At 39.3% G+C, this 72,089-nt stretch overlaps 3 protein-coding genes and 1 long non-coding RNA gene across 11 annotated transcripts in view; 3 read left to right on the top strand and 1 right to left on the bottom strand.

The window, feature by feature from the left end:
- The window catches only part of FKBP7 (FKBP prolyl isomerase 7), a 12,378-nt gene extending 877 nt beyond the window's left edge, over positions 1-11,501 (top strand). Inside the window, exons 2-5 of one of the 3 annotated variants that reach the window (XM_040475522.1) lie at positions 599-1,141; positions 2,438-2,589; positions 7,358-7,491; positions 11,161-11,501. In XM_040475522.1, coding sequence (XP_040331456.1) covers positions 933-1,141; positions 2,438-2,589; positions 7,358-7,491; positions 11,161-11,322 — 657 coding nt within the window. In that variant the 5' untranslated portion in view covers positions 599-932 and the 3' untranslated portion in view covers positions 11,323-11,501. Of the gene's footprint in view, positions 1,142-2,437; positions 2,590-7,357; positions 7,492-11,160 lie in introns of all 3 variants that reach the window. The other 2 variants (XM_040475523.1, XM_040475521.1) reach the window with 2 other exon arrangements.
- Positions 11,502-13,687: 2,186 nt separating this feature from the next.
- Positions 13,688-21,195, bottom strand: PJVK (pejvakin). Its single transcript, XM_040475512.1, has 6 exons — positions 19,745-21,195; positions 18,696-18,891; positions 18,004-18,145; positions 16,225-16,342; positions 14,710-14,808; positions 13,688-14,495 (listed from the first exon to the last, which is right to left on the bottom strand). The coding sequence occupies exons 1-6, from the start codon at positions 19,953-19,955 to the stop codon at positions 14,203-14,205; spliced, it is 1,059 nt and encodes a 352-aa protein (XP_040331446.1). The 5' UTR covers positions 19,956-21,195; the 3' UTR covers positions 13,688-14,202.
- An 823-nt stretch (positions 21,196-22,018) lies between these two features.
- On the top strand, positions 22,019-45,528 carry PRKRA (protein activator of interferon induced protein kinase EIF2AK2). Of its 6 annotated transcripts, XM_040475513.1 has the most exons (8): positions 22,019-22,208; positions 22,760-22,929; positions 26,248-26,329; positions 28,679-28,757; positions 29,816-29,933; positions 31,434-31,528; positions 41,032-41,206; positions 44,803-45,528. In XM_040475513.1, exons 1-8 carry the CDS (start codon positions 22,144-22,146, stop codon positions 44,958-44,960), a joined length of 942 nt encoding a protein of 313 aa, XP_040331447.1. In that variant the 5' UTR covers positions 22,019-22,143; the 3' UTR covers positions 44,961-45,528. The 6 variants fall into 6 exon arrangements, with proteins under 6 accessions (XP_040331447.1, XP_040331450.1, XP_040331452.1 ...); XM_040475516.1 differs by lacking the exon at positions 22,760-22,929 and having other exon boundaries at positions 22,099-22,208; positions 26,248-26,378; XM_040475518.1 differs by lacking the exon at positions 22,760-22,929 and having other exon boundaries at positions 22,180-22,208.
- A 19,252-nt stretch (positions 45,529-64,780) lies between these two features.
- Positions 64,781-68,587, top strand: LOC121030272 (uncharacterized). The gene is made up of 2 exons (XR_005790150.1): positions 64,781-64,929; positions 68,387-68,587. It is a non-coding gene; the product is annotated as an uncharacterized LOC121030272 (long non-coding RNA).
- Positions 68,588-72,089: the final 3,502 nt, after the last annotated feature.

Raw genomic sequence — 72,089 nt, 5'->3', positions numbered from 1 at the left:
GCCGCGGCGATGAGGTAATAAAATTCAGTATTTCTGTATGTTTGAAAGTTTTCATCCTAAAATGTTTGGGGGTGGGATGAAGGGTGGTTTTGTGTCAGACTTGGTCAAATCCCTGCTGCGTATTAGGTTTTTTGGGGAAAAGCCGAATACTCAAATTACTTCATTTTCTCATCTGTGTACCGTGGATGGTAAGAAAAGGGTCACCATCAAGAGTTTTCCTCAACTCCCCCGAGCCCTCACATGAACGGCGGCCCCCGAGCGGTGGGGGAAAGAAGCGCCAACTAGCAGCCCCGCCCAAACCGCGGGAGTTGACTCCTGGGAAACTCATCTAAAGGAGCGAGGAGCAGCGGCACCTTTCTTGACTCGCGACCAGGTGGCGGTCAGATTGTATGAGGCTTAGCCTGGAACCTCTTAAGGCATGACTCCACCCCGAGAAGGTGCTTTCAAGGACACCGCAGAAGCAGACTGCCTCGCCAGATGCCCGCTGTTCCCTAGGGATCTGAGGAGAAACCTTTTACTCCCAAAAATGACATCCGTATTCTGTAGCTACAACATCCCACTCCTAGGCTGTTTATTTCTTTTGCCGGTTTCATTTTAGGAAATGCGAGCATTACTACAGAACTCTGAGGAAACCGGCTGTAAAATGTGCGTATTTAACGAGAAGCGGTGCAAGTGCTCAGTACTGCTTCAACGACTGATGACAGCCATCTAAAGCGCCGGGTACCAGAGGGACAGGACCTCGCCGGACGGAAGAAAATTCTGAGGCTAAGCGCGCAACCCGGGGGGGGCGGAGCCATCGGCCGCCCCGCCCCCGGCCCTTTGTGACGTAGAACAATGCCTGCCACGAGTCGGAACTGGGCTGCCTTTGCCTCTGGAAGCGAGTGACACGCGTGAAGGAACGCAGTTGTCATCTGGGGCCAATTTCAGGAATCATGCAGTTTTTATTCAGGTTAATCGTTTTCTTTTATGTATGGGGCATTTGGGGAGCTCAGGGACAAAAGGAAGAGGAGAGCACAGAGGAAGTGAAAATAGAAGTTGTGCATCGTCCAGAAAACTGTTCCAAGACAAGCAAGAAGGGAGACCTGCTAAATGCCCATTACGACGGCTACTTGGCTAAAGACGGTTCGAAATTCTACTGCAGGTAGGAAATGCTGTGAACTACTCCCGCATCCAGTTGATACATGAAAACTAGCCTCCCTCTCTACCAACCAGAAGCCTAAATGGTTGGTTGATTGGTTTGTTCTTGTAACAGTAAGGTTTGAGCCTTGTATTCCTGGGGCCGGGGGGGGGGGGGGGGGGGGGGGGGATTCCTACTGATATGCCTTAGTTCCCTATTGAACTATTACTTTTTAAATTGATGATGTTGGCCCAAGAGATTATCGGAAATACACTACCTCCAGACACCGACCCCCGCCCCCACCCCTGGGATCTGTAGAAGTCAGTTATGGAGCTGTCTGTAAGGATGTTCACTTTTTTTTTTTTTTCTCCGTATGTTGGAGTCTCCTTACAGAGTATTAGGTAGGGTAGTTTAAGTGATTTTAACTGGCCTTCAGAGGCACACACTTACAGGCTGAGGGCCACTTTGCAACTGTATTAAAAAACCACAACAATAACCTTCCCTGGTGTCTTCTGGGCCCTGTGTTCTCCCACCTCCTCCCTCATCTCACCACTGCCTACTCTGATTTAATTGATCATTTATTACTCAGAAGGAGAATGGCTTTTCTTCATCTGTGCTATTATCCTATGAAGATAGGGTTGGAGAAAGTTCTTAGTACTTAGAAGAAAATAGATTGGGGCGCCTGGGTGGCTCAATTGGTTAAGCATCCAACTTGGGCTCAGGTCATGATCTGGCGGTTCCTGAGTTCAAGCCCCGTGTCAGGCTCTGTGCTGATAGCTCAGAACCTGGAGCCTGCTTCAGATTCTGTGTCTCCGTCTCTCTGGCCTTCCTCTGCTCACACTCTGTATATCTCGCTCTCAAAAATAAAATAAATATTAGAAGAAAATAGATAAATTTAATAAGTAAAGATACAAATTTTAATTTTTGTTCAAATGACTTTTTGAGGCTAAACCTGTACCGTCATTTTTAGAACAAACATAGAAAGTTTAAATGAGTTATTTGGACAAGCCATGCAGCTAGTTAGTGGCCAGAGACCCATTAAAAAAGTAACTGTTGAATCATTTCTGCAAAGATGGCAATAAAAAAGATGAGATGGTTCCTAATGACTAGCTTTGGGCAAATCATACTTCTTTCTGGCTATTATGAAAGAAGTTTGAGCCAAACACTCCACCAGGGGGTTCAGAATGAGTGTTAATATGGGAAAAGAGTCAGAGAGGACTCCTATTTTAAATTATAACTAAATGTCCAGATGTATTTTAAAGTTTGATTTCACTGATCTTAGAATCAGTTTACCTAAGTGTTGTTTTTTTTTTACTATAGCCGCACACAAAATGAAGGCCACCCCAAATGGTTTGTTCTTGGTGTTGGGCAAGTCATAAAAGGCCTAGACATTGCGATGATGGATATGTGCCCTGGAGAGAAGCGAAAAGTGATTATACCCCCTTCATTTGCATATGGAAAGGAAGGTTATGGTAAAGTATTTTAATATTTATATCTTTAAGTTATATTTAAAAATAAATCATAGCTAAAAAATAAATAAATCATAGCTTTGGGTATATATATCCAAAAGAATTGAAAGCAAGGTCTAGAAGAGATATTTGTATACTCATGTTCATAGCAGCACCATTCACAATAGCCAAAAAGTGGAAATAACCCATATCCATTGACAGATGAATGGATAAACAACATATATACACATGCAGTGGAATATTATTCAGCCTTAAAAAGGTAGGAAATTCTGATACATGCTACAACATGGATGAACCTTGAGTACATTATACTAAGCCAATCACAAAAACAAATATTGTATGATTGCACTTATATGAGGTACATGGAATAGTCAAATTCAAAGAAGGAGCTGAGAAGAGGGTGGAATAGGGAGTTGTTGTTTAATAGATGTAAAGTTTCAGCTTTGCAAGATGAAATAGTTCTGGAGATTGGTTGCACAGCAATGTGAATGTATTTAACTGTACTGAACCTAAAATGGTGACAGTGGTAACTATTTGTTACATGTATATCCCACAATTAAAAACTTTTGAATCACTAAAACAAACAAATAAAACATCACAGAGGAAATATTTACAGAACTGTTGGGTCCAATAAACTTTAGCTATATCTAGTCCAGACCAGCTTGGTCCCCACTTTTTACATAGAATGAAAATAAGACATTGTTGGGAGACAGATCTCTGGCGAGTTCTTTCCCTCACATAATGGCAGTACTCATAATGATCCTGTATATTCTATAGGCTCTGCCTTTGTCATTTTTATGTATTTTAGTATATGTTATTTTATTATCACATAAATGTCTATAGTATATGCCTTTGGTAAGCAGTACCAAAGTCAAATTTATAAAACTCAGGAAACTGAAACATATGATTTTAGAGTAAAAGGACAGTACTAGAACATAGAAAAAAAGAACATCTGAATATAACAACTGTCAGTCACTGGTACCCAAATTCAGGTGAAGCCTTGAAATGTAGAAGAAATGAACTGCTTGCTTCAATATCTTATTTGAAATCTCACAATTAGACCTGAGAACCTGGGAAGAGCTGGTAAATGGGGAAAATGTTTGCAACTATTATGAAGACTCTTACTAACGAATAATAAAAATGACCTAGCCCTAGAAATGGATAGGTTCATAAACAAGCAGCCCGCTAACAAAAAAATACAAATAACCTGTAAATCTATGACAATACTTAGTTTCATTAATAATTAAAGGGAAATTAAAACAAAGTGATTCACCATTTTCACTCATCAGATTATCAAAGGCATAAAAGTTGGCACAGGTATGGAAACACCAGCAGTCTCATGCCTTATTGCTGGGAATATAAATCATGTGACCTTGCTAGCAATTTCTATCAAAATTTAAAAGCACATATCCTCTGACCCAATAGCTCCATTTATAGAAATGTACACAAAGGTATATATAAAAAACCATTCATACAGACTTTTATTCGGTAGCAAAAGACTGGAAACTACCTGAGTATCCATTAATAAGGAATTATTTTAGTTAAATTATGGCATATCTATACAATGGATTATGATGCAGCCAGTAAAAAGAATGCAGTAGAGCCATATGTATTAGTATGTTAAAAATAAAATGGGAGGGGCGCCTGGGTGGCGCAGTCGGTTAAGCGTCCGACTTCAGCCAGGTCACGATCTCGCGGTCCGTGAGTTCGAGCCCCGCGTCAGGCTCTGGGCTGATGGCTCAGAGCCTGGAGCCTGTTTCCGATTCTGTGTCTCCCTCTCTCTCTGCCCCTCCCCCGTTCATGCTCTGTCTCTCTCTGTCCCAAAAATAAATAAAAAACGTTGAAAAAAAAATTAAAAAAAAAAATAAAATGGGATAGAATGTATTCATGCAACAAGTATTTCTTGAGCATCAACTGCCAGGGCCAGTTCTAGGCACTGAGCATAAGGCAACATACATAGAAGAAACAATTTCCTATCCTCAAAGAGCTTACGTGTGAGGGGGGCGTTTTCACATATGCATCATGTATCTACACAGATTATATGTGGAAGGATACACAGTCATCTGACGACATTAAGGGTTCCTGAGAAGGAAGCCTGAGGGTCAAGGGTGACGAGATTTCTTCTTACCCTGTAGTATGTTGTACTATTTAAATCTTTTACCATGCATATGTATCAATTTTTCGAAAATTGAAAATCTTTTAAATTACTAAAATTAAAGGTGGAGCTAAATAAAGAGGGACGGTTTTTAAAAGGGGAAAATGGTCAGCTTGGCAGAGGCAGTTTTTACTTTGCATTCTCAGTTAGGTCCTTGCTCCCTGTTGCCGTGTAAAGACTAGGAAGACAGAATCATTCCTTCCTCAGGCTATTTAGAACACTTGCTAACCCCACCTACTTAAAATACTTAGTATATAATGAAAGTCATTAAAGATTAGTTTTCTACGATGAGATATTGTCATTACTCCCAAATATTTCATTGAAATGGCACAACCTCTTTGAGGCTGTTTGGTTACCTCATTAATAGTAGTAATTCCCTCACCTCTTTCCAGTAAGAGCAGGGGATCACTGCACCAAAGTGGACTAGAAAGAGGTTAGTGGTGCAAGGCCGACCCAGACTTAAAACTCCTAGAGACAGTTCCATGTAACTCCAACTTCATTTTCGATGCTTTTGGCCAATCATTTGGTCCCATCAAAATAGCTCCCATGGAACCATAATTTATATATCCTGTTTTTAGTCATAGAGGAATCTGGGAGAGGGAGAGAAAAAAAAAAATTGGAGATAAATTAAACTGAATGCAATACTTGTCCAAAATTATTGTCATAGGTCAAGGCCAATTCGAGGCAAAATGATATAGGCAGAGTATGCCTTTCAGACTCTTTAATCTCATTTTAACCACATCCCTCATCAATAGGTGCTCATCCATCCTATTGAGCCCCCTTACCCCTCAGCAAATGACCACTTAGGTTTCCTTTTCTGAAACTAATTTATGCTTAACTATGAATGACTACCCTGGCTGCCTAAGCTATGAATAAACCAGACCCCTGCTGTAGAGATACACAAGTTTAACTTTGAAGAAGTTAGTTCATATTTAATTTGAGGTTTCTCCAGTACACATAAAAATGATAAATCTCATTAGTAACACCACCAACACTCTTGTTTTACACATAAGGAAACTGAGGCCCAACAAAAGTATGTTCTTTGGAGCATACTTAACTGCTGGTTACCTGCTTGATATGTAGGATTAGAGTACTTAAAAGATGTAGTGAAGATGTAAGTAACTGCTTAACAAACAACTTCTTGATCAAATAAGCTTTTTAAAATAAGTTATTACTCATTTTTAAGTTACTTGCATAAGTTACTTATGTTACTAACACCAGCTATAACTTTATTTTAGGTAGTACTTGAAGAAGGCTTCCCTCTGCACGGTATCCTTGCTTCATGTCACAGAGCACCCTTGCATGTCTTGAAATGCATGTGACTTTTTAGTACTTTAATTAACAGTACATGTGGTATGTATAGATTCTTTACATTAACTCCTGTGTCTTTGATTTGCTTCTCTAAATACAAGTCATTCTATAGCAAACTTACCTTTTTCATTTTCTTTCTGCTCTAATTTCTTTGTAAGAGAAAACCTAAGTGGCAATATTTTCTGCTTTTACAGCAGAACTATTCAGAAACTTCATATGTACGTGCAATATTTTTTCTTAAGTTGAATTTGTGTTTGAGGTTATCTTTAATTATTATGATTAGTTATTTTCCTGTCATAAGGAGATTGTAACTGGACAGAATAGGAATGGATTTTGTAAAACTGATCATGGAATTAATCTGTAGCTCTTTTACTCTAATGTCAGGTATGTGATATATTACGTGGGACTTCATTAGTCACGTGATGATGCAGAGGTAGATTTTTCTGTCTTGGCTTTGAAGATGACTGATTCACTTCTTTCGGCTATAACTTTCAAGTTCTTTTCTCTTTGGGTTATATAAATACTTTAGCAAGAATTCTTCACTGTTTCATTAAAGAAATCACTATTTCCTTCAAAGAACAAATAGCCATTTTAAAAATAAACCAGAGGGATCATTCATTCAACAAATATTTGAGTGCCTATAATGGATGAGACCCTGGTAGACTCTGGAATATCTTGGTGACACAAGCTAACTGCTGCCTCTTAGCAAGTCATTTCAGTAGGTTATTTTTATGAAACAGTCATCTGAAATAGCTCATAGGTTGTTAAAATCATCTGTGATATCAGTTAATAGGTTAACTTTATTAAAGAGAACTACTTAACTTAATACTTAAAATTCTTTATTATGATTAGAAATTGTTTCATAAAATTGTTACTGGATTATTCTGTCATTGCACTTATGTTTTGATGTCTGTAAAGGAGTGGAAAGATAAGTCTATGGAAAAATGTTTTATTTATGCTTTCAAATAACTATACAATATCATTTTTTAAAAGATTACTGATTTACACTTTGAAATTTTTCTGCCCATTTATTTCTTCTCTGCACCAGCTCCCTCCTGTATAATGATGGGGTAAATTAACAAAAATTACACAATCTATATTTTAATTTAACCAGGAAATAAGGGCCCATGAGGTCCTTAGAACTGATTTGGTTTAAAAACATGGAAAATACCTCCTTAAAAGTAAGCCAAGTAGGTAGTTTTTATAAATATGAAATAATATAATCATGATGTTATAATGGCTACTTGTGAATAAATATGTGAACTTTATCTTCATCAGTTAAACTGTTAAAAATTATACCTTTAGCAGAAGGCAAGATTCCACCTGATGCAACATTGATTTTTGAGATTGAACTTTATGCTGTGACCAAAGGACCACGAAGCATTGAAACATTTAAACAGATAGACATGGACAATGATAGGCAACTCTCTAAAACTGAGGTAATTCAAACTAAGTTCCACGTGTACAGTCTCGTTTTTTCAATCACAATTTAAAGACATCCATGTTACAGCTGTCATTTTGTAGCTCTACCAAGCATGGGCTGATTACATTGCTTTTAATAGAGCTGATTACTAAGGGGCCACTGGGTTGCTCAGTTGGTTAAGCATCCAACTTTTGATTTCAGCTCAGGTCACGATCTCATAGTTCGTGGGTTTGAGCACCACATGGGGCTCCGTGCTGACAGAGAGGAGCCTACTTGGGATTCTCTCTCTCCCTTTCTCTCTGTCCCTCCCCTGCTCTCTCTCTCTCAAAATAAATAAACTTTGAAACAAAATAGAGCTGGTTACTAAAAACTCTAAGCTCCAAGAAGAAAATGTGCTTTTTGAGTATAAAACTTGTAACTGAGTCATCCTGTTCAGCTGCCTTTCTCCCTGCCAGAGGGTCATTAAAATACCAAGCTAATTTCTACAGGGCATCCCCAGTTTCTAGACTACAGGAACAAATCTCATTCAAGCACCACCATAGGAATTTGGAACAGGGCAAATAATTTCTACCTCACAGGATTGTGGGGATTACATGAAATTCTGAAAAGGGCTAGCAAGCATCATCTTTATGACAACTTATGAGGTAGACACCTGTCATTATCTCTATTTAGAGAAGGGGGAAATGATGTCGAGGAACTGGCTAAGGTCACACCACTGTAAGTGACTTCAGATTGCAGCTCAGCAGTCTGGCTCTACTTCTGTGCTCTTAACCATGGCCTAACCTGCCTCTTTCAGGGAATTTCCAGCACAGATGTTTCAGGGCTAGTGTTTGTACTCTTGAAGACTGGTGCCTTACCTAGTCTCACTGACTATACCCTTTTGCCTTAAATTGAGTAACCCAATTGTCTGCCCTCTTGTTTGAAAACAGTTTAACAGGCATGGCTCTACCACCTAAGTGATAAAAGCTACCTGAGTCATTGATTTCAGGAGACAAGTAAGCCCCCTTTCTCGGGTTTTTTTTTTTTTTTTTCCTCTCCATCCCTAGTCCTTCCCCCACCCTGATGCTACTTCCTCCTCCAGGGTATTAGCAAGGACCTTTTCCTAAAGGTCCTTTGCTGCTCACCAGTGGAAGAGGAATATGTGAATGTGAACATACCCCATTCCTGAAGAAGGAGGACAATTAGAGGGCTGGAAAATTCATCCCAGTATGTGCTTTGCGTTGACTCCGTATGACTTGTAGAGTGAACAGCAGCAGATGAATTCACATGGGACCCAAGAGCTCAGCCTATGCACACAGACCATTCATTATCAACTGCACCCAAAAAGGCATGTTCTGCGGTATGAACACTCCCTCAGGAGACCTTATGAGATCTTTAGTTTTTTCGGGAAAATAAAAGTAGAGAAAGTCCAAAAACAGTGACCTGCTTAGCTACCATCTGCCCAGATGTCTCTCAGGTATCGCCTGCATTATCACTAGATGGTCAGAGTGATTTTCACATGCTTGAATAACAATAGCTATCTTTTATTGACATCTATAAATATTACTCTAATCCTTACATCAATCCTACCATAAAGGTACTGTTTCCCTCCTTCTACAGATGACAGAATTGAGGTTCAAAGACGTTATCTGTTCAAGACCACACAACCAGTATATGACAAAACCAGGATTTGAAATATGAACTAAAAGAAACTTCCTCCCTTCATCATCAGATTGTGTCAATTATTTCCTTAGTATAAGGTGGGAGAGAAGGGGAATACACTACATTAAGGTTATGTTCTTACCCACTGCCATTTTGTACCTCGCCACTACAGTGTACTAGAAAAGTACATTTTGAGGGTCAGTATATTTACTTAGAAACTGAGGAAGATTTGAGGTTCTTTAAAATTCTTTTCACCTTCATAGGATTGCTGAGGCTCAACTGGAATAAAAATGTATCTCCCTCAATAGGACTTAAGTCCCATTTGAGAACAGTTTATATATACTTCATTAAGATCCATTGATCATTCTAAAATAAAGTCTACTCATGATGGATTGAGTTGGGATCTGTACTGCTAAATACCTCTCAGAGTTTAACTTTAGCTTTCAAAAATAGTCTTTCCTCTAAAATGCCCAGCCTTGGGATGCCTGGGTGGCTCAGTGGGTTAAATGCCTGACTTCAGCTCAGGTCATGATCTCATGGTTCATGAGTTCAAGCCCCTCATCGGGCTCTGTGCTGACAGCTTAGAGCCTGTAGCCTGCTAAGGATTCTGTGTCTCCCTCTGTCTCTGCCCCTCCCTTGCTCATGCTCTGTCTCTGTCTCAAAAATAAACATTAAATTTTTTTTTAAAGTGCCCAGCCTTGCTGGACATTATCTCCAGATTATTACACACTGCTTTCTATAGTTACTATATAAATTAGCACTTGCCAGTGGAAATACAATTGAGTCACATATATAATTTATTTTTTCTGAGTTTATTTTGAAAGACAGCTTGGGGTGGGGGGAGGTGGGCAGGGAGACAGTGAGAGAGGAAGAGAGAGAATCCCAAGCAGGCTCCACACCGTTAGTGCACAACCCAACGTGAGGCTAGATCCCATGAACTGTGAGATCATGACCTGAACCGAGATTAAGAGTGGTATGCTTAACCGACTGAGCCACCTGTGTGCCACAAGTCATGTACATAATTTAAACACTTTTAGTAGCCACATCTTAAAAAACAAAAATAAACAGGTGAAATTAATTTTAATAGTATGTTTTGTCTAACTCAGTATATCTAAAATATTTCCACTTCAACATGAAATCAAAAATAATCAGTGAGATATTTTTTGTTGTCTTCAAAATTTGTTGTGTATTTTACCCTTATAGTAGTAGCATATCTCAATTTGATCTAGCCACATTTCAAGTGCTTAGTAGTCACATGTGGCTAGTAGAAATGTCATATTATACAGAGAAAGAATACTTAAGAATACCTTTTCTTCAGGGGCACCTGGGTGGCTCAGTCGGTTGAGTGTTCAACTGTTGATTTCGGCTCAGGTCATGATCTCATGGTTCATGAGATCGAACCCCATGTCACCTCCGTGCTGTCAGTGTGGAGCCTGCTTGGGATATTCTCTCTCCCTCTCTCTCTGCCCCTCCCCTGCTCATGTGCTCTCTCTCTCTCTCTCTCAAAATAAACATAGAAAAAAAAGAATATCTGTTCTTTATTTGACATTATTATATAGAGATTGTCATATGTATGGATTTGAAGGAGAGTTATAGAAACATAGAAAAATTAAGAAAATTAAATTTTATTTCAAAAATTATGGGTGAGTTTTATTGATAATAGAATATATTCATTAATTTTAGAGATTATAAAAATGCCAATTTGGATTTTATTCACTAATAGAAATCCTTAAGGATGATTTTCCTTTCATAATGTGGACAGTGTAGATTACTAGAAAACACTTAAGTTTCAACAAAATTCAATTCTGATGTTAATCTTTGGGTATGTACAACTAACATCTATAACCTCAGGGGAAGCTAATTTGAAGATGTTTCTTTTCAGAAAATTGCTTTAAAGGTTAAAAAATAAAACCTCAAATAGCTTTTAACAATTTTTTATCACTTATTATAAGTAGATTTCAGTCTCCTTACGTAAACATTTCCTTAAAGTTACTGGATATTTACTGTGGTACTTTTTTATTAAAGACATATTTTGGCCCTCTAGATAAATAATTACCTGAAAAGGGAATTTGAAAAAGATGAGAAGCCTCGTGACCAGTCATATCAGAATGCAGTTTTAGAAGATATTTTTAAGAAGAATGATCATGATGGTGATGGCTTCATTTCTTCCAAGGAATACAATGTATATCAACATGATGAACTATAGTGTATTTTATTTCTAAATTTTCTTAGCTACTTCCTGTACTTTATATATAAAAGAGTTACTTTTCTAGAACTTGTATTTTCTGTTTTCCCTCCATGAGAACATATTTTGATCCCCTCAATACATGTAATTTTGGCATAATAAATGTGTTATTTTGCAGATTTAACTTTCAGGAAAGATAATTCTGTTTCCGGTTGCTTTATCCTGTGAACATGAATAGTGGCACCATGAAATAGACCTCTTTGTTCCAGTAGGCAGTTCTCCCCCTTCAGGAGATAGGAGAACACCTATGTCAAAATTGATGAGGTTCTTCCCAGTTCTAACTTTAATAACATGTATACATATCCAATTTTTAAAATATTCAATAAGGACCCAGGAATTAACATTTCACTTGCTGATACATTTCATAGCATTACAAATGAAAGGATAATATAAAAATGACAGGACTAGGGCGCCTGGGTGGCTCAGTCGGTTAAGCGACCGGCTTCGGCTCAGGGCATGATCTCGCTGTTTGTGAGTTCGAGCCCTGTGTTGGGCTCTGTGCTGACAGCTCAGAGCCTGCTGCAGATCCTGTCTCCCTCTCTCTCTGCCCCCTCCCCTGCTCACACTCTCTCTCAAAAATAAATAAACATTAAAAAAAAATTTTTTTTAAATGACAGGACTGAACAAATCTTCCTTTGGTATGCATATAGGAAAATATTACTTGTACAATTCTGTCCCACAGAGAGCCTTAACACCGTCGCTGTACTGTTTGGTGCAAGCTCTGGCCTTGGGTCATTATTCCAGTGGGGAATGTTTAAAGGTATTTGATCAGACCAAAGACTGTGTCTCTTATAGCAGACATAATAAAGTCTATACTGCTCTGAGTCTGTACTTTTTCAGACATCATTATAAATGTGTTATTTCCTCTGGCCTCCTGTAGGCCTTTAGATCTATCATCCCTAATGTTTTGTCTTGATAGTCTTAAATTGATGCCATGGCATCTAGTTTCCAGTTCCCTTTCTCTATGTGTCTCTATCCTATGTCAATCACATCATTTTACAATGTTCTTGTTATTGATCATGAATGAGCATTACAAACTCATATGCCATCAAATTTTTGAAAATGTGTAGAATTTATTTTACACATAAGGATACGTGAGGATATCAAATGAGGATACAAATGGGAACATACACTGCCATGGCAATTCCGTGTCACAGTCAAATCATGACATCCAATTTGTTGAGAACAGGAGGTAAGAGATGCTGTAGAAGATCACACTGGTGCCAAAGAAAGGGCACATTATTTATCGGAACATGTAAGGTTTTGCCTACTGCATATGTAGGAAGGTATGGTCAGGAAGTAAATAGCTCTGCTCAAGACATGTGAGTTCAAAACAAAGCTTTTTCCATTTTCTGAAACTTGCCCTTTCCAAACCATCGATACACTGCCAGAAATTCTATTACCTAAAAGTGCAGGGGTAACACAAAAATCACCAGATTAATGGATATCACAGATATATAGCACAGAGTTTGACACTTCATAAAACCAAAACCTTCACTGTCTTCTTTTCCTCCCAGTTCTTCATGCCTGTACCCAGTTTTGTAAACTCTTTACTTGCTAATTGCGAATTCTTGTTCTTTGACTTCCCTCAGGAAAACCTCCATTGGAAACGACTCCCATTATCTATATCCATACAAAAAAAGTCACTAGAATATTTTGCCATCAGTATACTCGTATTTGCACTTGACTCACATATTCTGCTCAAAACAAAAATACTGTGGAAGGAAGATATACAAGGAAATCATCCCTTTATACAAACTATTCACAATTCTATCCTGTCCCATTGTTTTCAAAGTGCTTTTAAACTTATGTTTTTAAAATTTATAGATGATATTAAATGAAGATTGATTCAAAAACCCTAGTCACATTTAAGTAAACAGTAACATTTTAATCATTCTACGTGCAGACAGGCATCAGATGTTTTATATTTCCATGATTGTTTTATGCTTTCACAGGCATATACGAGTAGATACCTAGTATCACTACATTTTGAGTTCTAGAATTTTAATATCACTTTTGCAATTATTTTAATGAGGGTGTTGAGTAAATTAATAATTTAGGTTGTCTGTGTATGAAAAATTTCAGATGTCTTACAGAGTAGATGAAAATGAGCTCTCAGAACTAAATATGTTAAATATTTTAAACATTTTCAAAGGTGAAAGATAAAGGTGTCCTAGTTGCCTTAACTATTTTTTTTTCTAGCTGCCTTACCTTGACAGCAGTGAGTTTTTATAAAGACAAAACTAGGGAACATGTGCATGATACAGGACAGCAGCCCATTACCACTAACAGTCTCCCTGTTAACTGTGTACACAAAACCCCACACTGAGCTCAGTGTGCTTTTAATTTGATACCGCAATTAAATATTTAGGATTACATTAAATTATTAACACATTTTTCTCATTTTACCAGACCTAAGGCAGTGGGTAAGGCACCATAAAGTCACCACATTTAACCTCTTGTCATTCTTAAATGTTGACTTAAAAGCCAATTAAAACTAAAATTGATATTGAGAAAAATCGCTGTGTAAAGTTAAGATGATAGACTGAATTCCCAAGTATACTTCTAAAGTAACTGGCAGATTTTATGAAGGAATCGCTATGTTTTGAATATTTAAACCTTTTTCACATAAACAATATTAACCTTTATGGCAATTTATAGGATAGAAACTATTATCTTCCCTTTTATCGATGAAGAAAATGATGCCCAAACAGGTTAATTTCTCTTTCCTCTCCCTCTTTACTTTGCCACAATTCATCAAAGCAAACCTAGAAAATTTTGGAAAGGTGTGTGGCACAGGTGCACCTAAAACACTACCAAGGTACGCTCATTATTTTTGTTTTATTTCATCCTCTTGTGCCAAACATCAAAACAAGGAACTGCATGAAGTCTCACATACTTCTGCCCATCGACGGAGCACTGAAAGCACCCATAAACTGTCTCCCTTTTGAAGTTCCCCATTCCACAGAGTATGCAAGGTCCTTTTGGAATGTTGTGATTAAGTAAGTTAACTCGGATATGAGTCCCTTCTTTGAGAGAAATATCAGTCATGCCTAGAGGTTTGTCATAGTAGTCAGAAAAAAGATCATCTAAGTAAAGCTGTGAACGAGAAATGGCATCCATCACTCTTCTGTCTAAAAGCACAAAAACAGAAATGTGTTACAGGTCAAATAAAAAATATATAACCAAAGTGCATTTATAAATACGTGAATCTAAACCATCAGTCATGAAATGATTTTACTTTTAGATTGTAATTCTTCCTTAGCAGACAGGAGTACTGAACAGATAAACTCAAGTGTTAATCTGAGAAGGAAAAAAAAAAATTGAAATACTTTTCAACGGACATACTTCTCTCAAATAGTATATTCCTCAATCTGTAGAGCAGCGCAAACGTTGCAGTTTCTTCCCTTTCAAAACCTCCTTTTGACACTGAAGTGACACAAAGGTCTGTAAGAAAATTTTTAGATGTTATTACTGGAACAACTCACATTTTATTGGGAGTTTTAGTTGTGGTTGATGAATTCTGGCACATGTCATTCACTGTATTTTTTAAGTTAAATTTTCTATATTTTTGGAAAAGCTAACATTCACATGGTACAAAATCCAGAGAACAAAAGGGGGATACAGTGATGAGTTTCCATCTAGTCTGGATCCCAGCCTCAGTTTTCTACCTCAGAAGTAACCACTGTTAAATTTCTTGAGTATACTTCCACAAATACTCCATATATTTTACAAGCATAAAGGAATATACATGTATGTATGTATGTATGTATGCACATAAAATTGTTTAGGCTCAAATAGTTAAACACTACACACATTTATTTAAAATATCTCTTAGGATTCCATGTCAGGGTCCCTAGTGCTACGTCATTCTTCTTAATGGTTTCATAATGTTCTGTATTGTGGATATGCATCATTATTAAACTAGTTATTGATCGTAGATCTTAAGGGTATTTCCAATCTTTTGCTATTACAAATTGAATATCCTTATATCACTTTGCATATGTATATCTGTAGGATAAATTCCTAAAAGTGTAGGATGTGCACATTTTACATTTTGATGGATATATCAGTTCTATCATTTGACACAGCTCCTAACAATCACAATAACGGTAAAAACCTACATCTGAAGCGTCCCAAATAGGCTGTAAGTAGCATGTTTTGTCACATTTCTGGATTCCCTATTCCCTCTTCCCACAGAACTGCAAAAACAAAAACAGGTCTACAAATGTTTATAAATTACCATGGTTAGGGGGCTCCCTCGCCTAGTGCTTTGAGCTGGTTGGCCTCCTAATCTTAAAGACCTGTGAAATTTAGCGGTCTACAGTGAACTGCACTGAGGTATCATGTAAGGTATATAAAGTATTGTATAAAGTATATAAAGACAATTTTAAGGCAAATATTTGTATTAAAGTTATTTTTTAGAGAGAGTCGGGGTGAAGCTGGTCTATGGTAGGTAAAACTGAAAAGAATTTGTCTTTGGGTACCCTAGTTTGGGCACTGACCCCTGCGGGCATCTTGTCTACCCACTCCTCTATTTGCCATCATCAAAAACTACTTATTAGAAGGTCATTTATTATCTCTCTATGTAACTCAAGGAATACTTTGCCAATGGCATTGCACTTGAGCTCTTATCTATAATTGCAAGTTGGGTGGGGGGTGTCTGCAGCTTTCACCAGGCAGAAAAGAGGTAGTGGGTGAATAAAGACAGAGGGTCTTTCCCAGCTACTTTACCCAAGCATATGATTGACAGTGTTGAGAGTATCATTCTTCTACAGTCACATAGAGAATATATGTGTGTGTTTCCCATTAAATTCTTAAAAATAAAATCATTTCAGCGTTTCGTGCAAATCATTCACTTACCAAAGGCACCATCCAAGTAAACGAAGAGTTCAAAAACACTGAAAGCTATGGTTGTGTGTGCTGGAAAAACAATAGCTTTGTCCCTTCCCTTGGGATTCTGTTCATCCATAAAATGAAACTACAGTAAATAAATAAATAACATTATTAAGGAGCATAACACATAAAGACAGCTTCTTGGAGAAAGAAAACAGTTCATACAATCCTACCATTAAGACAAAAACTACTTGGCAATCAAAAAGAATGACTCTTGCCATTTGCAACTATGTGGATAGAACTAGAGGGTATTATGCTAAGCGAAATTAGTCAAGAGACAGACATGTATCATATGACTTCACTCATGAAGACTTTAAGGCACAAAGCAGATGAACATAAGGGAAGGGAAGCAAAAATAATATAAAAACAGGGAGGGGGACAGAACATAAGAGACTCTTAAATATGGAGAACAAACAGAGAGTTACTGGAGGGGTTGTGGGAGGGGGGATGGGCTAAATGGGTAAAGGGCATTAAGGAATCTACTCCTGAAATCATTGTTGCGCTATATGCTAATTAATTTGGATGTAAATTCAAAAACAAATAATAAAATTAATAAAATAATTCAAACTTAAAAACAAATTATCCCATTGAATTTAACTGTTTATACCAGAGGTCCAAGTGGTCCAATGGGGTCTCATGATCTAGGAAATACCACTCACCACTTTCTCACTAACACTGGCACTTAGTGCTACAACAATAATGCTCTCTAACATAGAAACCTTTTCTTTTCAACCACAAACCAACTGTTTAAGTGCTACAGTTGTTTTTAGCCTACCCTGTCTATTGTTCTAAAGCCCCCAGAGTTTTCAGCAGCTTTCCAAAGCAATCATCAACTTATTTTCCAAAGTTATCTCCGACAATTAAATGTTTCAGTTTGTGCCCCTGAAATGATCCAATGTTAAACAATTCAGTAGGCAGCTAAACATAGCCACTGAACAGAACCTTTATTTGCAAAGACCTTAAAAGTTTTTCACTGAACCCTAACAATTGGTTTTAATAAAACCAATGAAGTTATTATGTGTCATTATTATGTGAATGACAAAGACAAATAATACGGAGCTTTTTAAAAACTAAAAACAAGTTCCAAGAGGTTTTTTAAAAGTATTTAACATTGAATGAGGCATGTTTGGCCATTGACAATGTTATTTTAGAAAACTTAAAATAAAAATATAAAATCAACTTTTAAAAATTCAAGTATAAAGTACATCAGTTAAAAATAAAATCAAGGGGCACCTGGATGGCTCAGTCGGTTGAGCATCTAACTTCAGCTCAGGTCATGATCTCATGGTTCATGGGTTCTAGCCCCACATCGAGCTCTCTGCTGTCAGCACAGAACCTGCTTCAGATCCTCTGTTCCCCTCTCTACCCCTCCCCTGCTCATGTTCTCTCTCTTTCAAAAATAAACATTTTAAAAAATCATTAAAAAATAATAAAAAAATAAAATCAAGAATTCAACATAAGCATTCTTAAAACTTCATTTAAATAGCAATAGGAGAGACTTCAGTGTAAGTTATTTCATAAGGATTAGTGTTTTGTTTGCATTATGTTCCACATTTAGAATCCAAATTTTCTTGGATTTTTTTAAAACTCTCAAACAAAACCATTACTGTGCAAAATCTTATATACACTTGCAGCTCTTTAATCTCAACATTTGACAAAATACACATGTCTCATTAGAAATTGAGTACTATGTAAAAATTCCCATTGCAGCTTTTTAGTAAGAGAAACTTAATGAGTGTGGTTTACCCGCATGGCTTCCCCACGAATTCCAGCATGCACAGACAGCGAGCACTGTCGTGTGGTTCGAATGCTTTCCATGACCACACACAATACTGCCTTTCTGCTGCTTTTTGTCTGACGTATCAAGCTGTGGTCAAAATTAATTTTTCTGAAAAAAAAAAAAAAAAGATTCACAAGAACCTGTCACATCTAATTACATATCATCAAGTACATTTTTGCTGTCATGTGTTACTCATTCCCAGTCCACCTTAACCAAAAGTAAATCCAGGCAGGTCTAATACAAATTACAAAGTATGCTCAAAAGCCATTAATAATCTGCCTCTCCTTTCTGTTTTCTTAAAACATGCTTATTATAGGATTCTGTTGGAGGAGACCCCCTTAGTAGATTTGTTGCATGCAGATTAGTACATTCTTTTCATCTGATAATTTGGCACCAAAGCAATTTTGGACCAATTTAGGACCAAAGCAATTCTGTGGAACAATCAAAAATTCTGTTTAAACCAAATGATTTTGGATATCCACCCTTATCTAAAGCCTGGATATATTGCTAATTTGTAGTATTTCAGTCAAATGAAAGAATTAAATTACATTAGACAATATACAGAACCTGAATGTTTTAAGCATTGTTTATAACGAAGTTTTCATTAAATATCGTAATTATGTAAACACTCAAGTACATTAAGTATTATTCTACTGACCGTGTAGTAATTTCCTTGAGTAATGTCGATACTTCCACTTCATGTTTGGTCACCACACCAAATGAAGCTTTCACTGCAACAGAATCTGATCCAGTGACATTAATCCCAACATCATTCACAATATGGTTGCCTCGCCTTCCATAGAGTGAAACATCTGATTCATCTTCATAATTCAGTAACTGATAAGATGAAATACCTTTAAGAAAAGGAAATCAATATTTTTTAAATGTCCTGAATTCATTTAATATGTTATATGTAGTAATGCATTAATTTACTATGTAAGACTTCATCACACGTTGAGAAGAAGACACGTTACATGTTGAGAAAGGCAACGTGTCAAGCCAAGATTTAAAATAGCATTAATTTGACAACAAAAATAGAGTACTTAAAAGAGAACTCAAGTTCTTCGTTCCACCAACAGAACTCTATAAGCTTTAATATCCACAGAGTGGTTGAAAGAAAAACAAGTGTTTATAAGAAATACTTTGTCAAAATGTCAATTTGTTTTCTAATCTGTTTTAAGAAAACAGAAAGGAGAGGCAGATTGTTAATGGCTTTTGAGCATACTTTGTAATTTGTATTAGACCTGCCTGGATTTACTTTTAGTTAAGGTGGACTGGGAATGAGTAACACATGACAATAAGATACATTTCAGTTTACCAATTGCAATAACTGAGCCATAAGAAATAAATGTAAATTAGTTTCATCTCATGTGACCATGTAAATAGGCAAGTCATATCTCATTTTATAGATGAAATCTATAATCTATTTTGTCATACTCTAAGTTTATTTGGTCAAAACAATCTATAAGATAAGTGAAATAAAATTATACAATAAAAGATTTTACAAAATATGTTGGAAAATTATTCAACCAATAAGATTTGATACTATACAAATTTTAGATATTATTAATCTTATTACTACTATCATAAGTTGCTTTTATCAATGAAAATGTGTAAATATCACAAAATAAGTAGTACATACAACCTGTTTAGATTGTTGTAATATAGCCAATGAGCAGTCACTCTGAAATAGACATTAAAACTTACCAGCTGAAATTTCTCTGTCTCCTAGAAGAATATCTTTCAGTGTAAAAGGTGTTGAAGTAAATTTATATCTGGGAAAGAAAAAGCATCGCTTCTTTTTTACCACCAGACTTAGAGGTTGGTATTTGTCAGCCTCACTGAGGCTTGGAACAGGAACTAATCTCCCTCCATCTCCAACTTGCTTGACAAAGCTCTTGGTAGCAGCAGCAAACATATTAATACGACATCAAAACGTCATCAACTGCAACCCTTAGATAACAAATCCATATTTTCAAAGAAAACCAGGCACAACCCTAAGCCTTCCTTGATTTTAAGTATAATTAAACACATTAAAAATACAAAGCCTGGTTTCACCAAGTAGCTTACCAGTTACAGTTCACAACACTGCCTCCCCTGGTGTGCTCAGGTAATGAATTATAGATCAACCGCGTAAAATGATATACTGAAAGCAGTCAATTTGGAATTGCGGTCTATAAGCACTAAAATATACACAGAAAACTAATCATTTAAAAATACTACCAAAGTCCTTGATGAGGGTTACTGTTGATAGTAGTTTGCCAGTTTTGAGGAAACATCTAGTCCTCTGGGAAAAAGGCAGTTTAGGCACTCACCTTAGCCCTGGACACCATTTTTAGTGGACCTAGTCCAAAGGGAATTCCTTCACAAGTTTGCCATGCCAATGTTGGCAATAGTAAGGTGCTATTTTGAATCCTTATGGTATACAGTTCACTCATTTTCTTTCTTGTATGCTACAAAACCAAGTAATTAATATAAATTCATTGAATATAGGGAAGCAACTGTAGGCAGACAACTAAAATAACAAATGAAAGTTTGTTATTTGTATATATGCATAAATATATGTACAAATATATATAATATATGCATAAATAACTAGAATTCTAACATGTATATAAATAACTAGAAACTACAACTTAGGGGTTTCTCACTCTGTGGCTGGCACATAGACAACTCTGAAATAGCACTGCGTTTATTTTGTTTCATCATCATTATCTGTTACTCAACCCTTAAAGAGAGCTGAATAAAGTTTGGGCTTAGGATATCATGGCCAAAAAGAAGTTTTAGGAACAAATCTGAGTGCTGAAATATTGTATTGCCCTAATTTTGTGGATGTTAATATATTTTGAAATAGTGGCTATGTATATTTATGGTAAGATACTCATTAAAACCTAACAGTAGTAGTAATCGCTATACATACATATACAGAAGGGATAGTGGAAGACAGAATAGACTTAATTCAAGCCTCAAATAATATAAATCAATTTGATTAGATCCTAAACACTTTTCATTTGCTTTCAAGCATCCAGGGCTCACATGTAACCAAAAAACAAACAAAAACCCAACAAAACCAAAAAGAAAAAGTTTTTAATAATGTTCCTTTGTGTGAAAAGCATAGTGCAATCTTCAACACAGAGAAAGCACAGGGAGTCATTTCCCAAGTGCCTAGCAAACCCCTAAGCGACACTTCCACCGTCGCTCTCTGATCTCCACCAAAGGCGGTGCATCCCAGGCGATCGCAATTACGACTAGCAACACAGGTGTGCAGAAACAGCATTTAATTGGAGCCCACACAAAAGCCTTCGTTTACACCTAACGGGCCTTGCTCAAATTCGCCGGCCCCGCATTCCTCTCCAGACGAAAGCCTAGAGACAATGGAGACTACCCGGCGGGAGGGGGTCTCCGGACATTCCTGAAAGCTCCTCCAGGCAGGCCTCGAATCGGGAGAGCCCACCGAAGCCCTCAGGGGCGGATAGACCGCGAATCGCAAGCTTAGGGGCCAGGCCCGGGGACGCTCCGTAGCAATTTTGCATTTAGAATTTTGAAATCTTTTTCATAAGGTGACGCAACCACAATTCTTAACTTCCCCCAGCCCCACCACCAAGGATGCTGAGCTCAGTCCTCACATAGTGTGAGGCTCGCCGACCGACAAGCCGCCTCTCCGGGCCGGAAACCGCCCGTTTAAGGACACAAAACTGCGGCCTCCTCAAGGCCATGGGGGGAGCGGAGAAACGAGCACCCAGGAGCCGCGGGACTACAGCAGGGTACCGACGGGAGCGAGCGGGACAGAGCGGGACCGAGAGAGGGGCGGAGTCTGAAAGAAAAGGGGCGGGAAGGACGCCCAGGAGACCCGCGAACCGGCAGGCGGGGCCCACCTTAGAGTAAGACCCGCAGCCTAGACAGCGAGGGGGCGTGGCCGGCGCTGCTGCACCGAGGCTCCGCCTTCGCCCGTCCCCTTCGCAAGAGGGACGCAAGCCGGGAGGGAAGGGGGAGTCGGAGGAGGCGGCACCGCTGGAGCGCTCCTCTCGGGGACCGGCTGACCCGGGGAGCGAGGACGTCGCTCGGCACCGCTCTTCCGCCTGCCGCCAGACCGTCCTTTCTTCGCTATGTCCCAGAGCAGGCATCGGGCTGCGGCCCCGCCGCTGGAGCGGGAGGACAGCGGGACCTTCAGGTCAGCGCCCGAACGGTCGGGGCCGAGCCGGGCAGGGCCGGGAGTGGTGGGCACAAGAGGCGGGGCGGGAGAGCCCGCTTTCCAGCGGCATTCTGGGTAGAGCTCCCTCCCGGCGCTTTCGGCCGCGCGGCTGCGGGCGGACCCGCCGGCACTCGGCTCCGCCCTCCCGGCGGCGCGCGGGCCGGGGTCTGCGGCCTGGCCCCGCCCCGCTTGCGGTCTCGGTGCGCGCGCGGGGTGGGCGGAGATGGCCCGCGGCTGCCGCCCGGGAGGGGGTTTATGTGGGGTTGGTCCTGAGCGGTAACAGCACCCAAGACCCGAGCGAATCCTCCCCACCCGCTTTTAAGTTGTCTCCTTACAGCCCCTTTCACCCTGCCGGTTGCCCGCCGCAGCGGGGCTGGGAGACTGGTGCGCTTCGCCATCGCTGGTGCTGGCCGCAGGGGAGCTTCGGCGCCTCCTGCATCACTGTTGGTAGCAGTCAAATCTAGCCTCTGTATGCTTCTGCTTCCCTCTCCGCTTTGGCATGCAAGGCACACCTTTTCTGGTTTTTGCAGTTTGGGGAAGATGATTACAGCTAAGCCAGGGAAAACACCGATTCAAGTATTACACGAATACGGCATGAAGACCAAGAACATCCCGGTTTATGAATGTGAAAGATCCGATGTGCAAATACACGTACCCACTTTCACCTTCAGAGTAACCGTTGGTGACATAACCTGCACAGGTCTGTGTGCTCAGTTAACCCCGATGACCATGTGGGTTGGCCGGCAAGACTTGGTATTGCTTTTCAGTTCGGAAAAGTGCCCTTTTTAAACCAGGGACAGCTGTGAGGAGCAGGCTCTTGAAACTGAGACCTCTCATCTCAGGTCATGGGGACCTTCCAACTTCATCTGATTCTCTCCTTCATTTTCTCCTCTCCAGACACCAAGAGAAGCTTAGAAACATACCTTAGGATCCTCCTACGGTTCTTCCAAGAATTAGAAGCAGGAAAGGTTTTTGGAGCAACCATAGCTGGGTCAGTAGGTGCTGACAAGTTTCATAGTATCATAGATTATAGCAGATGCCAAGAGACCTGATCCCAAAATATTCTGAGCCTCTTCTCTTTGTCCATAGTGTCCATCTGGGACTTTAGGCCCCTTGTACCACACTTGATTCTGTATCCAAACAAAATGAGGAAGACAGAAGCCTCAAATACCTCATTTCATAGCACCTTCTAGTTCCTGACCCTGTACAGGTTTTAGTAAGATGTCATCTTTTTTTTTCAGTTTTTTTCATGTTTATTTTATTTTTGAGAAAGAGCACGAGCAGGGGAGAGGCAGAGAGAGAGAGGAAGACACAGAATCTGAAGTAGGCTCCAGGCTCCGAGATGTCAACACAGAGCCCGATGTGCCCCCAATGCAGGGCTCGAACCCAGGAACTATGAGATCACAACCTGAGCCAAAGTGGGAGGCTTAACTGACTGAGCCACCCAGGTGCCCCTCATCTCTCTTTTTATACATGAGGAAACGGATTCAGAGAGATTATCAGTAACATGCCCAAAGTCACATAGCAATGAAGTTTCAGAGTTCAGACTCCCCTTATTATGGTCTGTGAGCTTGAACAAATGATAACTGAAGTTGCCCATTTGTAAATGTAGGCATTCTATTTCTTATGTATATTTAATTGCAAACACAAAAAATATTGAATACTAAATTTGGAAGAATGCTAAGAAAACAATTCCACAAGAAGGCTGGAGTTGCACCATCTGGTAAACGAAAGGCATCATTTGCTTAGGTCCCTGAAAATCCGGAATCCACTATTTTCCTTGAAACTGCTTTAAGAAAATCTTGAGGCTTTTTTGTCTATATGAGACAGGTGGATTGTAAATGCCAGCTACAAGTTTACTCATTATGAACCATACAATCATCACATTACTCCTTTAGCAGATCTATTTTTAAATATTCAGCGAAAATTTAAGAAAAGAAATGGTCTTTTTCCCTTTAAGATTAACAGCCTATGGCAACCAACTATTCTGTGTAGGTCCCCTACTCTCCCCACACTGCCCTGTCTTCCTATGCAAGTTTATGTGCCTCCACAGCTTCAAATACTATCTAAAGGTTGATAATTCTGAAATCCGTCTTCAACCCAGCCCCAGTTACAGAACAGTCGTCCAACCTGTGCTTGCTGGGCATCTTCACTTGGATGGCCCAGACTGAATCCATCTCTTTTCCCTTAGATCTATTCCACCTCTATTCCCTAGATCAGTAAAGGCACCACCATCACCCATTCGCTCATAGTAGAGTGTTGGGTTTCATTTTCTTGACTCCTTCCCATCCCTCTGCCTCTTGGCCACTCTTCCACTAAGTCTTAATTCCTAAGCGTCTCTGGTACCTGCCTCCTTCCCTTTTGTTTTCATTGCTGGTGTCTCGGCCGCTGTCTTCGCGCACTTGGGCCACAGCTGCTATCTCACAGTTGCTCTCTCAGCTTCCAGTCTCAGGCTGTCCATTCCTCAAAAGACACTGGCATTCAAATCTTTTTGTGTCCTTCTTGCTGTTAAAATCCATTCGGTGGTTTGCCCATCATCCTCTGGATAGATACAGGTTTCTTAATAGGACTTAACAGCCTTGCTTCTCAAAATGTGTGATCAGCAGCAACATTAGTATCACCTGGGCACTTGAAGCAACTGCTCTAGAATATCAGGCCCCATGCCAGACCTGCTGGATCAGAGTCTGCATTTTAACAAAATTCCCAGGCAATTACTAGGGACATTAAAGTTTGAGAAGCACAGATTTCGGAGACTGTTCTTTGATCTCCCTTCCTCCCCTCCAACTCTGTAGCCTTTCATCTCAAAACTCATCTCCTTAAGCATTCACCTACCAACTGATTGGAGCTCTTGAGAACACCATGCTCTGTGTCGCCTCTGAACCTTTGCAGGTGTTCTTTTCTCTGCCTAGAATACTCTTCCTAACCCCCAACTTTCTTCACATTACTAGCTTTTACTAATCTTTTATGTCCTCATTGAGTTCTCTCTTCCTGCATGAAAACTTTCTGAATCCTTCCCAAGTAGAGGAGCTACCCCTTTTGTGTGCTTCCCCTCCAGCCTGCACTTAGGCTTGTTGTAACACATACGACTGTATTTCAGATTCGTATTTACAGGCGAAATCCCATACTGGGCTGTGTGCTCTTTGAGGGCAGGGATTCTGTTTCATATTCCACCGTATCCCTCATAACTATGTTAGTAGATAAAGGCATATGGGTTGTATGTCCTCAGACATTTGAGAGTCACAGTTGAAATTCATTCCATATCCCTTTTCTTTCTTCCACAGTGAAGAAATGGACATCAGCACTTTGGTACCACTTTTGAAGGGTTCTCAACACCTAGTTTGAACTCAGAAGGAAATTAGTTGGATTTACTATTTAGCAGGTGTGATTTCTTACTGAGATTAGGCTTCAATTTCAGTGATTAGTCAGGCCTACCCCCTGCCACCCCATTGACTACTAAGAGATACAGATTATATCAAAGACACATAACATAAATTCTCATCTTACCTGTATAAACCTTCTCCCACTGTACCCAACATGTATCTAGGACTGCTTAGCCAGTCAGGGCTTTAATCCAGTATAGGATGGATGATAAGAATAAAATTGTGTACATTTTGCTGTCAAATAGGGTTGATATAAGTAGCTCTGCTCCTTTGAAGAAAACTTCTTGCTACAGAAGAATTTCCTCTCTCTCTAGGAATAAGGAAAAGTAAAATACTAAGTTGTATTTTTCATAAAGTGTGGCATGGCCTGCTTCATTACCATTTTATGTAATAAACATATACAGATTTTTTTAATATAGGGATTCATAAAGTTAAATAGGTAAAATGTTTAAAATCATGGGTTTTTCATATATTAATTTCATATGGTGAATATTTTGTTACAGTATGTAGTATGTTTTTATTACCTGCGTGTATATATACAAAAACTGTACTGACTTTGTTTTGCATTATGCAAACAGCTATGCAAGCCTCATATTTTCACAGCATATAAAAACATTTTTTTCTTAACCTTAATTCAGGTGAAGGTACAAGTAAGAAGCTGGCGAAACATAGAGCTGCAGAGGCTGCCATAAACATTTTGAAAGCCAATGCAAGTATTTGGTGAGCTAAATTTCTTTGTATTCTGCAGCTCAAAAATATCATGGCTGAGGTAAGATTAAAATTTTGAACATGGTCACAAAAGCAACAAAGTCAACAGCTGTTAGTATTTAGCTCTAAAATTCTATTTCCTTGTGAAAACCTGTCACCATTAAAGACAACTTTATCCTTAAGAAATTCACTCCACCAATTAACTGTTAAATGAAAGGTCTCGTGAACTAGGCGTTTTCCCCCCTCACTGGGATGCGACAATACAAAACCCCAGTTTTTCTGGCAAGTATCTTACTGTATTAAGACTTTAATAACTTCTGTACTACAGAAAACAAGGAATGAAGTGGAAAAAGATCAGTGGAAAATACTCTTAGGAATTCTAATTTAGAAGGAGACAAAGAGATTTCCTTTTATTATGGAATGTATAACAAATACAAGAAGATGTTAAGGGGGATGTTAATTCTTGACATGATTTTTCCAAAATGAATTTGTGTTATCACTTCAGGTGCTTTTGGAGAGTATTGGTCCCGGAGCATCTCATGTATCATTGGATGATGTCCTTTGGTTTCTGATGGACATGTCCTGGGGCATGCTGAGCCTTCAGATTCTCTTTACGTGCACTCAGTTATTCTTGGGGTTAAGTCTGGTTTATCTGCTCATAGTTGACAGCAGAGTCCCATGGGAATTTAGGATGAGTTTTTCTCCAGCCTCAAAACTTTTGCTTTAGCACGTACTTAGGTCCTCATGCAGTGCTCCTCCCATTTCTAAGCTCTTCCAAACCATTTGAGTAGTTTAGAATGAAGCATTGACAAACTTCAGATCTCACAAAATGATTCTTGATTCTTTGGGGTCGTATGTTATAGTTGGTTTATGCTGGCTTTCTAGACATGCCAAGTGGCATGGCAGTATTGGATTCTCCCCTCGCTGGTGGTGACCATGCTATTTCTGTGCAGTCCAAAGGTCACCCCAAAGTGTTGAGTACATTTGTAGAAACGAGTGTACGTAGTGTCCTTTCTGCACGTGAGCACTTCGCTTTGTCAGCAAAAAAGGCTAACAAACTTTACTATATATTTGTGCTTCTTTTTTTTTCAACGTTTTTTTTTGTTTTTTGTTTTTTGTTTTTTTTATTTTTGGGACAGAAAGAGACAGAGCATGAACGGGGGAGGGGCAGAGAGAGAGGGAGACACAGAATCGGAAGCAGGCTCCAGGCTCCGAGCCATCAGCCCAGAGCCTGACGCGGGGCTCGAACTCACGGACCGCGAGATCGTGACCTGGCTGAAGTCGGACGCTTAACCGACTGCGCCACCCAGGCGCCCCTATATTTGTGCTTCTTGACAGATAAGATGGGAATTACTAAGCTGCAATCAGGGCTAAAGTGGCCTGATTTAATACAGAGACTTTCTCACTTCTCCATCACAATTATTTGGGTAGCTTCGGTGTGCAGCATTGTAAGTGGATACTCATATCCCATCAGCCTATGTAAAGCTTGAAGTTCTGGCAGGTGGAAAGGAAACTTGAAGAAGCGCCAATAACTGAACCTTTTTTGTCACCAAAGAAGTGACTCTTCAGCCTTGTAGGTGATAGTAACCTTGAATGCAGCTTTATTCAGTGTTACACACTCATCCCCCAACTAACTAGTAAATTTAAACTAGTTAGAAGAGATTGTTCTCTTTTTCCCTGATTACAGTCCCCACGTGCTGGAACCAGATTCATGCAGGCCATCTATTTTATGCAGGATATATGTAAGTCTTAGAAGGATCATTCTAGCATAGAGCAGATGATATATCAGACAAATGTTTCTTCCATAATTATATGAGGGGAAAAAACAACTTTATGACCTGTATCATTCACCTTACCAGGCTAAATTGCCTAATTGTTAGTCTTCCCTTTTTGTGGCTGTAACATTAGTATGCTTTATTTAAATACATTTTTATTGAACACATAATATACAAAGCACTACAAGGCTTATGAAGGTAAGTAATCCGTAGGCCCTACCATCAAGGATTTGACAGTCTGAACACGGGAGAGGTGTGGTGAGGGATGGACAAATTACATGTATTTGTAAGAGTATAATTTATGGTCATATAATTTGCCTAAGAAAGGGTCAACCCAAATGTCAACAGTTCTAAGGAGGGAGAGATTATGTTTCATTGGAGTAACAGGATAGGTTTCTTAGTGGAAGTGGCATTTGAGATATAGCTCGGATAATAGATAAATCATGTTCTCATTCAGGTGGGAAAGAAAGCATTCCATGAAGAAGCAAGAGCAAAGGCATAGAGGATTAAATAGGAAATGCTTGTCATTTATTTAATAGTTTGGGGAAAAGTATTTTGTTTTATAACACTTTAAAAAAATGTTTAGCTTTGCAGTTCCTGACCCCTTAATGCCCGACCCTTCTAAGCAACCAAAGAACCAGCTTAATCCTATTGGTTCATTACAGGTACGTTGCACAGTTTTTCCTTACTTAACATGTTGTCTGTTGAAGAAAGATGTCATGTATTGATGATATCACAAGGGCTGAAATAAGGAATAAATATTTTAGAGATAAGATGGTATGATATTTTGCTTTCCCAGTTGTGATCATTAGATATTACAGCACTAACTTGAAATTATTTTCCTATTTATTTACGTTTTGGATTTTCTTCCATATACAGTATCTGCCTTTGGTTTGTGGAATTCTCATTTGAGATCAACAGGACCTCAGTGCACATGGGTAGAGTGTTTTATACTTTAAGAATATTTCTTGCCACTCTTGTGACAAACCTCTTTCTACTTCTGTTTAGAACAGAAGACTTTATAAAGAACCCAAATCGGGTAGCCTAACCCAAGAAAGGGGAAGTAGTTTATTTGCTTATTCTATAAAACAAACAAACAAACAAAAAACCTCAGCTTTGAATTTCTGCATGCGGAATATCCTTCTTGCAGATTATCCATGTGCTCTGTTGGACAGCTCCCCTCCCTATTACCCAGCCAGTCCTTTGGTCCCTTTCTTGCTGTCTGAGTTTTTCCATAGTGTTCTCCCCTGATCTTTCCTCAGCTTTGTCCAAGTCTGTCTGTTTGCCGCCTCTGCTCATCTTGCTGTTGTTGCAATGCAGTAGTTAGCTAGCTGTGGGCAGGAAGTCTATAACTAGGAAAGAGAGGCATTAGGAACTGAATGACAGTGAGACCTGTAGATGTCCTCACTGATGTTCCCCGAGAGGGCAATAGTAGCTCCTCTTTCTCTATGAGCTCTTTGATATTGGCTCTCTATGGCTTAATGGAAGAACACCATTCCTATCCTAGCGGTAAACTGCTTCAGTTTTAGTATTGTGGGCTTGCAAGATATAAAATGCTGGAGTATTTACGGGGAATGTAGGGTCTTCCCCCATTTTTTCATTGCAGAATATCATTATTCCTTTCAAACTTAGAAATGGGATCAAAATCATGAAAGAATATCGTTTATGTGATTAGGCCATTGCATAGAAAAATTACTACTAAAGCCGCATCTCCACTTTCTAGGAATTGGCTATTCATCATGGCTGGAGACTTCCTGAATATACCCTTTCCCAAGAGGGAGGACCTGCTCACAAGAGAGAATATACCACAATTTGCAGGCTCGAGTCATTTATGGAAACTGGTAGTTACTTCTTTTTACTCTCTTAAAACTGAAGACATTTGAAATATTTTTACATGATGAATGACTATAGAAATTTCTGTTGTGATTTCCTTTCAAATATTTCTGTGGGGAAAAATTGATACACTCCTGTTCTGCTGTCTCTTTCTGCAATTGAACTTAAGTTAAATATTTGGCTTAAGAATTCTTATACTTCAGGGGCGCCTGGGTGGCTCAGTCGGTTAAGCGTCCGATCATGATCAGCTCAGGTCATGATCTCGCAGTTTGTGAGTTCGAGCCCCGTGCTGGGCTCTGTGCTGACAGCTCAGAGCCTGGAGCCTGCTTCAGATTCTCTGTCTCCCTCTCTCTCTCTGCCCCTCCCCTGCTCACACTCTGTCTCTCTCTCCTTCAAAAATAAATAAACACTTAAAAAAAAATTTTTTTAAAGAATTCTTATACTTATTAATTTGATATTTTTCAGAATCATGGAAAATCATGTAATGGAAACTAGCAAATAATTGACCCTTTACACAGTCTGCACTGATGTGTTAATGACTTAAAAATCATTTTAGAAAAAAGCAATAGTGAACCTCTTGGGAGTTTCAACAACTATTGTAGAAGATTGGAGGACTAGAAGAAGATCACATTTGAAGACAAGATGATTAATAAGAGGCTAGGTGGCAAAAACTAGCGTGAGATAAAAATAAAGTAGAAATCATCCTTTTGAATGCTAGCAACTTCCATGTTGTAAAGGCCAGAAACTACAAGGAAAAAGTCTCTTAATAGAGCACTAGTGAGGGTTCCTATTTTCACTTCTGCAGCCTGTTTTTATCATTCTTAAAATGGCATGAAATGAAATTTTACCTTGGCTAGATAGTAGTTTCAAATAGTTATCAACTGTTTGCCCTTGAGAGGCAGTGTGGACCAATGCAGAAAGCACTGAACCAGAAGTGGGAACTTCAGCTCCCATGCTTGATGCAGTCCTTGGTGTGCAAAGGTAGGCCTATCACGAATCCGTCTGGGCCTCACGTTTTAAATCTATAAAATAACAAGATGGAAGTAAATGATACTTATGATGTCTTTCAACTGCAGTTATCTTCCCTAAGCCCTTTTTATTCATGTTAAAAAAATTCCACACAGTTGTCAGTGTATAGAAGGTTACAAGCAAGAAGTCGGCATCAAGAGATAAGAGTTACAATTCAAATGTACCTTGATAAATGTGAATGTTTGGTCACAGTTAAACCAAATGGGATTCATTGAAGCTAGGCATAGGGAAATAGAGCTGTTCCAAACACAAAGTATAACTATTAAAGATAGTTAAAGTTTATTAAAGATAAACTGCCAAAGAAGTGCCTTCAGAAATGTAAGAATTAACAGTTGTATGAGGTACAACAAGCAAAGATGGCAGGTCAGCAAAAGAATAGTGTATAAAAATCATCAAAAACAATATTTTATACATCTGATTATTCTCTGTGGACATTAATTTCTTTCCTAAACCTACTTTTTTTTTTTTTAATTATTTAGGAAAGGGGGCATCAAAAAAACAAGCCAAGAGAAACGCTGCTGAGAAGTTTCTTGCCAAATTCAGTAATATTTCTCCGGAGAACCACATTTCTTTAGTGAGTAATGATCAAGATACGTATGATGTCAATGTGATTAAGTAGCTCTTACTGTAGGAAACTTCCCTAGATTCCTTCTTGTATAGACACCTCAGAGTTGCAATTTTGAAAAATCTCCTTACTGTTCAGTTCTACACCACCCCAGTTTTAGTTGTCACGGGGTGACTAGGTAAGAGGGCTTGGGAGACACAAATTCAAAATCATATGATGGATTCTAAAATGATAGGCCAGTAGTGCCATTTTTGCCTTCAAATTAACAATGCATTCCCATGCCTTTGTTCATGCATTCATTTATCCATTCAGCAAACATTTAGTGAGCTCATACTGTGTGCCAAACTTTGTGTCAAGTGCTGTGCATACTGTGAATAAGACAGTTTCTGCCCCTAGGGAATTTGTAGCCTACTGAAAGAGAAAAGACCCCAACAAACTGGTCCATAGAGAGGGTGCTTGGGAACGTAGGAGGAGGATCCAGCCAAGACCAGGGGTTTCAGGAAGACTTCTTGCAGGAAGTAATATCTAAGTCAAGACCTTAGGATGAGAACAGGAGAAAAGAAACCCAAAAAGGGGGAAAAAAAAAAAAAAAAAGCACGTACAGACACCTAGGAGTAATACATTATATGCCATCCGGGAACTCTACATAATTTGGTGTGGATAGAGCATAAATTTGGAGGAGGGTGTCTCAAACAGTCAGGCCAGAGAGGCAAAGAGGGATTAAATCTGGAAGGGACTATTATAGTAAAGAGATTAAATTCTATCCTGAGGGCAGAGCAAAATCATTAGGAATTTTAATCTGGGAAGGACAGGATTAGAAGTGGAATCACCGGCTGCACTGTGGTGAGTGACTAAGTCTTAGAGACGTGCTAGAATATTGTTACAGAAAACGAATGAGAAATGATGGTGGCCTCTACCACACTGGTGGCAGTTGAAATGGTCAGTGTGTAAAAATTATTTCAAAAACCGAAGTGAATGGGGCATGGTAACTGATTGGATGTGGGGAGTAAGGAAAACGAGGAAAATAAACATTTTTAGATTGGCAACTGAGTAGATGATGGCACCATTTAATAATATGGGGAACACAGAAGATGAGTGGGATTTAACGGGGAGAAGATAGTAAGTTAAATGCAGAATGTATTGAATCTGAAATGTTTGTAGAATATGTTAAGTAAAGATAGTAGGCAGCTGGGCAAACAAATGTAAAGCTTAAGAGGTTAGGCTACACGTGACATATTACTTGCGATTCTGATATTTAGAGATAGATACATCTTGTGGTACATTCATTATCTGTGTATTTATGAGGTAGGGAATGAGAAGTGAAGATTATAGCAGTGCCAAGTTTATGATAAAATAAGGGCTCATTCTTAGAGAAAAAAAGTCAAAGACATACACATTAATATGATTCTGGTTTTACCTTTTTAATAGAAAAACATAAAACATTGCATCCACTTCTTTTAAAATTGGATCAGAGATGACACCAGAATCACAAAGCACAGATTGGTTTATAGGTGAATTCTGTTAAATCTTCAAGGAAGAGGTAATTTCCAATGCTATTTAAACTCTTCCAGGCAATACGTCTATAACATAGGGGAAGCTTCTAAATTTATTTTCCAAAAACAACAATAACACTAACACCAAAACCTGACAATAGCAAATCCTGGTGGAAAAAAATTATGGATTAATCTCCCTTATAGTGAAAAACCTTAGTAATATATTCAGTGGAACAATAAAAGAATAATATACCATAGAGAGGTTGGGTTTATTTCAGGAATGCAAGGATATTTCAAGGTTAGTAAATCTGTTACTATACTTAATCACATTAATGGGTCAGAGAAAAACAATCTTCCCAATGGGTGCCAAAAAGATATTTGACAATCATTGATAAACACTATTAACATATCCCTATTGTGATTCAAAATATATACCTCAAAAAAAAATCAAAATCATAGTTATATATTTACTTATTACATCCCTTCCCATTAATTTCATAAATATGACAATGATATCCACTAATGGCATTTTTTAAACCTTGTTATAGAGGTACCAATCGATATAATTAGACAAGAGAAAACAATAAGAGGTTGAAAATCAAAAAAAGATATAAATGATCATTAACTGCAAATAATATGATTGTGTTCCTATAAAATCTGCTAGAATAAGAGAATTTATCAAGGTAATTGATCATAAAATTAATATATAAAATCAATAGCTTTTCATATTATTTACAGTTATGAAAGTAACCACCACAATAATTAAAGAGGATACTTAAAAATTGCTTCTGGAAAGGGGACCAAAGGTAGGGATAGAGCAAAGCTCAGGATTATTGCTTTTATAATTCTGTACTATTTGACTTTTTGTTGTGTGTGTGTATTACTTAACAAAAGTTATGGAGCTTGGTAACATTGATCATTTTATAGTAAAATAGAAATCTTTTTTGAAGTGTACTTGAAAAAAATCAACAGTTTATAGATATTAAGAGGTAGAATAAAAGAGATCTTATTTTCAACAATAGAAAAGAGGATAATGTGCCAGGGAATGAACGTAAAATGAAATGTGCAGGACCCATGTGAAAAAAACTTTAAAACTTTACTGAAGGATTTAACAGAAATTGAATATATGTAAAGCTGTTTCTTTATTAACAATAGGAAGACTCAATATTGTTAATATAGTACTTAAGAAGGTAATGTAGTCTCAAAATCTACTGGAATTTGGGGCACCTGGGTGGCTCAGTTGGTTAAGCATCTGACTCTTGATTTGGGCTGAGGTCATGATCTCCCTGTTGATAAGATCAAGCCATCAGGGTCTGGGTTGACAGCATTGAGCCTTCTTGGGATTCTCTGTCTCTCCCTCTTTCTCTGCCCCTCCCCTGCTCATTCTCCTCTGTCTCTCAACATAAATAAACTTTAAAAACCAAACAAACAAGCAAACAAAAAATCTACTGGAATTCACTTTGGATCTCAATACAGCTTTACTGCATTTATCTGGAAAAATGAACTCTCAAGAATAGCCAAGAAAACTGAAAAGAAAGAGTGCCGAAGGTGGGGTTATACCTTACCAGATATACTGTAAATCTATAGTGATAAAACACGTACCAGTACAGGAATAGACAAAGGATAAAATAGAGAACCCAAGTATAGACCATAATCATATAGGAGTATAGGATATGGTAACAGTGAGATTTCAAATCAATGGGCAAGAGGATGGATTATTCAATAAATAATGTAGAAGTAACTTAACAGCCACATTTGCAGGGAGGAAGGGAGAGGAAGCTGTATATACCTGTGTATGTGTGACATATTTAGGTTGCTTCTTTATTCCTTATATCTAAATAAATTTCAGATGGATCAAAATGTGAACATAAGAATTGACAGGCTCTGTGCTGACAGCTCAGAGCTGGAGCCTGCTTTGGATTCTGTATCTCCCTCTCTCTCTGCCCCTCTGCTGCTCGCACTCTCTCTCTCAAAACTAAACATTAAAAAAAAAGTATAACCATGGGGTGCCTGTGTGGCTCAGTCGGTTAAGTGTCCGACTTTGGCTCAGGTCATGATCTCACGGTTCATGGGTTCGGGCCCCGCATCGGGCTCTGTGCTGACAGCTCGGACCCTGAGGCCTGCTTCTGATTCTGTGTCTCCATCTCTCTCTGCTCCTCCCCTGCTCATGCTGTCTCTCTCTGTCTCTCAAAACTAAATAAATGTGTAAAAAAAAAAATTAAAAAAAAACAAAAAAAGTGTGACCATAAGAATTGAAACCAAGTATGAGAAAACTTGGAAGAGCTTTCCTTTTTAAAATTCTTAGCATAGGGAAAAACATTTTAGTATAACTTATAAGCTATAAAGTAGTAGAAGATTTATAAATTTGACTACACAAAACCTATTATATGGCAGTAAAATCTGTAAATAAAACTAAGAATAAGAAAGAAGAAATTATTTGGAACACTGATCTATAAATGGACTGTTTTCTGTACCACATAAAAAGCTCTTACACATCAATAAAAAAGATAACCCTGTAGAAGAAATACAAATGGTTAAAAAAAAAATGATCAGCTTCATTCATGGACATTAAACTAGATAACAATTTTCACCTTTTAGATTGATGAAACCTACAAAGTTCGATAGCACCTGCTGTTGGCGAGGGTATCCGAAAACAAGCACCCTCCAAGAATGTTGATGGAGGTATAAATTGGTTTAGAAATCAGTCTGGAAGTACTTATCAAAATTAAAAGCATACATGTTCTGTGACTCAGTTCTACTTCTAGAAATTATCCTACAGGTAAAGACATCCAAGTGCAAAAGAGTTTTATTGTAACATTGTTAGTAAAAGCAAGAAATCAGAAATAACCTAAAACCCATAATTGAAGACTGGTAAGATAAATATAGTGCATATATGTGCATTGACATGAGAAAAATGAACAAGATGTAGAAGAGTAAGCTATCATTTTTGTTTGAAAAGAAGACTGTGTGTGCTTGAATTTAGAACAGTTATAGAAGGATATTGAAGAAATGTTTCAACATTAAGTACCTCTGGGGAGGGCAACATAAGTTTCCTGGGTAGAGATAGTAAGCAAAAGAGACTATTTTTCATTATATATTTGTTCCTATTGCAATTACTATATCAAAGAATGATACTTTTTAAAAACCAAATTTTAAATTTCCAACTAAGGAATATGAAATTCTATTTAAAGATCCTGAATAGCCAAAATAATGTTGAAAAAGAAAACCAAAGCTAGATGCATCACAGTCCCAGACTTCATGTTGTTTTAGAAAGCTATAATCATCAAGATAGTATATTAATGGCATGATAACAGACCTACTGATCCATGGAACAGAATAGAGAACCCAGAAATGGACCCACAAATGTATGGCCAATTAATCTGCAACAAAGCAGGAAAGAATATCCAATGGAAAAAAGACAAGTCTCTTCAAATAGGGTCAGGAAAATTGGACAGCAACATGCAGAAGAATGAAGCTGGACTATGTTCTTATACCAAACACAAAAACAAACTCAAAATGGATGAAAGACCTACAGGATACCATCAAAATCCTAGAGAAAACAGGCAGCAACCTCTTCAACCTTGGCCACAGCAACTTCTTACTAGACATGTCCCTGGAGGCAAAGGAAACAAAAGCAAAAATGAACTATTGGGATCTCATCAACATAAAAAGCTTCTGCACAGTGAAGGAAACAACAAAACTAAAAGGCAGCCTATGGAATGGGAGAAGATTTTTGCAAACAACAAATCAGATAAAGGGTTAGTATCCAAAATCTATAAAGAACTTATCAAACTCAACACCCAAAAAACTAATAATCCAGTGAAGAAATGGGCAGAAGACATGAATAGACACGTTTCTAAACAAGACATCCAGATGGCCAACAGACACATGAAAAGATGTTCAACATCACTCATCACCAGGGAAATACAAATCAAAACCACATTGAGATACCACCTCACACCAGTTAGAGTGGCTAAAATTAACAACTCAGGCAACAACAGATGTTGGCAAGGATGTGGAGAAAGGGAAACACTTTTGCACTGCTGGTGGGAATACAATCTGGTGCAGCTGCTCTGGAAAACAGTGTGGAAGTTCTTCAAAAAAGGAAAAGTAGAACTACCCTATGACCCAGCAATTGCACTACTAGGTATTTAGCCAAAGGATACAAAAATGCTGATTCGAAAGGGCACGTGTAGCCCAATGTTTATGGCAGCATTATCAGCAATAGCCAAACTATGGAAAGGGCCCAAATGTCCATTGACTGATGAATGGATAAAGAAGATGTGTGTGTGTGTGTACACAATTACAAAATTCAAAAAGAATGAAGTCTCGCCAGTTGCAATATGGATGGAACTAGAATGTGTTAATACTAAGCAAAATATGTCAGAAAAAGACAACTATCCTATTTTTTCACTCGTGGAATTTGAGAAACAATAAGTGAACATAGGGGAAGGGAAGGAAAAATATAAAGAGAGGAAGAACAGGGCGCCTGGGTGGCGCAGTCGGTTAAGTGTCCGACTTCAGCCAGGTCACGATCTCGCGGTCCGTGAGTTCGAGCCCCACGTCAGGCTCTGGGCTGATGGCTCGGAGCCTGGAGCCTGTTTCCGGTTCTGTGTCTCCCTCTCTCTCTGCCCCTTCCCCGTTCATGCTCTGTCTCTCTCTGTCCCAAAAATAAATAAACGTTGAAAAAAAAATTTTTTTTAAAGAGAGGAAGAAGGCAAACCATAAGAGACAAAGTACACAGGGTTGCTGGAGAGGATATGGGTTGAGTGATAGGCTAAATGGGTGAGGACTATTAAGGAGGGTACTTGTTAGGATGAGTACTGGGTAGTATATGTAAATGATGAATCACTAAATTCTCCTGAAACCAGTACTACACTATGTATTAACTAGAATTTAAATAAAAACTTAAAATAATTACAATTTTATTAGTTAAAAAAAAAAACCTCTATTTAATAAATTTTGTAGATTATTCAGTTCTATATACTGGGCATCCCTGTGATCTTTTTGAAAATTCTTTAACCTCTGTCAGGCTCACTAATAATTAAGACTAAGATTTTCTGTCCTGCAACTGTGCTGAATTCATGTATCAGTTCTAGCAGCTTTTTGGTGGAGTCTTTCAAGTTTTCCACATAGAGTATCATGTCATCTGCGAAAAGTGAAAGTTTGACTTCTTCTTTGCCAATTTGGATGCCTTTTATTTCGTTTTGTTGTCTGGTTGCTGAAGCTAGGACTTCTAACACTATGTTAAACAACACTGGTGAGAGTGGACATCCCCATCATGTTCCTGATCTCAGGGGGAAAGCTCTCAGTTTTTCCCCATTAAGGATGATATTAGCTATGGGCTTTTCATGTATGGCTTTTATGTTAAGGTATGTTCCTTCTATCCCAACTTTCTTGAGGGTTGCATTTCTATACACCACTAATGAAGCAACAGAAAGAGAAATCAAGAAATCGATCCCATTTACCATTGCACCAAGAACCATAAAATACCTAGGAATAAACCTAACCAAAGATGTAAAAGATCTCTATGCTGAAAACAATAGAAAACTTATGAAGGAAATTGAAGAGGACACAAAGAAGTGGAAAAATATTCCATGCTCATGGATTAGAAGAACAAATATTGTTAAAATGTCAATACTACCCAAAGCAATCTACACATTCAATGCAATCCCAATCAAAATAGCATCAGCATTCTTCTCAAAGCTAGAATAAACAATCCTAAAATTTGTACAGAACCACAAAAGACCCTGAATAGCTAAAGTAATGTTGAAAAGAAAACAAGTGGGAGGCATCACAATCCCAGACTTTAGCCTCTACTACAAAGTTGTAATCATCAAGACAGTATGGTAGTGGCACAAAAACAGACACATAGACCAGTGGAATAGAATAGAGAACCCAGAATTGGACCCACGAATGTATGGCCAACTAATCCTAGACAAAGCAAGAAAGAGTGTCCAATGGAAAAAAGACAGTCTCTTTAGCAAATGGTGCTCAGAGAACTGGACAGCAACATGCAGAAGAATGAAACTGGGCCACATTCTTACACCATACACAAAAATAAACTCAAAATGGGTGAAAGACCTAAACATGAGACAGGAAACCATCAAAACCCTAGAGAATAAAATAGGCAACAACCTCTTTGACCTCAGCTGCAGCAATTTCTTGCTCAACACATCTCCAAAGGCAAGGGAATTAAAAGCAAAAATGAACTATTGGGACCTCATCAACATAAAAAAACTTCTGCACAGTGAAGGGAACAATCAACAAAGCTAGAAGGCAACCAACAGAATGGGAAAAGATATTTGCAAATGACATATTGGATAAAGGGTTAGTATCCAAAATCTATAAAGAACTTATCAAACTCAACACCCAAAAAACTAATAATCCAGTGAAGAAATGGGCAGAAGATGTGGATAGACACTTTTCCAAAGAAGACATCCAGATGGCCAACCGACACATGAAAAGATGCTCAACATCACTCATCATCAGGGAAATACCAATCAAAACTACACTGAGATACCACCTCACACCAGTCAGAGTGGCTAAAATTAACAACTCAGGCAACAACAGATGTTGGTGAGGATGTGGAGAAATGGGAACCCTCTTGCACTGTTGGTGGGAATGCAAACTGGGGCAGCTGCTCTGGAAAACAGAGTGGAGGTTTCTCAAAAAATTAAAAGTAGAACTACCCTATGACCCAGCAATGGCACTACTAGGAATTTATCCAAAGCATACAGGAGTGCTGATTCGAAAGGGCACATGTACCCCAATGTTTATAGCAGTGCTTTCAACAATAGCCAAATTATGGAAAGAGCCTAAATGTCTAACTGATGAAATGATAAGGTGTGATTATATATACAATGGAATACTACTTGGCAATAAAAAAGAATGAAATCCTGCCATTTGCAGCAACATGGATGGAACTGGAAGATATTATGGTAAGGGAAATAGAGAAAGATACATGTTTTCACTCATATGGAACTTGAGAAACAACGGAAGGCCATGGGGAAAGGGAAGGAGAAAAAAAATAGTTATAAACAGAGAGGAAGGGAGGCAAACCATAAGAGACTCTTAAATACAGAGAATAAACTGAGGGTTGATGGGGGGGATAGGAGAGAGGGGGAAATGGGTGATGGGCATTGAGGAAGGCACTTGTTAGGATGAGCACTGGGTGTTGTATGTAAACAGTGAATCCCAGGAATCTACCCCCAAAACCAAGAGCACACTGTATACACTGTATGTTAGCCAACTTGACAAGTTATATTAATAAAATTTTAAAAATAAATAAGACTAAGAATAGCTTACCCTACTTTGTTTTTGGCGTACGATATGAAAGCAATTTGAGAAAAATAAATGAACATGGTAGAAAGGGAAGGATATAAGGGAGAATAAAGAAAAGGGGAAAAAAGAAAACAAAAACCATAAACTCAGTTGGGATCTGGGAAAAGTCTGATAAGAACTTTTAGACGTCCTTCCTTTCATTTGAATGACTTGTTCTTCTCAAACCTAACTTGCACATCACACCTTTTCTACAGTTTGTTTTCTGCTCTACAGCTGTTAGTTACAGTGATTGGTTGGTATTTAATACAGGAAATCATGAAGATAAGAACATTGGTTTTTATTTTAATTTGTAAATTGCTCCATTAGGCAGATTCAGTTATTTGCAGGTTGGTTTATACTGCTCTTAAATTTCTTAAGACATCTTCTTTTTAACATACATCTTAATGTGGCCATCAGAAAATTTGGCTGAGAGACCTTTGTCCTACACAAAAGTATTTTTAAATACTTCCAGTATATTATTGTATGTGTTCCTTTCTTCTGTAACATTGTGGTATTTGTTAAGAGTGTCCTTGTTGGTGTTGTCTACTTTAAATGGGAAGTTTAACCAAATGGTATCCTTTTAAACACGCTCTCTGGTAGAGAGCATTAAATGTGCCTAATAAATACTTTTAATTATATCATAGCATTAGAGCTCAGTCAGAGTTAAAAGTCTTAATTTTCATCTCTGTTTTTCAGACAAATGTAGTAGGACATTCTTTAGGATGTACTTGGCATTCCTTGAGGAATTCTCCTGGTGAAAAGATCAACTTACTGAAAAGAAGCCTCCTCAGTATTCCAAATACAGATTACATCCAGCTGCTTAGTGAAATCGCCAAGGAACAAGGTTTTAATATAACATATTTGGATATAGGTATGATTTTTTTCCTTAGCTTACCTCAAAACCTGTTTCTTTTTAAAATGTATTTGAAAAACAAAACCTGTGTTATAATTTATTTCATTGACCAGGGATTACAAATATAATATATATATATATATGTGTGTGTGTGTATATATACACACACACACACACACTTATAAATACATTTTTATTTATAATAAATACATATCTTATACATATATATAATTAGAATAGTAATATTTATCATTGATCTGTCCTATTCTTATAAATAATGCTAATAGCTATCATCTATACAGTTGTAATAATAAAAACAGTAGCTCATATTTATAGTTTTATTATAGGCCAGGCACCGTTGTGGGGATATTACATATTTCAACTTAACTGAATTCTCAAACTAATCCTGTGAAATAGGTGTATTATTTTTACATGTAAGGAAAGAAAGTAAGGCACAGGAGAGGTTCGGAAACTTGCCTGAGATGACAGCTAGTTAGTGGTAGAGTCAGATTAGGGGAGGAGTCCCCTAGACACAGATACAGTCTGGCCCCCAGACACAGATACAGTGTCTATTAAACTAGCCCTGATGGAGAGCTTGACAAATAAAAAGGCACCCACATTTCTAGAATAAGTACCAAGGTTGTGGGGGCCAGACCCCTTCTCTCCACTTTGTCGCCATATGCCCATTCAAGGAGATCAGTGGGGACAAGTACTTTATAACTCTGTTCCATCCCAGCTATTCTAGATTTCCTTGAGCTCTTAATCACTTAGATAGACAAACGTGGACAAATTACATAGAAAGTCAGTTTGGATTTTAATTAGCTTTATAAAGCCAGCCTGTGTTTGTGGCCTGTGTGCATGTGCCTTTGGTGTCTTGACTTAACGTGTAATATGTGAAGAATTTGATATCCCTTATAGCATCCCCAGTGGGCTATGGGGACCTAGCTTGAAGGAGCTGTTAGCTGTGGTGTTTAGGTGCTTAAAGAACTTCTGATTGTCTGCTACTTCCCGAGTGCAGTATCTTAATATACTGAAAATGATGCAGAACCTGGGAATTTAGTACGGACACATTGTCAGAAAAGATGGCTGATGGGAGACGATTCATTCAATAAATATGTTGCAGGGAGTATGGCCGGAGTCACAAAAGATGAGTCCACAAACAAAGTGCAGTTAAGTGAAGGTCCTCATACTTGAGTCAGAATGAAGACCCCCCAGAATGAAGCTTCTTTTTATTAGGATAATTGCTAAAGACTACGTGCATAAAGTCAGCTAAGCAAGTGTGTTAATCAATCTAATGGCTTAGCTTTTCAAGGTTGAATTTTGAGTTAATTGGTTTCTACAACACTAGGAAGGGTCAGGTGTGAAGGAGGATCCGCCCTGGACAATGTTAATGGCTCTAGGCATTCCTTACGCAGCAGCAGCAGTGGTCAGCTATGTAAACATGTCCTAAGGCCTTGTACCTTCTCAAGCCCTTCCCTTTTGAAGTCTTTTCCTTTGATGCTTCTCTCCTGCATCTCCCACAAACATTTGTAAGTATCTACACTTTGTTGAGTGTTTAAGATACAGAGATGAATAAGCCGTGTTATGAATAGGACTATGGATGGTTTTGAATCTGGGAAAAGAAGGAAACTTAAGATGGCCTTTGAGATTATGAATTAATGATGCCTTTAAAACGAATCTTACCAATTTTAAGAACTAAGTAGTTCTTGTAAATATAGAACAGCAATCTAAAAACCACAGCTAATTTGGCCTTTTTTTTTTTTAATTCGGTTTATTTGTTTGAGAGAGAGACAGAAAGCAAGCTGGGGAGGGGCAGAGAGAGAGAGATAGGGAGACACCGAATCCGAAACAGGCTTTAGGCTCCGAGCTGTCAGCACAGAGCCTGACACAGGGCTCAAACTCATGAACTATGAGATCATGACCTGAGCTGAAATTGGACACTCAACCAACTGAGCCACCCAGGTGCCCCTAATTTGGCCTAACGTCCATGCAGTTACCTTCCAAAAAACCTAAATGTTCTCCAAAAAAGATATGCAAAAGGCCAACAAGCATACAAAAAGATCTCACTATTATTAGTCATCAGGGAAATGCAAATCAAAGCCACAGTGAGGTACTAATTCAGACCCACTGGGATGATGACTATGATGAAGAAAATAGAAGATAACAAATGTTGACAAAGATGTAGAGAAATTGTAGCATTCCTCACTGCTGGTGGGAATGGAAAATGGTTGAGCTGCAGTGGAAAACGGGAGTTTTGCTGCTCTTCGAATGAGTTACCATATGACCTAGCAATCCTGCTAGGTATATACCCAAAAGAATTGTAAACTGGTATTCGAACAAATACTTGTACACACATGTTCATAGTAGTACTTTTCACAGTAGCCAAAAGGTGGAAACAGCCCAAATGTCCATAAGCAGATGAATGGATAAATCAGTCATGGGATATACATGCAATTATTATTATTCAGCCATGAAAAGAAGTGAAGTTCTGCTACATGCTACAACATGGATGAACCTCGAAAACATACTAAGTGAAAGAAGCCAGACACAAAAGGGTCATGTTGTATGATACCGTTTATATCAAATATCCAGGGTAGGTTAATCCAAGATGGTTGCCAGGAGCTTCAGGGGAGGGGAAACAGGGAGCAACTGCTTGATGTATCTGGTGTTTCTTCTGGGGGAAATGAAATGTTGTGAATGTTGTGTAACTAGTGAGAGGTGGTGGTTGCACAACATCGTGAACATACTAAATGCTACTGAATAGTTCACTTTAAAATGGTTAACATTATGTTATGTGAATTTTACCTCAATTTAAAAGAAAACAAAAGAGTCTCAACGCCAGCACTAGAAAGCCTCTTCACACATGAAGTCATTCCACTGTATCTGGATGTTTCCTGTTATATGGACTCTAGCTGAAATAGCGTATAATCATGACCACTTTTAACAAATTGTAACTCACCTGTTTCTACCTCTTTCCCTTGTGTCATCTAACCGTCTTTAGTGACAGTGATTGATCCATTGATGAGAAGAACATTTGTTTCCTGAGTTTGGGTATTTTTAAAACACCCTAACCCATATGCAGTATGGAACTAGACTATCTGCATAGATGTATAACAAAAGAACATTGAAGGCAAGAGAGAAGTCTTGCTCTGAACCCTGTATTTCCTGGTTCAGATGTCTACTGAAAGTAACTCTAGACTTCATAGGGAAGAAGACAATCTCTCTAGTTCTCTAGCAAATGGTTTTTTCCTCTCTAAAAAAGTCACTGTGGTTCAGTTTGCAAACACTGTTCAACTAGACACATTAGAATTGCCTTGGGAGCTCTTAAGAGGAAATGCAAGAATCTGGCTACTCCAACCCCTAGTCCTGTGTGTCTGATTGAGCCTGCATTTCTTTTGAGCTCCGTCAGGTGATTATGAAGCCCAGTTGTGTTTGAGAGCTACTAGAGTCAGTTGTGTTTTGGTGTCTGTTTGTATAAGGATGATAAAGATGTGGAGGAAGCAGAGTCCTATACCATAGGTCTATAAAGGAAGACAATAGTAAAAACTTGCTTTCACAGAGAATCTGCTTTCTATCCACTTGGTCTTAACTGTGCGGTTTGAATGTCATTGCAGAAGAGCTGAGTGCCAATGGACAGTATCAGTGTCTCGCTGAACTATCCACCAGTCCCATCACAGTCTGTCATGGCTCCGGGATCTCCTGTGGCAATGCCCAGAGTGACGCAGCTCACAATGCTTTACAGTATTTAAAGATAATAGCAGAAAGAAAGTAAGCCTGAAGCAACTTTGAAACCCCCCGTAGCACATAAGAAGTCCCCCTTTCACCCCTTCCCAAGTAAAATGTTTACTATGTTTGAGTTTGTGTGTCATTTCTAAATCTCTTCATAGAGTCCATCAACATCAACACCCCAGATTTAATTATCTCCTGGTAGTTATTAAGCTCTTTTTAATGGCTTCAACTTTGTATTGGTATATTGTATTTATAAACTTTGTACCATAGGCAGAGTGTAGCACCCATTTTACAATGCCATGTACATAGAAGGAAGAAATTGCATGTTTGTTGTTGATGACCATGATGAAGATGATGAAGACTAAAACTACTGCTAGCAACAGTCTTTCTTACTGGTGCTTAACCTCTTCTTTGCGCAAGGCTTTGTAAAGGGAATTCGAAGGAAGCCCCTTAGAACTACAAGCGTTGAGGAGCGCACTATCAGGCCTCTGTTGAATGTGAGTGTTGAATTTCAGGGAACATGATTGGTCTGCTGTTCATTTGAATCCATGTAATAAAAAGCTGTTGTTATAACAGATTCCGTTCGTTTTATTAAAGTGTTACTGACCTGACTTTGGCCCCTTCTTTTTAGCCATTCTTGTGAGTGACATAATGTGGATATTCTGTTATTTAAGTATCTCTAGTGTACTTCTGAAGATCAAAGTTGAGGAAAAAACCTATGGCCTGAGCAAAAATTTACAAATGTATACGTGATGAATCACTTCCATATTTTCTCTAAGCAACTGCAAGTTGGTCTTTTTCCTCAACATAACTGTTTGTAGATGAGTTAGCAGTTGAAAAAGCATTAGTAAGATTACCAAAAAAACCCAAAAACTTAAAATTGAATTATAACTCAATTCCATTGCAAGAATGTTTCAAACAAAGCAATGAATGATTGGAAGGTTAAGAGAGAAGCTTCATGAGCAAATTTTAATTTTGCCTTTTATGTTTCCATATATCATCATCTAACACCTCAAGCGGTCCATCTGCCAGCACCAGTGGATAGTGCTCCTTTTGTAGATTAGATGGAAGTCTCAGGCCTGTTTTCAGAGCTCAGGGAAAGCTTCAGAGCAAGAGAGCGCTGAATGATAAAGGTAGGTTTTGACAATCTCAAGTGATAATCTAGCAGGAAGTATGTAACAAGTATTTTCTGTCTGGGAAAAAATCAGACCTAAGTGGAATCCTTTGAGAAGAACAAAACAATAAAGGAAAACCAATGCATGTAACTTATTTAAAACTGTAAAGAACACTTTCATATTATAGCTATACATATCAGTTAAACCATGGAATTCTAAGGATCTGTTCTTGATGAAGTTAAGGAATACACAGTCTAGAAACAAATTTAGGCATAAACAGGGACTTGTGGGTCATTAAGTTTAGACTACTTTAGGTTTTTATGAATGCTCTGGAATATAGAAGGGGCACAATGAACTTTAGAGATGACAGACTTCTGCACAGCAAAATGCTGACTTTGAAGAGGGTAAGTTGAGGAAAGATTTCATAAGGCATTGGAAAAAGAAAAGATCCTGGGGGGGCGGTGTGGTGGAGAGGAGGACGGGAAGGACTATAATTTGGTTCTAAATAGTACTGATGAAATGATGAGGTCTGAGTATAAGGTGCCCAGAAATCCTACTCCTCCTGCTGACTGTTTGCTGCTTTCTGGATCTGGAGGAAGCATGTGTTTTTAAAGATACTGTTCAAATGTCCCCTCTGTTGGGACTTGCTAGGGAGTGAGCTGCACCATCAGGTGATCTTTAATAACATTTTCACCATTTTCTTAAGGCTCTTAACCCATATAATCAGTTTTACCTGTTAACCACATTAGGTGAATTTCCCAATAGGCTTTGAGCAGGCAACAATGCCATAGCCTCAGTTCTAACAAGGCATCAGTTCTAACACATGATAGGCATCAAGTGATGAATAGAAGAGTGACGAAGGTAGCAATAGCCCAATATGATAATATGAGTTTAATAAATTATGAACACCAATGTGCCCAGCACTAAAACAGGCTTCTGGGATACAGTGTTGACCCACATTACATTATGTAATAAATACCCATTTGGGCTCACTGATAGCAAGGGACATGATAGGACCCCAATTAATGGAGGGTACATAACTGTTAGTACATAACTGTTAGAAACCTGACGGCTGCAATTATGATAAGTGGCCAGTCCAGCATGCCAGCCTGAAAGATATGGAGAGGGTCTATAGAACATGGTAACACAGATGGTCAGTTAGCAAGGGTACTGCTCTATCTGTACAGTCAAATCAAGATGGATGATCAGTAGGCTGACGGCAAACACCTCAATAAAAATGATCCCTCATCCAGTTTCCAGACCCAAGCCAGTTGTTGGACCCAGACCCATTGACTGAAAGGAGAGAATCTGGGTGCCCAAGAGGAAGAACCCTGTAAAGGACCAATGACATAATTTGTGGGGCCCAATGCAAAATGAAAATCTGGGGCTCCCTGATAAAAAATTAAGAATTTTAAGACAAAGATGGCAGAGTATTAAACTAAGAGTGAGGCCTTTCTAAGCTTGGAGCCCTGTGTAACTACACAAGTTGCACATCCACGATGCCAGCCCTGGCTATCAGAACTTGGAAGTAACTTAGCAATTGAAGAGTCACTTCATTCAAGTCAGTCACATCCCCTTCTTCTGGCAGGCTAAATCCAATGCCAGGCAAACAAAGATCTGACCCTCTTACTCTAATTTGGGACAATTCTGAAGGGCCATTCAGCTTCGGAGATTCCCATGGGGTCAGGTGAGGACTTGGTTGAGATTATATCACAAACCAGCTCCTCCTCCGCTCAATCCCCATTTCTTCCCATTCTTTCCGCAGATGAGGATCCCAAAAACATTTGCTAAATAAACCTCCTGCTCCAATCCCACTGTCTCCTTCTCCGTCTGCTCCATGGGGAGCCCAACCAAAGATATAGACTATAGCTTAGTGAGAAAAGATATTAATAGAAAAAATCAGATTAATCATGTAATTTATAAATCATACAAAATTACAACTCTGGAATACTCCGGTTTCTCTTTAGATATATCTTTTGCCTTTTATAATTCTAGAGAAAGGATTGGTTATGAATTTGTAGGTAGTTTTTTCTTTTAGTGGGCCTCTGCGGGTGATCTGTGTATGTGCTCCCATGGCAAGGCATATTTGCATTTGGAAAAAATTCCTCTTGATATCTAAAAGATATGTAAGAAATGAAATATAAATTACCCTAACGTGAGGACAAAGCCCACCATGAGTAAGCCTACATCCAGAATAACAGTGTACTTCAAGGGCCGAAGAACAGTTAAAAATCATGAAAGCCCCATATTGTAATATGAGTTCTAAAAAGTATGGATTCACAGCCTGACACCTTCTGAGTATTAGAACAAAGAAAAGCTTTTATGAGATCGAGAGAACAATGAATTTATTTGGACACATTAAAGTACAGCTTTACCTGAAAAATTGCAAACTTGTGGAGATTACTGAAGATGTGGTCCACTGTGAACATTTTACTAGCTTGAGAGCATATTCAGAATTATTCACAGATAGGAGATGATGATGGCTTTCTGCCCAGCAGTAAAGCTGATATCAAAAAAAGGAATTTTGGTCCAACTCATGGATATGTAGAACAGATTGGTGGTTGCCAGGGGTGGGGGGGCCGTGGGTGTGGGTGAAATGCATGAAGGGGGTCAGAAGTTACAAACTTCCAGTTATAAAACAAGTCATGGGAATGTAGCATACAACATGGTGACTGTAGTTGGGAATACTGAATTCTATATTTGAAATTGCTAAGAGAGGAGATCTTAAAAGTTTTCATCACAAGAAAAAAAATTTGTAATCATGTGTGATGATTATTAATCTTATTAACTAGACTTGTGATCATTTTACAATACATAAAATACCAAATTATTTGTTATACTTCTGAAATGAATATAATACTATATATCAATGATACTTCCAATTTTAAAAAGAGCAAAGGAAAAAAGGAAGGGAAGGTTTGGGCTTGTTGGAAGGTAACAGTAAAGCAAGCCTTGATTTAATGTATTTAATTTACCTTTTCCTGATTTTGTCATTTCCCTTTGTAAGTTTTTTAAGGTTAGGATTTATCAAAAGGGTCATTTACAAAGAACATGTGCAATGATCTGCCAGCTGCTACTCAGTTAATTTGAATATCACATCAATAGAATGGAATATATACATGTTTACTTGTGTGGCCTTTTTGGTCCGGGGCAAGATTGGAGTGGAAAGATGATCTGAATAAACTAGTTCTTCTTCCTGTGTTAATCAGAGTGAGTGCACAACTGCCATGTGTCTATTGCATTCTGTGCTAGTAGAGAGAACTGAAGTTTGAAAGAAATTAACAGATCTCAGTAAAAGGGCGGGGAGGGGCAGAAGACAGAGGCAAACTTTTCCAAGCATATGGGCCAAAACCAAGGAAAGGCATGGGCTTAAAGAGGTCTCATTATCAATTTTTATAAAAGATGGAAAATTAGACTCATTTAGGTGGTAGATTAAGAATTAAGAAATTGAGGTGCCTGGGTGGTTCCATCAGTTGAGTGCCCAATTCTTGATTTCAGTTCAGGTCATGATCTCATGGTTCATGAGTTTGAGCCCCACATTGGTCCTTGCACTGAGCACAGAGCCTGTTTGAGATTCTCTCTGTCTCTCTGTCTGTCTGTCTCTCTCTCTCTCTCTCTCTGTCTCTCTCTGCCCCTCCCCCCTAAAAAGAAACTTAAAAAAAAGAATTAAATATTAGATGGTAGGTTAAGAGCAGGGTTTTATTACAAATATTTGCATTCGTGAACTTGTGCCCTCATTCTGCTGCAATCTGCTTTATGGCCAGATGGGGGTATTACTGCACAATAGCTACTGATTTGAAATTGATAGGAGTCCCCATCCATGCCTGATTGCTTGGATTGTTTTATTTGTTTTGCTTTATATTTCTAATAAATAAAGGTAGAATTTAATGGCAAAAAAGCCGACTAAGGATTTAATATTTTGTGCATGCAAATAAGCAGGACTTAAGCAATAAAGGACTTCAGCAAATGCCCATTTTTCATTTGTTAATGGTAGGACGGTAGTAAAGATTAGTATTAATCAAGAATCCCAACTCATGTGGTGGTGCGAATGTCCTATTGACCATCTTCTGTTTTGAAGAGCTAGGATTGATACCAATTCATAATTTAGGGTCTTTAAGAATAATCAGCTACACTTTGTTAAGGACATACTATGCTCCTGACACTGAACCAAACAGCTTGCATGTATATAGAGGCCATTTTTCATTCAGTAATTAAATGAGGAGCTCTGAAGGCAGACTGCCTGGGTCTGAATTCCAGCTCTGATACTTAAACTGCTGTGTGATTTTGGATGCGTTATTCAACCTTATCATTCTTCCATTTTCTCATCTCTAATACAAGAGTAATTGACTTCTGCTTTCAGCATGATGGCATAACAGATTCTAGGTTAGCCTTCCCACTGTAAGCAACTGCAAAACTGCACACAAGACCCAAGGCTATTTTCAGACATGGGATCACAGCATGGACTGTTAAGCTGAGAGAGGGGAAACACAGGACGGAAGCCCCCAGGTGCTCTAGTAGCTCTTTGCCTAGGGCACATTCCAGACTGCAGTGTGGAAAAGTAGAATCTGTGAGATATAAGAGATACTGCATTGGTGAGAATGTGTAGGGCCAGGTGCCAGAGGGAAGGGAGCTGTAGAAAGAAGCCTCCAAATCCTGCCCAGGGACCCCAAACACTAAGGCATAAGTGTGCAGGGTAAGATTTCGTGAGGCCCAGCAGAGAACAGTGATTCCAGAGGTCCTCCAGTGCTGGGAGGTACAATCATCCGTGATCAACATTGTGTTGAATATGTGACACATATCCAGAATGTGTCACGATTTCCTGCTTTTGTGTGTGTGTGTGTGTGTGCCTCTTTCATAATTTTTTATCTATGGTGTGCTGCTGTGAAAGAGAAACAAAGCTAGATGTTAAACTGTTGTCTCAAACACTAGTTAGAGGCTGTAAGACAGATTTTATTCAGTACTACTGCAGTAGCAGGGAGACCCCAGTGTAACCTGAGCTCTGCTCCTCTGAAACAAAAGGCAGAAGGCCCTTTAAAGGCTGGAGTGTGCTAAAGGCAAAACACAGAAGGAGGTCAAAGGGTGTAATTAAGCCATCTGTGTCTGCCAACATCAGCCCCTATCCTGTCACAGAGCCTGGGAGGCAGGGGCCATATCCTTCTTGATGATTACATTTCAAAGGAATGGCTCTCAGGTCCTTGAAAAAGACATCTCTGGGGGTTAGAAGATTCTTGTCCGTCTCAAAGGCACAGAGAAAGAATCAATCATTGTACATTTTCTAAAGCGGATGCTCTCAGAAAAGGGAGGTCAGAGGCCTATCCCAGGTGTCAGCTGGAACAAACAGTAAATTCTTTTGGCAGCCTTGAGTTTTCCCAGACAGGGACTTGAGTCCTGTTGGGTTGTCCCAGGGACATGGCTAGAAGTCATGATGAAGTTGGGTCAAGTCTCTCAGTGAAGGGGGTTGGGTGGCTGGACGAAATTGTTCATGCCAACATTTTGCATTTCTCACAGGACGTGGATGATTCTATGTTGAGTCTGGATTTTGTTGTCTTCCTTTTGAGAGTCATGCCTTTTTTTTTTTTTTTTTTTTCCTGGAAGGCAGTTCATTTACTAATCGATCACCTTCATTCTTTTGAGGCTGTTAGTTTGTTAACATGAGTCTAAAATAGCCATTTTCTAAAGCCTAGAGTAACCCTACTCCTAAAGTACAGTCCCTCCAAGATGCCAACTAAATGCCTGGTGCTTTGTGGGGTCTCCCCATTCTGGCTGGTCCAAGTGCCTATGTCTCCCAGCCCTGGAGAACCTTTGGAATCTCTATTCAGCTTACTGTTTCCCAACAGATGTTCTCTGCTGGGCCTGGCAGAGTCTCACCTTGCACCCACACAGCGTGGTATTTGGCTAAATGTTTAACCCAAAATAAGGCAAAGAGGGACAGAGGACAAAAAACAGATGGAACAAACAAGAAACACAGAATAAAATTACAGAACTAAATCCAACCATATCAATTCTTACATTAAGCGTAAGTGACTTAACACTCCAATTAAAATTAAGAATAACAATGTACGTAGTATCTAACTTTCATGGCGTGAAGTTTAAAACTGTACATGATAGAAAGTGGAAGAGCTGGTATTTGGACCAAGTATGTCTTATTTCTGAGCCAGCACTCTTAATTATTAACTTAAAGGTTATCAGGTGCAATCCCCATCTGATGTTTGGGTTCCACTTTACCACACCCCATCAAATCTCCCAGACTCCATTTGAACCCTCACAGAAATAACCCAATGAATGACCACAGTTTGGTAATACTTTCTATAGACAGAATAGAAAGAGAAGTCAGCCTTTCCTCCAACATCATTGAATGAAAGGGTTTTTTAAATGGTAAATCCTTTCTCATAGTAAAGTAAAAATATCTGTATTTCAAGTCACTGATCATTCCTGTGCTCTATGAATCAGAAAACAAATCTCCTCTTTCCTCATGTCAGAACTTCAACTTTTTAAGGATAGTTATTATCAGTGCTTCACTATAAGGCAAGCTGAGGTAAGCCCTGCCAGAGAGGGTCAACACCAGTCAAGTTAGGTGAGGCAAGGTATTATGCCTAACTATATAAATCAACAACCACACAGGTAACTTTTTAAAGTATCTTCCCATTGAAGTATTGGTATTAGCCCTTTGTACAGTGTCCTAAAATCTGAAGGAAAACCCCTACTGATACTTCTTTATCGTGATCTGCTATTGTCAGGACAATATTGCTATTTTCTGCCTTTATTTCACAGTGAAGATATTCTTTATGGAAAATTTCTCATAAGAAAACTGAAACTCAAGCTCCTGTCCACTCTTCAGCCACCACTGCACAATCCTGCCTCTTCCGCGTGCAACGTTCCTCTCCGTTTTTCAACAAAAGATGAAAATGATCACGAGGGCCTTGACTTGAGAGCATGGTGTGATGTCCTGACAGGTCTCACACAAAGCTCCCGACAGTCCAGCCCAGGGCTGTGTGGGCAGACAGGGAGGGTCTGTGCGATGGTGTCCGGATCATCCCTACCAAGAGCTGCTTTAGGAAGAGGGAGTTGGGTGAGACATGCGCTAATGGGAATCCAGAGACAATGGACCCTCCCACCACCACGTGACATCACCTGGAGGAATGCTGCTGGCACACAGAACCGGGGCTGGCAGGGATCTGAAAGTCCACACTGTCCCCCCCAACACCAGCCCTAGGGAGGCGACCCCTGAATACTGGCAGGCTCCATGGTGGGTCTGTCCAGATTGGGAGGCAGATCTCTGCTGGTGCTATGGGGTTGAGCCAGGATCCTGAGGCTGGCCCTGGGGAAATTGGGAGGGTGTATTTAGGATACAAGGGCCTGGAGGTGGAGGAGCTGAGAGCAGTAAGCTGCTTGGGAACTAATATACAGTAAAACCTTGAATTGCGAGTAACTTGTTCTGCAAGTGTTCAGCAAGATGAGCAAACATTTTTTTTTTAATTTTTATTTATTTTTGAGAGAGAGCATGAGCGAGCTAATGGGGGAGGGGCAGAGAGAGAGAGAGGAAGACAGGATCTGAAGCAGGCTTCATGCTGACAGCGACCAGCCCAACATGGGGCTCGAACACACAAACCTTGAGATCATGACCTGAGCTGAAGTTGGACGCTCAGTCGACTGAGCCACCAAGGTGCCCCAAGACAAGCAAACATTTTAAATAAATTTTAACTTGATAAAGGAGCAATGTCTTGCAATATGAGTAGTATGTGACACTGAATGTCACATGATCACAACTGAGCCAATGGCTCTTGAAATTCACTTTGATATATGAGTGCTTTGGATGACAAGCATATTTCCGGAACGAATTATGCTTGCAAACCAAGGTTTTACTGTACTTATCTTGATGTGGTTGGCATGCCTATTAAGAGGGAAGAGGGGATGAAAAAGATATATAGAGAAGTTGATGGGGGAAAGAATGGGTCTTAGTAATTAGGGGAAACCACCAGAAGAGTAGAAATAGAATCCATAACTTCATTCCAGCAGGATGAATTTCCCTGCATCCAGTGGAAGGCAGCAGGAAGGGAGGCATGAAACAATAAAGAATATCTGTATTGGTCTCTTCCCATGTCCTGTACACAGAGCTCTTAAAAACCTTGCCATTTCGACCATGGAAGATGGCGGCATAGGAGGACGCTGGGCTCACCGCGCGTCTTGCTGATCACTTAGATTCCACCTACACCTGCCTAAGTAACCCAGAAAACCGCCAGAGGATTAGCAGAACGAGTCTCTGGAGCCAAGCGCAGACGAGAGGCCCACGGAAGAGGGTACGAAGGGCGGCGAGGCGGTGCGCGCTCCATGGACTGGCGGGAGGGAGCCGGGGCGGAGGGGCAGCCTGCCAGCCAAGCAGAGCCCCGGAGTCTGGCTGGCAAAAGCGGAGGGGCCGGACAGAGTGTGTTCCGACAGCAAGCGGGACTTAGCATCTGGGAGGTCATAAGTGAACAGCTCTGCTCAGAAAGTGGGAAGGCTGGAGGACAAAGGGAGGGAGAGTTGCTGAGCCCCGGGACGACAGAGCTCAGTTTGGCGGGGAACAAAGGTGCTCGCCAGCGACATCTCCCTCGCCCATCCCCGAGCCAAAATCCCAAAGGGAACCAGTTCCTGCCAGGGAACTTGCTCGCTCCGTGCAAACACCCAACGCTGTGCTTCTTTGGAGCCACCCCTCCGGCAGCGGGTCTGACTCCCTCCCGCTGCCACAGGGCCCCTGCTGAAGTGGATCACCTAGGGAGAAGCGAGCTAAGCCTGCTCCTCCTGCCCCCGTGCACCTTGCCTACCCACCTTGCCTACCCCAGCTAATACACCAGATCCCCAGCACCACAAGCCTGGCAGTGTGCAAGTAGCCCAGACGGGCCACGCCACCCCACAGTGAATCCCGCCCCTAGGAGAGGGGAAGAGAAGGCAGACACCAGTCTGACTGTGGCCCCAGCGGTGGGCTGGGGGCAGACATCAGGTCTGACTGCGGCCCCTCCCACCAACGCCAGTTATACACCACAGCACAGGGGAAGTGCCCTGCAGGTCCGCACCACTCCAGGCACTATCCAAAATGACCAAACGGAAGAATTCCCTTCAAAAGAATCTCCAGGAAATAACAACAGCTAATGAACTGATCAAAAAGGATTTAAATGATATAACAGAAAGTGAATTTAGAGTAATAGTCATAAAATTAATCGCTGGGCTTGAAAACAGTATAGAGGACAGCAGAGAATTTCTTGCTACAGAGATCAAGGGACTAAGGAACAGTCACGAGGAGCTGAAAACCACTTTAAACGAGATGCAAAATAAAATGGAAACATCCACGGCTCAGATTGAAGAGGCAGAGGAGAGAATAGGTGAATTAGAAGATAAAATTATGGAAAAAGAGGAAGCTGAGAAAAACAGAGATAAAAAAATCCAGGAGTATGAGGGGAAAATTAGAGAACTAAGTGATACACTAAAAAGAAATAATATATGCATAATTGGTATCCCAGAGGAGGAAGAGAGGGAAAGGTGCTGAAGGTGTACTTGAAGAAATCATAGCTGAGAACTTCCCTGAACTGGGGAAGGAAAAAGGCATTGAAATCCAAGAGGCACAGAGAACTCCCTTCAGACATAACTTGAATCGATCTTCTGCATGACATATCATAGTGAAACTGGCAAAATACAAGGATAAAGAGAAAATTCTGAAAGCAGCAAGGGGTAAACGTGCCCTCACATATAAAAGGAGACCTATAAGACTCGTGACTGATCTCTCTTTTGAAACTTGGCAGGCCAGAAAGGCATGGCAGGAGATCTTCAATGTGATGAACAGAAAAAATATGCAGCCGAGAATCCTTTATCCAGCAAGTCTGTCATTTAGAATAGGAGGAGAGATAAAGGTCTTCCCAAACAAACAAAAACTGAAGGAATTCGTCACCACTAAACCAGCCCTACAAGAGATCGTAAGGGGAATCCTGTGAGACAAAGTACCAGAGACATCGCTACAAGCATAAAACATACAGACATCACAATGATTCTAAACCCGTATCTTTCTATAATAACACTGAATGTAAATGGACTAAATGCGCCAACCAAAAGACATAGGGTATCAGAATGGATAAAAAAAACAAGACCCATCTATTTGCTGTCTACAAGAGACTCATTTTAGACCTGAGGACACCTTTAGATTGAGAGTGAGGGGATGGAGAACTATTCATCATGCTACTGGAAGCCAAAAGAAAGCTGGAGTAGCCATACTTATATCAGACAAACTAGACTTTAAATTAAAGGTTGTAACAAGAGATGAAGAAGGGCATTATATAATAATTACAGGGTCTATCCATCAGGAAGAGCTAACAGTTATAAATGTCTATGCACCGAATACGGAAGCCCCAAAATATATAAAACAATTACTCACAAACATAAGCAACCTTATTGATAAGAATGTGGTAATTGCGGGGGCTTTAACACCCCACTTACAGAAATGGATAGATCATCTAGACACACGGTCAATAAAGAAACAAGGGCCCTGAATGATACATTCGATCAGATGGACTTGACAGATATATTTAGAACTCTGCATCCCAAAGCAACAGAATATACTTTCTTCTCGAGTGCACATGGAACATTCTCCAAGATAGATCACATACTGGGTCAAAAAACAGCCCTTCATAAGTATACAAGAATTGAAATCATACCATGCATACTTTCAGAACACAATGCTATGAAGCTTGAAATCAACACAGGAAAAAGTCTGGAAAACCTCCAAAAGCATGGAGGTTAAAGAACACCCTACTAAAGAATGAGTGGGTCAACCAGGCAATTAGGGAAGAAATTAAAAAATATATGGAAACAAACGAAAATGAAAATACAACAATCCAGACGCTTTGGGACGCAGCGAAGACAGTCCTGAGAGGAAAATACATTGCAATCCAGGCCTATCTTAAGAAACAAGAAAAATCCCAAATACAAAATCTAACAGCACACCTAAAGGAAATAGAAGCAGAACAGCAAAGGCAGCCTAAACCCAGCAGAAGAAGAGAAATAATAAAGATCAGAGCAGAAATAAACAATATAGAATCTAAAAAAACTGTAGAGCAGATCAACGAAACCAAGAGTTGGTTTTTTGAAAAAATAAACAAAATTGACAAACCTCTAGCCAGGCTTCTCAAAAAGAAAAGGGAGATGACCCAAATAGATAAAATCATGAATGAAAATGGAATTATTACAACCAATCCCTCAGAGATACAAACAATTATCAGGGAATACTATGAAAAATTATATGCCAACAAATTGGACAACCTGGAAGAAATGGACAAATTCCTAAACACCCACACTCTTCCAAAACTCCACCAGAGGAAATAGAAAGCTTGAACAGACCCATAACCAGGGAAGAAATTGAATCAGTTATCAAAAATCTCCCAACAAATAAGAGTCCAGGACCAGATGGCTTCCCAGGGGAGTTCTACTAGACGTTTAAAGCAGAGATAATACCTATCCTTCTCAAGCTATTCCAAGAAATAGAAAGGGAAGGAAAACTTCCAGACTCATTCTATGAAGCCAGTATTACTTTGATTCCTAAACCAGACAGAGACCCAGTAAAAAAAGAGAACTACAGGCCAATATCCCTGATGAATATGGATGCCAAAATTCTCAATAAGATACTAGCAAATCGAATTCAACGGCATATAAAAAGAATTATTCACCATGATCAAGTGGGATTCATTCCTGGGATGCAGGGCTGGTTCAACATTCGCAAATCAATCAACGTGATACATCACATTAACAAAAAAAAAAGAGAAAAACCATATGATCCTGTCAATCGATGCAGAAAAGGCCTTTGACAAAATCCAGCACCCTTTCTTAATAAAAACCCTTGAGAAAGTCGGGATAGAAGGAACATACTTAAAGATCATAAAAGCCATTTATGAAAAGCCCACAGCTAACATCATCCTCAACGGGGAAAAACTGAGAGCTTTTTCCCTGAGATCAGGAACACGACAGGGATGCCCACTCTCACCGCTGTTGTTTAACATAGTGCTGGAAGTTCTAGCATCAGCAATCAGACAACAACAGGAAATCAAAGGCATCAAAATTGGCAAAGATGAAGTCAAGCTTTCGCTTTTTGCAGATGACATGATATTATACATGGAAAATCCGACAGACTCCACCAAAAGTCTGCTAGAACTGATACATGAATTCAGCAAAGTTGCAGGATACAAAATCAATGTACAGAAATCAGTTGCATTCTTATACACTAACAATGAAGCAACAGAAAGACAAATAAAGAAACTGATCCCATTCACAATTGCACCAAGAAGCATAAAATACCTAGGAATAAATCTAACCAAAGATGTAAAGGATCTGTATGCTGAAAACTATAGAAAGCTTATGAAGGTAATTGAAGAAGATTTAAAGAAATGGAAAGACATTCCCTGCTCATGGATTGGAAGAATAAATATTGTCAAAATGTCAATACTACCCAAAGCTATCTACACATTCAATGCAATCCCAATCAAAATTGCACCAGCATTCTTCTCGAAACTAGAACAAGCAATCCTAAAATTCATATGGAACCACAAAAGGCCCCGAATAGCCAAAGTAATTTTGAAGAAGAAGACCAAAGCAGGAGGCATCACAATCCCAGACTTTAGCCTCTACTACAAAGCTGTCATCATCAAGACAGCATGGTATTGGCACAAAAACAGACACATAGACCAATGGAATAGAATAGAAACCCCAGAACTAGACCCACAAACGTATGGCCAACTCATCTTTGACAAAGCAGGAAAGAACATCCAATGGAAAAAAGACAGTCTCTTTAACAAATGGTGCTGGGAGAACTGGACAGCAACATGCAGAAGGTTGAAACTAGACCACTTTCTCACACCATTCACAAAAATAAACTCAAAATGGATAAAGGACCTGAATGTGAGACAGGAAACCATCAAAACCTTAGAGGAGAAAGCAGGAAAAGACCTCTCTGACCTCAGCCGTAGCAATCTCTTACTCGACACATCCCCAAAGGCAAGGGAATTAGAAGCAAAAATGAACTCCTGGGACCTTGTGAAGATAAAAAGCTTCTGCACAGCAAAGGAAACAACCAACAAAACTAAAAGGCAACCAATGGAATGGGAAAAGATATTTGCAAATGACATCTCGGACAAAGGGCTAGTCTCCAAAATCTATAAAGAGCTCACCAAACTCCACACCTGAAAAACAAATAACCCAGTGAAGAAATGGGCAGAAAACATGAATAGACACTTCTCTAAAGAAGACATCCGGATGGCCAACAGGCACATGAAAAGATGCTCAACGTCGCTCCTTATCAGGGAAATACAAATCAAAACCACACTCAGGTATCACCTCACGCCAGTCAGAGTGGCCAAAATGAACAAATCAGGAGACTATAGATGCTGGAGAGGATGTGGAGAAACGGGAACCCTCTTGCACTGTTGGTGGGAATGCAAATTGGTGCAGCCGCTCTGGAAAGCAGTGTGGAGGTTCCTCAGAAAATTAAAAATACACCTACCCTATGACCCAGCAATAGCACTGCTAGGAATTTACCCAAGGGATACAGGAGTACTGATGCATAGGGGCATATGTATCCCAATGTTTATAGCAGCACTCTCAACAATAGCCAAATTATGGAAAGAGCCTAAATGTCCATCAACTGATGAATGGATAAAGAAATTATGGTTTATATAACACAATGGAATACTACAGGGCAATGAGAAAGAACGAAATATGGCCCTTTGTAGCAACGTGGATGGAACTGGAGAGTGTGATGCTAAGTGAAATAAGCCATACAGAGAAAGACAGATACCATATGTTTTCACTCTTATGTGGATCCTGAGAAACTTAACAGAAACCCATGGGGGAGGGGAAGGAAAAAAAAAAGAGGTTAGAGTGGGAGAGAGCCAAAGCATAAGAGACTCTTAAAAACTGAGAACAAACTGAGGGTTGATGGGGGGTGGGAGGGAGGGGAGGGTGGGTGGGTGATGGGTATTGAGGAGGGCACCTTTTGGGATGAGCACTGGGTGTTGTATGGAAACCATTTTGACAATAAATTTCATATATTGAAAAAAAAAAAAAAAAAACCTTGCCATTTCCTAAGTAATGAGAACACCAGGAACATCTCTTGTTCTAATTTTTGGTCTTTGACCCTACTTCCTGACACAGAGCTTTTGAAACCCTTGTGATTTCCTGGATGATAGGAGTGTCTTTTGTTTTAATGAGATGACTCTGGGTGGTCTACTGGATGAGGGCTGGTCCCCAGAAAGACCAAGATGTGATCAGAAGCAGAATGCTCTAGAAGGGGGAGGGGCAGGAAATGAAGTTAATAACTGATCATACCTATGTGATGAAGCCTCCATAAAAACCCTAAATGTACAGGGTTTGGAGAACTTCCAGGTTGCTGAACGCATCCATGTCCAAGAAAGGTGATGCACCCCAACTCCATTGGGATAGAAGCTCCTGTGCCTGGGACCCTCCCAGAACTTGCCCTATGTGATCTCTTCATCTGGCTATTAATCTGTATCCTTTATTATATTCTTTAATAAACCGGTAAACATGTTTCCTGAGTTCTGTGAGCTACTTTAGCAAATAATTGAATCCAAGGGGGAGGAGACCATGAGAACCTCTGGTAGGTAACCAAGTTGGATGGAAGTTGTGGATAACTGGAGGACTAATTATGATTGACATCTAAAGTGAGAGGACAGTCTAATGAGACTAAGCCCTTAATCTGTGGGATCCGATGCTATCTCCATGTAGACAGTATCAGAATTAAGTTGTAGGGCACCCAGCTGGTGTTGCAGATTGCTTGGTGTGGAGAAAAATCCCACACATTTGATGCCCAGAAGGGTCAGAAATGAAATGTTCTATGTGAAAGTAAAAGAAATACAGAAGACTGAACTAAGGGGGTAAATTTTAAAGTTGTAGAGTAGGTGAAAAAAAATAAAGATAAGAAGCTAGAAATAAACTTTAACAGCTATTTAAAAAATTAAGTGGCTAAAACTCACAAACTAAGACAGTTTAATTAAGAAACCAAGAAGAAATATGAATCTACAAAGATACATTTAAAATATTAGAATACAAAAAGATAGAATTTAATGATTTAAGAAGGCTATCCTAGATTTTATGCACAATAAGAAACTGAGAGAAGTTGTTTTAGTAACTGACACTATTTCATTCAAGGTGAAATGCATCAGAAATGATAAAGAGAAGCAAACTATGCAAGTAAAAAGAGTAACTGATCAAGAAGATAAAATGATCATGAAATACATGTATACACATATATAGAAAGCAACAGCTGACAAGGCAATAGAGAGAAATAGATAAATTTATTCTATTTGTAGTATAGCCCCCTTCTCGGAAACTCAAATAGAAAAATCAATTCATAACTGATAATATTAATATAATCACAATGAACACAAACTAATAGAAATATCTAGACCTTTGCAGCCCAGAAAGGATATACATTTTTTATTACATGTGAGACATTCACAAAAATCTTCTATGACCTAGATTACACACACACACACACACACACACACACACACAAACCCACCTCAATAAATTCCAAAGAATCAACATCATGCAAATTATTCTCTCTGACCATAATGAAGTAGAATTAGAAATCAACATCAGGTTGAGAGACAAATCTCACAAGTCTGGAAATTTTTAGTTTTTTTCAAGTTTATTTTTGAGAGAGAGAGAGAGACAGAGCGTGAGCAGGGGAGGGGCAGAGAGAGAGGAAGACACAGAATCCAAGGCAGGTTCCAGGATCTGAGCTGCCAGCACAGAGCCCAACGTGGGGCTTGAACCCATGAACCATGAGATCATGAGCTGAGCCGAAGTCAGATGCTCAACCGACGGAGCCACCGAAGCACCCCACGAGTCTGGAAATTTAAAAGTATAATATTCAGTTAAAGACAAAATTAGGAGAATAATCACAAAATATTTAGGACAGATGACATGAAAGTAACATATGTGAAAATTTGTGCAACACAACAAGCAATACCTAAAGACCAATGTACAGCTCTAAGTATATTTTACTGAAGACATGAGACAGGGGCACCCGAGTGGCTCAGTTGGTTAGGTGTCTGACTTCAGCTCAGGTCATGATCTCACGGTTCGTGGGTTTGAGCCCCATATCGGGCTCTGTGCTGACAGCTCAGAGCCTGGAGCCCACTTCAGATTCTGTGTCTCCCTTGCTCTCTGCTTCTCCCCGGCTCACATTCTGTCTCTCTTTCTCAAAACTGAATAAACATTAAAAAAATTAAGAAAAAAGAAAATGCAAGAGAAATAAGCTAGGAAATAAGAGATTACAAAAGGCCAACACATTCAGCAAAGAAAACAAGGAGGGAAGTAATAAGCATAAGGGCAAAAAAATCCATTAATAAAACCAAAAATATTGGGGATTATTAATGGAACCAAAGATAATCCTAATAGACCTCTGGCAGAATTTAAGAGAAAAGCCAACAAACCAACCCAGAGAGAGAAAATACATAGAAACAAAATGAATAATAAAAAGGGAGAAGTAATTATAGACACAGAAAATGTTAAGAAATAAACCAACATTATGAATGATGGTGCAGCAATAATAACCTTCAAAACCTGGATGAAATTGACAAATATTCAAAACATAAAGTCTCAGAAATCTGAATAGATTAATAACCATTAAATAAATTGAATTGGGAATGAAAACTTCAACAAAACAAAACAAAAACCCAGGCCTGAACAGTTTTAGAGATGAGTTCAATCAAATTTTCTAAAAAGAAATAATTCGTATTTTATATGAATTATTCCAGAAAACAGAAGGAATGCAAACTGTGGGAACTACTATTAAATAACCTTGAAACCAAATCAAATAAGGACAGACTAAGAAAAGGTAGTAATAGACAATTTCTCTTATGAACCCACAGGGCTAAAGATATTCAGTGAAAGTCATTTATATTGCTATGTTGTTTCATCTTAACAGATTTTTTTAATGTAATATAAATATATGGGCGCTATACTGAAAACCCAGTGAAAACACAAACCAATCTGCCTTGTTTTCTATTTTATCTGCAGCACCTGTAACAGAACCCAAGTTTATATGCCCAACATGCTGTAAAACCAATCTCTGAGACATGGGGGATGCAGCAAGGAATATGTTTATTTACGAAACGCAGCCTAACAAGTAGACAGGAGTGCAAGCCTCCCGGAAGAAGGAGAGTCAAGGAAATGCTGATTTTGCTCATCCTGGCTTCCTATCGGCCCACCCTCCTGTCCTACCTTTCCAATGACTTCTTCAGGCAGCTTTGATAGGACTCCTTCATCCTGATGTAATAGCACTGCTTGAAAAGCACAAGCTTACTCTGGCCCTACCTTTAGATCCATCTGTCCAGGTGTTTTAAAGGCAAAAGAGAAAAGGTCTGAGTAAGAAGTTGCAGCTGCACTTAGTATTCTTGTTAACCCTTTGGTTACCGGTTTCACACCTAGAACAGTTCCCGATGCTTTGTAAGCACACAATAAATACTGATAGAACGGAAAAGTGAATTCCTAAGGCCCACTTGTCTGTGTAGCATGAATTGATCCCATAGTCTTCAAACCTGTCTGTGGTAGGCAGGATAATCGCCACTCAAGGATGTCGACAGGCACAAAGGGGAATTAAGGTTGCGCATGGAATCAGCTGTTAGTCAGCTGATTTTAAAATAGGAAGATTATCCTGGATTATCTAGATGGGCCTGATGTAATCACAGGGGACTTAAAGAGGAAGGAGGCAGAAGAAAAAGAACTAGAGAGAGGTGGTGGCATAAAAAGGATTTGGCTTAATGTTGACGGCTGAAGATGGAAGAGTGGGGCCATGAGCCAAGGAAAGAGGCCTGCCTCTAGAACCTGGAAACGGATCCTCCTCTAGAGGCTCCAGAAAGGAATGAACCCTGCTGACATGTTGTTCTTAGCACAGTGAGATCCTGTGGGACCTCTGATCTCCAAAGCTATAGGATAATAAATGTGTGTTGTTTTAAGCCACAAATTTTTGGTAATTTTTTTTCTAGCAGCAATGGAAAACTAAAACCCTTTCCTAATTGCCATCACTTACACTTAAAATTTTAGTTTCCTTTTATATCTATGATTTTCCTTCTTTTTGCTGCAACCATATCCATACATATCATTTTAAAAATTCTATTTTCCTTCACTACTGCCCACATTTGTTTTCTTGTTGAAATCTTTTCTGCTGTGGAACTTGGGCAAGTGACTTAATTCTTTGAGCCTCTGTTTCTATAACTTCAGGTTAATGATACCTCCCGAGTATGTTGTTAGAACATTAGAGCTAATGTTTTAAAGTACCTGCTGCAGAGAAGATTTTTAACAATCATTAATATTATTCTATACATACTGAATGCTGTTATGGGGGAACATAGTTTGGAAGATGGAAAGATAAGGAAGCCTACTTCACATTATTGTGACAGGCCCTAAAATGGCTTTAGAAGAATTTCATAGTATTTAGTTTGAACACTTACACAAGAATTAGTTTTTATTCTGTGATCAGAGTCCAAATATTATTGGGGTTTGTTTTGTTTTGTTTTGATGTAGGCTACGTGTTTGGGCTACTATATCAAAGTACCATAGGCTGGGTGGCCTATAAACAACAGATTTATTTTTCACAGTTCTAGAGGCTGGGAAGTCCAAGACCAAGATGCCAAGAGCCTGCTTCTTCATTGTGAAGTCACTAATCCCATTAGTGAGGGCTCCACGCTCCTGACCTAATCACCTCCCAGCGGCGCCCCCTCATATACCATCACTGGGGAATTGGTTTCAACGTATTAGGTAGAAGCTAGACACAGCAGTGGAAGGAATGCCCCAAGGCAGAGTTCCAAGTCCTTGAAGGGGAACGATAGAGACATGAGATGGAGGCCAGGACGGTTACAAGTAAGCTACACTTTAAAAGCCAGGGTGCTCACTATCTTGAACTTGTGGCTTCCAAGACCTTGGGCCTGACAGAGCAAGAGCTACAGGTGCAGTGCATGCCCTCTCCTCTTTCACCTCTGCCCCAGGGTAGCCCCTAGACTCTTTGTAATGCATATGCATTGGGGAGCCTAGGTGGCTCAGTTGGTGGCTCCTTTGGTGACTTTGGCTCAGGCCATGATCTCACCATCCCTGAGTTCAAGCCCTGCATCAGGCTCTGTGCCAACAGCTCAGAGCCTGGAGCCTGCTTTGGATTCTGTGTCTCCCTCTCTTTCTCTGCACCTCCCCTGCTCGTGTTCTGTCTCTGTCTCTCTCTCTCAAAAATAAAATAGAAAACATTTAAAAAAATTTATAATGCATATGCATTGTGGATACACCCCACTCTCCACTCTGCCCCATGGAGAAAGGCTTCCATGACAGTTTGGTAAAAACCTTGTCAGGTCAACCCCTCATTCCCAACCTGTGGGAGGAGTTTCCCAAATGATTGGAAAACAGCCTCCATTAGAGACCACTCCACTGGACCTCACAGTTCCTCCCAGAGAGACCCAATTATATCCAATCCCCAAACAACCTAGGGGCAAGTTACACTTGGTTGGCTTATTCTGAGCTCAGATCCCCATGTAAATCTTCTCGTGGAGAATCCAAGGACCAGGACCTCCATTCACACAAAGCAGACTCACCGGTAACGAACATGATTTTTGGGTGGTGGGGGGAGGCACAAACATCCAGTCTATGGCGCTCCAAGATCACACAAGGTGGGTCATCAAGGGGCACATGGGTGACTCAGTCAAGTGACTCTTGATTTTGACTTAAGTACTAATCTCACGGTTCCTGGGTTCAAGCCCCAAGTTGGGCTCCACACTAACAGTATGGAGCCTTCTTGGGATTCCATCTCTCTTCCTTGCCCTCTACCCCTCCCCTCCTCGTGCGTTCTCTCCTTCTCTCAAAATACATAAATAAACTTAAAAAAAAAAAAAGATGTGTCATCTATTTGTCTTTGTTAGGCCCTGGTATTGGGCACTTTGCGGGATGTTTTTTCTTGGTGAATGGGGAAGTATGTTTCTCCTTTATAATCTTATGAAATAGGGGCACCTGGGTGGCTCAGTCAGTTAAGTGTCTGATTTCAGTTCGGGTCATGATCTCACAGCTTGTGAGTTTGAGCCCCGTATCAGGCTCTGTGCTGACAGCTCGGAGCCTGGAGCCTGCTTCAGATTCTGTGTCTCCCTGTCTCTCTGCCCCCCTCTCAAAAATAAATAAATATTAAAAAAATTTTTTAAAAAGCTTATGAAACCACCCTGGTTACACGACCTTGAAAGAAGAGATCTTCCTTTAGTTTTCTTTCTAACTAGCCTTATGTGAGTTATTTTCAGAGCCAGGCAACAAAAATATTTCTTCTAGAGGCAGTCATTACAGTGGAAAATTTGAGATTTGAATCATAGGCGAAAGAACTAGATAAAGTTCTAGATATCACCTCCAAATTTGTCATTAAAAAAGTTGGGACTTCCTTAAGAGAGTTGGTATTTGAGGGGCACAGTAGGTTAAGTGTCCAACTTTGGCTCAGGTCATGATTTTTGTGGTTCTTGGGTTCAAGCCCCCCACTGGGCTCTGTGCTGATAGCTCAGAACCTGGAGCCTGCTTTGGATTCTGTGTCTCCCTCTCTCTCTGCCCCTCCCCAACTCACACTCTGTCTCTCTCTCTCTCTCTCAAAAATAAAATAAACGTTAAAATTTTTTTTTTAAAAAAAGAGAATTGGTGGTTAAGACAGATTGCACCCATAACGTTTACACGTTTCTAGACTCCAGTTTGGGGGAAGGGAAACCAATCTTTTTTCAAGGGAAGGGGTAAATCTTATGTCTGAGTTTGGAGGCAAAAACCTGCCACTACAAATTGGCCTTGGCTAGAAACAATGCTGTCGGTTGTGCCCTCACAGTATGATATTGAGTGATATACAGGAAGAGAATCTGGGCTATACTTCATAGTTTACTGTTGGGTAAATGAGGCATTCGACATGCAGAATTATTGTTGGGAACTCTTCTCAGTTGGAAGCCATTACCAAGGCCCCAGTACCAAAGAGAAAGCATGTTGATTCTCTTTCCTTTGACAGCTAATAACTTGTAATAATCATTACATGGGCTACTTGGTCCTGCTGGGTCCCAGCTTGTGACCTTCTTTCTGATCAAAGTTACCCTCACAGGCAGGCTATGGTTAAATAAACTCTTTAATCTCTGTCTCTGTGAAGTTCTGTTATGCTGGTCCAAGAGATTGAATTGGCAGTCTATAACTTCCTTCTTAAACACAAAAGTGCGATTTAAGAACAACTTTTTGCTTTGAAGTTTATTATAGTTTCATGGGAAGTTGCAAAGACAATACAGAGAGGTTTCCTCTATCCACCCTGTGTCCCTAAAGGGTTACATCTTACATAATTATAGTACCATATGAAAACAAGGAAATTTAACAATGGAAATTGTGTATGTGTGTACACATTTATGTCATTTTATTAGTTAAATTAAAAAAAATTTTTTTAACGTTTATTTGTTTTTGAGAGACAGAGAGAGACAGAACATGAGTGGGGAAGGGGCAGAGGGAGAGGGAGACAAAGAATCTGAAACAGGCTCCAGGCTCTGAGCTGTTAGCACAGAGCCCAATGCAGGGCTCAAACTCACGGGCTGTGAGATCATGACCTGAGCCAAAGTCGGATGCTTAACTGACTGAGCCACCCAGGGGTCCCTTATCATTTAAAATTTTTAAAATCGTGGTAAAATGTACATAACACAAAATTTACCATCGTAACGATTTTTAGGTGTACACTTCAGTAGTGTTAAGTGTATTCACATTGTTGTGCAACCAATTCCCAGAACTGCTTCATCTTGCAAACTGAAACCTTATACCCATTAGACACCAACTCCTCATTCCTCCCTCTCCTCAGCCCCTAGCACCCACCCTTGTACTTTTTGTGTCTATGAACTTCACAGGGGCCTCATATATGTAGAATACATTATTTGTCTTTTTGTGACTGTTTTAATTCACTTAGCATAATGTCCCCAAGTTTCATCCATGTTGTAGCATATATCAGAATTTCTTTCCTTTTTAGGGCTGAAAAACATTCCATTGTATGTATATGCAGCATTTTGTGGATCAACTCATTGATCAATGGACACTTGGGTTGCTTCTACCTTTTGGCTATTGTGAATAATGCTGCTATGAATATGGGCGCACAAATGTCTCTTTGGGACCTTGATTTCAATTATTTTGGGTGTTGTTAGAGGCTGAATTGTGTCCCCCTCAAGTTCATATGTTGAAGTTCTAACCCCCAGTATCTCAGAATATGACTGTACTTGAAGAGAAGGCCTTTTAACAGGTGACTAAGAAAAATGAGGCCATTAGGGTGAGCCTTAATCCAATCTGACTGGATTCCTTTTAGAAAGGAAATTTGGACACACTGAGAGACACCACAGGGGCATGAATATACAGAGAGACAAACATGTGAAGAAGCAGCAACAGGAGGACCATCTGTCGTCCAAGACGAAAGGCCTCAGAAGAAACCAAACTCACCTCCACCTTGATCTTGGACTTCTAGCTTCCAGAACTGTAAGCAGATAAAATAAATTTCTGTTGTTTAAGACACCAGTCTGTGGTGTTTTGTTATGGCAGCCCCAGAAAACTTTTACAGGTATATACTCGGAAGTGGAATTGCTCAATCATATGATGATTCCATTTTATTTTTTTTAAGTAACGGTCATACTCTTTTCTATATCAGCTGCACCATTTATATTCCTACCAACAATGTACAAGGTTTCCAATTCCTCCACATCCCTGTCAACATTTGTTATTTTCTGTTTTTATTTTTATTTGTGCTAGAGTAGCCATCTTAATAGATATGATGAGGCATCTTATTGTGGTTTTGATTTGCATTTCCCTAATTAGTGATGTTGAGCATCTTTTCATGTGCTTGTTGGCCATTTGTATACTTCTTTGGAAAAATGTCTATTCAAGTCCTTTGCCCATTTTAATCAGGTTGGTGTTTTTGTTGTTGTTGAGTTTCGGTTCCTTCCTTATTTTTTAAAAGTCCTTTTTTTTAGACCTAAATCCTCAGAAAACCAAAGGCCATCAGGAAAAAAGGGTTTCAAGGAACCTAATTTTGGAAAGAGTGGGCAATACAGATACATAGGGTAACTATATAATTTATTGTCCAAACCAAGACATATTTGAAATGGGGGTCCTAAAAGTTACAATTACATGTTTCATTGAAATTTTTATCTATTGACCAACAAATTCATTTTATTATATTGGTGGACCTATAAAATAGTTCTATTCAAAAACAATTTTAAAAAAGTAATCTTACCAGCCCAAGAAAATCGTGGTTGATATTTTTGTGCATTTACTTCCAGAATGTCTCTGTTTAATTTTTAAAATGATATTTGTCATTAAATTCTACATGCATAGTTTATGCAGGCTTTTTTATTATAAAAAGTATTTTCTATGACACTAAAACTTGTAAAAGTTTTTAAAATTTTCATTCAGAAAAAAATCTTTTTAAAAATAAAAACCTAGAGGGGCGCCTGGGTGGCTCAGTCAGTTAAGCGTCCGACTTTGGCTCAGGTCATGATCTCACGGTCCGTGAGTTCGAGCCCCGCGTCGGGCTCTGTGCTGACAGTGCAGAGCCTGGAGCCTGTTTCAGATTCTGTGTCTCCCTCTCTCTCTCTGACCCTCCCCCACTCATGCTCTGTCTCTCTCTGTCTCAAAAATAAATAAACATTAAAAAAATTAAAAATAAAAACCCAGAAAAATTATAAACATTTTTTCTACAATAAAATATGTATCTAAATACTTTAAAATAAAACAAATTTAAAAATGTCTTCATATTGGTTATCTGCACGTTAAAAAATCCATCAGAATAATTATTTTTGGCATATATTTGTGTACATTAATCAGTTTCTTAAACATCTCTCTTTCTAAAATTGTGTCACTGGCATTTTCTGAAGTGTGTATTTTTTAGTATGGTCTCATAATTTTGTTTTTCACTTAAAATTGCCTACAGTATTCTTTGAAGTTGCAGATTATTTACGATTATTAACATCTTCAATTGCTTCTCTTTGATAGACCATAATATGTATATTTTAAGTTTATTTATTTATTTGGAGAGAGAGAGAGAGAGAGAGAGCCCACATGAGTGGGGGAGGGGCACAGAGAGTGAGAGAGAGAAGCCCAACAGAACCGCAGAGCTTGACGTGGGACTCGAACCCACAAACTGTGAGATCATGACCTGAGCCGAAACCGAGAGTCAGATGCTTAACGGACTGAGCTACCCAGGCGCCCCTTCAGGTACAGTGTTCTTAACAACTAACTTTCAAGTCTATGCTGATGCCTCTTCAGCAGACTTAAACCTTCTGGGGTTTTGTTTTGTTTTGTTTTTTAACATTCTGGTTTTCATGTTGAAAGACTGAATGTACAAACAGACAATGGCCAGACCACATATGACAATAGAGCTCTCACCCAGAACCTCTGCAGCCATTGGTTCAATTGGCCCAGAAGTGTCAGGACCTAGTCAACAGCTCCGGCTTCTGTATTTTTGTCTCAGTTTCCAACTCAGGACCAGAGAAAGCCAAACATGCTTCCCAAGAGAAACAAGCTCTGCTTCAAGTGAGCCTGCCTCCATCTTGCCCGTGCCAACAGCTTTCCATCTAAGCATATCTGAGATTTCTTTCAATATAGCACTTTTCTACTCCCCTGTCTGCCTTTGAGTCAGTTCCTGCCAAACACAAGTGATGGTGGCTCCCTTGCTAAACCAAGCTCTGGATAAATAGTTTCTGTTCTCATTTGGATGGTCCTCATTTACTTCCACAATGTGGTTATTGATTTCATGATGGATGAAATCGCCCATGGTGGATGATAAATGTTGATAAACATTTTGTTCAAGTTATATATTTTTCATCAAATTTCCGGAGAAACGGAAAATCCTATTTCATGTTTTGACTCCTCACCAAGTCTCAGTGCCGAGCCCACATCGGGAGCCTGCTTGGGATTCTCTCTCTCTCTCTCTCTCTCTCTCTCTCTCCCTCTGCTTCTCTCCTCTGCCCATGCTCTCTCTCTCTAAAACAGAACAAGACAAAGTACAACACTGGTTTTCTAAGGCTCTTGACTTGTTTAGATTTTTGCCAAGGGAAAAACATAAGAGGAAAAACCCACTATGTTGAAACATCAGTACTTTTGTTTCACTAACAAGGTATCAAAACAAAACCCACTTGTACTGGCAGAATTGTTCAGATTTCTGCTGCTGGTGATAGACAACAGATGCCACTTGCTTGACATGAACCACTCCTGGCTGTGGCCTCAGCACAGAACACACATTCCCTGTCAATTCTTGTTTGTGTAAGAATGCCGTCAATAGAGTGTACAGGATACACTTGTTGCCAGGGAGTTTCCATACTATCTTTATATTCTCAGTTACGACGGCTTTATTTAAAATTCATACTGGCTCTTTTGTGATATTTTCCTTCTGCTCCCCAAGAGTGAGATTGATAGGGGGTGACCTTTTTATCTCAATTGGCTCATTAGGCAACAAGTTCATATGTCAATGAGACTAGAAAGTGAGTTTGTTTAGAGAGAAGGGCTGAGAGAAGCATTTTATAATTTACAAACTGGACTTCTCCAATTCACACGTTTTCTCCTTCCTTTCTTTTTTATTTTTTTATGTTTGTTTATTTTTGAGACAAAGAGAAACAGAGCATGAGTGGGGGAGGGGCAGAGAGACAGGGAGACCCAGAATCCAAAGCAGGCTCCAGGTTCTGAACTGTCAGCCCAGGGCCCTATGTGGGGCTCGAACCCACCAACTGTGACATCACGACCTGAGCTGAAGTCAGACGCTTAACTGACCAAGCCACCCAGGTGCCCCAGTTCTTCTCCTTTCAAGTTAAGTATGTTAGAGGAGTCTGGTTCTCATACTGCTTTAATCCAGGATTTAATTGGGATGGGAGTTGGTTATTCCAAAGTCAGATCCATTTAGTACCAATTGAAACAGCTGAAGTTGTCCAGCCATTGTGCTGACCTGAGTCTAAATTTAGAATGATACCTTTAGTCACCCACTCTTTTAAATTTTTTGTTTAACGCTTTTTTATTTTTGAGAG

Source organism: Herpailurus yagouaroundi, unplaced genomic scaffold, assembly GCF_014898765.1.
Source record: "Herpailurus yagouaroundi ecotype Mexico unplaced genomic scaffold, PumYag 140, whole genome shotgun sequence".
NCBI lineage: Eukaryota > Metazoa > Chordata > Mammalia > Carnivora > Felidae > Herpailurus > Herpailurus yagouaroundi.
Note: the sequence above shows the minus strand (reverse complement) of the source record. Positions and strands in the feature narration are given on the sequence as shown.

What these genes read in the sequence shown, in the direction of transcription:
- PJVK (XM_040475512.1), bottom strand. Translation starts at nt 19,955, where the DNA reads ATGTTTGCTGCTGCTACCAAGAGCTTTGTCAAGCAAGTTGGAGATGGA. An exon ending in CTCAAGGAAATTACTACACG is followed by an intron (nt 18,146 to 18,695) that starts GTCAGTAGAATA and finishes TTTTTTTTTCAG; the next exon opens with AAAAATTAATTTTGACCACA. An exon ending in TTCGTGGGGAAGCCATGCGG is followed by an intron (nt 16,343 to 18,003) that starts GTAAACCACACT and finishes TATTTACTGTAG; the next exon opens with TTTCATTTTATGGATGAACA.
- PRKRA (XM_040475513.1), top strand. Translation starts at nt 22,144, where the DNA reads ATGTCCCAGAGCAGGCATCGGGCTGCGGCCCCGCCGCTGGAGCGGGAG. An exon ending in ATCCTATTGGTTCATTACAG is followed by an intron (nt 28,758 to 29,815) that starts GTACGTTGCACA and finishes TCCACTTTCTAG; the next exon opens with GAATTGGCTATTCATCATGG. An exon ending in CGAGTCATTTATGGAAACTG is followed by an intron (nt 29,934 to 31,433) that starts GTAGTTACTTCT and finishes TTAATTATTTAG; the next exon opens with GAAAGGGGGCATCAAAAAAA.